A 67,624-nucleotide genomic window follows, 5' to 3' on the forward strand; every position below is an offset into this window, starting at 1 on the left:
TTTTTTTCTTTCAACCACCACTTATGGAAGTTTTCCACAGGCTCAGGGGCTGGGCTACATCCTTCACGTTAGTGTCTGATTTAATTCTTACCTGATAAGAGATAAGGTTGTTGCCATTTTCTAGATGAGGCTTCTGTGGCACAAAGAAAGCAGAGCCAGAGCCACTCTAGAGGCCGGATGTGCTGCTGCCCAGCCAAGTTCCAGACTGTTCCATGTGTGGCCAGCATGCGCTTTTGACAACTCTGCCAAAGGTTTCTTCACTACAGACTAGGCACATGCAGTGGTGTTGCTAGAGGGGTGGGGGGTGCAGACCACACCAGGTGACACTGTCTGAGAAGGTGACACCAAAATGACTGTCTATAAAATTTTTTGTGCAGTGTTTCAACAGCAATTTATTATTTTTTATAAAAATAACCCTGTAGTTAGTTATAACAAAAACATTTTTTGTAAGCCCAGCTTACAGGTATCAGTATACCTACAAGGCTAAAACTCTATGCTAATTTACTTTTTGAACCTTCTAATGTACTTGGTCAGAGCTGTCATTACCCAATCACAACAATGTTTCAGATCACGTGGTATCTTCTGCACGGGCTACAAGCAAGTGCTGTCCTTTTCCTTCCGGCCTGTTTTTAGAGTTGATGACTGTGTCAAATTTTCTGGTGTTTTAGCTAGAATATTGTGACAATTAGTATTTGTGCATCTATGTCAATGTTTTTTTTTCGTGAAGTAGTAACTAAAGGAAAAGGAGTGATACGTGGGAATTATGATATACCAGTAACGTTAGTACAAAAAACATTACTCAGGATTGTGTATGGTCTGGTATGGGAGGAGGCCCATGGGGGAGAGATGACACCATGAGGTATCACACCGAGTGACACCAACCCTAGTGAGGCCACTGGGCACATGGGCTTTGGGACGCCCCAAATTTGTGAGCTGAGATGGAGACCATCGATGAAAGTGCCCTTCGCAGCCCAAAGATGTTCCTTCTCAGTGGCCGGTGCACCCAGAGGCCGTGCCTTCTGGGTCTTGGTAAGCGGCAGGAAGACCACGGGCCCTCCGTGACAGTGCCAGGCCTGAGGCGGGGGCGCAGGCTAAGCCGGAAAGGGCCTGGTAGCGCAGCTCAAGCCGCCTGGGGTCGCCTGGAAGCCAGAGCCTGTACTTAGCTCTCCGTGGTAAATAGCAGCTCTGGTTTCTGCTAAAAGGATTCATTCCCAGAACACAGTAATTTTCATCTCCTCCTCACTACAACCCGTAGTTTATGGCTAAATATACGCCATAATGAGCCTCTGGCCTGATAGCGTCGTTAAGAAGATATTTGACCTCGGGTTTAATTGCAGGATGGAAGAAATGGCTGGGACGCGAAGAAGGGGCCCCGCCAGCTCGCAGGAGAGTCCAGGGCTCAGCATCTGGCATCCGCTGGCCGGAGGGAAAGTGGTGCGGGCGGAGAAAGTGGCTCCCGCAGGGCCAGAGTCACCGAGAAGGGCGAGGGCGCAGGAGCCTACTGCGATCTGGCGACCAGAGTTGCCCTGGAGTCCCTAGGTGTGCGCGGATTATGGCGACTGCTAACCATGGAGAGCTGACCTTGCAGGACTCTCTTCCTCCTTTCTCCTGGCCCCTATCCCAAAAAAGCCACCCTACCCCCACAGGCAAAGCGCAAGGCCCATACCTGGGCGCACGGCTCGCGACAGACTAAACACCGCCTTGACGTGTTCCCAACACAAACCTCCTGTGTCTGCCCGGGCGGGCAAAGGCGCGAGTGGAGCCGCGATGGGGACCGGCCCGGGACACCTGTCGAAGGCTATTTAGAGAGGCAAGCGCGCGCGGACAAACTGTGGACGCGCAGCGGAGCGGGAGGGACTCAGCCCAGCAGCCGCGCGGTGTCTCCCGCCCGCAGGCCAGCGTCCCCAGAGCTCTGCATGAAACGCAGGGCTCGGCGCGCGAGCTGTCACCTCAGCAACCCGGGAAGAGGGGGGCAGATTCGGCTGCAGCCGGAGAGGGTGCCGAGGTCGCCTGCGCACCCGTCTCTCGTCTCAGATTTTTCTCTCCGCTGCTCAATGTCAAGGCTACAAAACCCGTCAAGGAGTGTCAGCCCTGAGCAAGGGCTTAGACAAATGGCAACTCTTGGAGAGAAGGGGGAGCCCACAGCTGTGGCTGAGGCCCACTTTGTTCAATCTTGGTGGTTCCTAATTTGGGAGGGGGTGTTAGGGTCCTTGCGCGTCCAGTGAAAGCTGTGGCACTGCTATCCCCGAAAATGCACCCACACACCCAGTTTCGCACCCTGTCCCTGAAATTCTTTGATCACGAGTTAAGAACATCCCTCCCAAAAGCTCCACTAACTCCATTCCCCAGACTGTGAAGCACACACGGGTTCCAGTCCCCCAGCACCAGGGGCTCCCACGGGCCCTGAGGTGGAAGAGGAGAGAGAAGAGAGCTACGTCTTCAACTCAGTACCCCACACACCAGGCGCGCGTTTTTGCTGTGTAAACCTTGGGGTTAGAACAAATGGAGCAGCTCTCCTTCGGAAGGGGAGAACGTTCTCGCAGAATTTTCATTCAGAGTAGTCGTTCCCCCTCCGTTTCCCTCTTCCTTGAGAGGGCTGTATTCCTTGGGCTCGGCTGACGTCTTTGCCGCTGCAGTACCAAGCGATGACTGAGTAGGGGTGAGCCCTGTCTTCAAAGGGGTCTGATTAATGAGGTCTGCTTAGCGGGGAAGGGGCGGCGGAGTTTGGAAACGGGGGCATTGTGGCCCCAGCTCGCCAGGTTCGAGGCCTGACAGGTGCTGTCCAGCCACTGCCTTCGCTCTGCAGGCAGCTGACCGCCCAGAGCACCAGTGTCTGAGCTGAACCGATTGGAAAGGGCAGGGAGCAGCGTCTACACCATCCGAGTGTGGCCAAGAGCGGCGGAAATGTACAGAGATAACCGTATCTCCCCAGTCCAATTTCCTCCAGGAAAAGATTAAACAAGGCCCTGAATTCTCCACGCGGCCAAACAGCCTCCACGTCCCGGTTTCACTTTGCCTGTAGAGACGCGGCCGTAACGTTTTTAGGAAAGGACGGTGTGTGTGTGGGGAGGTGCGTTTCCAAGAGGAATGGGCTAAGGGGGAGGGGGGCGTGTGCTATGATGGCCGCGCGTGGCGATGCCCACGTCAGCCTCGCTGTCCTGGCCCAGCCACGCCACCGCCAGCCTCCCCGCGCGGAGCGAGAGTCGCTCCCGGCGACTTCGGGCGCGCTTTCTCTCCCTGCGCTGCTTTTCCATCTCGCGGTTCTCCTTTAACTAAAGAAAATGAGGCAAGCACCGGCATATGCCGCCACCAACCTTTCCTATCAGAGAGAGCAAAAGAGGGCGGTGGGTGCGAGGGGAAAAAGAAAAAAATAATAAAGTTCTCTTGGGGGAAACTGGAGGCATCTTTCGAAAGCACAACTGGTTTTCTTCCCCCCCCCCCCAAAAAAAAATGCAGCCGGGCCATGAAGCAAATGCCAAAAACCGGGCTAATTATAACAAAAGCAAGAAAAGAGAAGAATAAAAGAAATGAGAAAATGAAAAGAGGCAAGCCCGGGGCGGGGAGCGGGGGGCGGGGGGCGGGGGGGGGCTAGGAGGGAGACGGAAGAGCTAGCTGGGTGTCCTTAAAGAAAGGTGCTGCAGGGTTTAAATTAGGGTTGTTCTTATCCAGAAACCTGATTGCGCTACTGCGGGGGGGGGGGGGGGGTTGTGCTTGCCAACCGGGAGATCCCAATGGGGAGGGGGGTTGGGGGAGACAGGGGGCCAGGGCCCCCTCTCCCCCAGTTTAAGGAAGGAGAGGGGGGTTTCTGCTGACGATCCCGGAGCCTGCCGAGCGCGCGCTCTTTGATTGCGCCTCGGACTCGAGCGCAGCAAGTCCCCGGCGGCCGCAGCACGATCGGCGGGCTGTTTGTAATTCCATCCTTTTTCATTAACATAAACACCACTTGAACAAAAATATACACGGCCACCTACTTCGCCAGGAACGACGTCCCAGCGCCCACCGGCCCGCGCTCGCCCGCTGGCCAGACCCCTGCCCTAGAAGCGCGCCTGGGGCGCCCGGGTCCAGGCGGTCCACGCCGCGCGCAGGGCCGGGGCGGAGACCCGCATTGGGTGGCTTTAAAGCCTGGGGACTCCTGGCCCTCCGGACGCCCCCACACATTCAGCCTGTTCCTCCCGGCCGCCGTCGCGGAGCCCCGACGGGGGGCCGAGTTGTGGGCGCTTGGTCCGCGTTATGCCGTTTGCTGATAATGCTTGGGGCAAATTGGTTCCTCGCTACCTGCCCGCCCCGCCCCGCCGGCGCGGCCCTAATTGCGGGCGGAGCGCGTCGCCCGTAGCCCAGCTGCAGCTTGCTAATTGAGTTGGAAAGAGCACGGGCTCCGTTCCGCAGGACACCCGCGGAGTGGGGACCTAGCAGAGGGACGCCGCTGGGACCTCCGGCTTGGTTGAGGCCCACGCTTGCCGGGGCGGGTTCTTAGTGCAGGATGCCCAGATCAGTGGATCCAGCAGCCAGGTGGCAGCTCCCTCGGGGACACGGCCTTCCCCGCCTGCGTGCGCGTTCAGGCAGCCCTGGCCCCTGGTTCACGGCTCCCCGCACGTATGCGCGTGCACGTGCGCCCTCCGGCTGCGCAAGATCTCAGCCGGTGCGCCCCACCGCAATTCGGACCCTACCCGAATCAGAGGGGATTCCGTGTCTACACTCGCCCCCCTCCGCCCGGTCTGTTCCCCTACTCGGCCCCCGCGCCCGCCGGGGTGGGGGGCACCCGGGAGCCTCGAATTCAAGATTGAGAGTATTCGGGAAACCACGAAGGGAAACCAGCTGGAGTATTCCAGTGACCCACCTCCAGGCCCCATCTATACTGCCACAGGCAGGTGGAGCGGGCGTGAAGTCAGTTTCCAGGATAATTCAGGCCCCAAACTACGTAGCCGGAAATGTCCGAGTAGTAGACCTTTAATGTGATTTGTTTCCCCTCTTACGTTACTGCATAATCTTTGGTATTCGCTACTTCCTGTTACCGGTATAGACACGTACCAAGCAATCTCACACTTTTAGGTGCATTTCTTGGCTTTGTGGGATAGAAACCGGCTCGAGGCACCCCACCTTCATGGACCTCAGATTCTGATCTAGGCATCACTCTCTGGGGCAACAGTTCCAGCTGGAGCCCAGCGCCGAGGTCCCCTCCTATGGTGCCCGTCTCCCCTCCCCTCAGGGGCGGCTGCATTCCCCGAAGCAGGGCTGCCAAAGGGGGTGTCGGGGCCAGAGACGCGCCCGCACTTGGTTTCCAGAAGGCGCCTCCCCAAGGGCGCGAGTCCTGGGTGCGCCCAGGTGTCCCCAGGCTCCCCGGCCTCTCTGCTCATCCCCGTGTTCGGGAGAAGACTGAATCCTCCCTGGGCTCCCACAGAAGCCAGTGAGAAAGGGGCCCTCACTGACTCCCCAGACCTTTCCCCAGCATGAGAGCTTTCCGATTTGCAGCTCCTGCTTCCCTCGCCCGGCGCGCACCCCCTCCCGGGATGGTCGAGGTAAAATAAACACGGCGTTCACGCAAGCAGAACCCATCATTAGCCCAAACCACGGTTAAAATAATTGCTTCGTCTCAGAACGAGAACAGTCTGCCCAGGACCCTCCCGCCGCCGGGAACCCCATCGCAGCCAGGGCCACAAACTCGACCCTGGAGAGGTGGGAGCCCAGAACCCCGCGGGGCCCCGGCCCGCACGGAAAGAAACCCGCTTTCTGCTTCATCCGGGCGCCGGTGCACCGCCTCGGCAGAGCTCCCGCCCTCTACAACGCTTTTCTGGGAGGCGACGTAAAGAATGTTCGAGTCGGACTCGCAAAACCAGAGTGAGTCTCGGCTGCTTAAGGAGAGAGCGAGACAAGTTAGGGGGCAGGTAGGCGGTGGTTTGAGGGCGGCTTCCCTGAGGCGACGTCCTTAAGAAAATGCTGCTTTTCAAAAACGCCAAGAAAAACGTGGGGGCGGCGGCGGAGGGGATGTTGGGACAGTTATTACCGGTCTCTTACAAATGAGAGAATTTGATTCCTAATTGAATTCGTTTTCATGGCGAATTAAATGGGTCTCAGCGCAATTTGGGCGAAAAAAAAAAGACCCGGCGAGTGGAAGCTTTGCCTACATTTCTTCACGTGGCCCAAAGTCATTCTCAACTTTAACAGGGAGGAGGGAGGAGAAGAAGCTAAAAAGAGCGACTTTGACCTTGGGAGTATAAGAAAATATTTGAAATATTTTGAGGTGTATGCTTTTAAAAATAGCTGGTATAATACATCTTCCCATGTTTGGGACAGAAATTTGCAGGTAAATTAATTGCTGAGTTTTTTTTTTTTTTTTTTTTAGTTCACAGGATAAGAATTAATTGGCTCTGGGGCAGAGAAATGAGGTTCTATATGAAAACCAAGTGAACCAAGAAAATTACTTTTAAAACGAACCGTGCTAGGATCTGTGTGTGACCACATCGTTCAAAGACTTGATGGGTTTCAGGCGCTGACAGAAGAGGTTTCAAAATAAAAGGACTAGAAAGTTTGAGGGCTACTTGATGTTTTCACCTCCATTGGATGTTTCAGTCCCGCAGGGCTGGAAGCTGCTGGTTGGTCACAAAGTAGGCTTTGCAGGAAAGGCAAAGATAACAGACAAAAGGGGCAAGGCACCTTTTAAACTGCAGGACTCTGCAAGCTGAGGAGCTGCACCGCTGTGGGGGTCTCCGGTGCCTGGGCAGGTCCGGACCTCCACTCTGCACAGTGCCTCCTCCAGGCCTGCTCCTGGGGAGATGGGGACCCTTCTGGCCTCCAAGGAGCTAAGCCAGGGGCTGCTCCATGGGCTTCCTGGGCTTTCTCAAAGTCTTCCTGCCCCAGTTTCAGGTGGCCGAAAGGAGCCTGGGTGAAGATTCTCCCTGAACTCTTTGGGAGGGGCAGTCTAGGACTAAATGACGCACCAACAGAAAACCAGCAGCGGAGAGTGGTGTCGGTCAGGCTGACCCCCCACCCCACCCCACCCCACCCCACCCCGGCGTTTCTCGGAAGCTGGACTGCAGGGGCGCGGGTGCCAGGAAGCAGGGCAGTGCGAGTTGGTGGGCCCACTGGCTAGAGGCTCTTTGGTTTGTTATTCCTCGTGGTGGAAAGTTTTTTTTTGCGGGGAGGGGGGGAATGAGGGCTTTTAAACCAAGATAATAGCTAAACCGGGGGGGGGGCCTTTCCCCCTCCTGGACTTGCCAACAGCAGCCCAGAGCTGAATCCCCATGTACTGTCTGCACCTTGCGCCTTTGGGGAGGGGAAAAGAATCCCACATTATTATTTTTTTTGAGTCCCTACTCTTTGACCCTGCACCGTGCTTTGTTTTCCTGTCTGTGAAATGGGCAGAATAGAATAACAAGTCCGCTGTGAAAGGAAAGAAACAAAAGCCCTCACACAGCACTGGTAAACAGTAGGCGCTCAATGCATTCTCTCTGATAATGCTGTCCTAGCTGCGTCCTCATAGCAACCCTAGCAGGTGGTACCAGTATTCCTGTCATTATCCAAGTGAAGAAAGGGAGGCTCAAGAGAGGTTAAGGGGCTAGCCTGAGGTTCACAGCAGATGGGGAGCGAGGTGGGATGCAGGTCTCAGTGGATGGCAACGGTGGCCAGGGACCACACGTGAGACTTAGCCATCTTCCAGTGTGTGGAAAGTGGCCCTCTGTTGTAGAATGGCCTACGGGGCCCCTCTCCAGCCCAGCACCCTTCTTCCTAAAGCCAGCTCCAGGACGCTGAGCAGCAAACGGGGACAGGGCTTGTCAAAGTCACAAACCGGGCCCAGCAGGGAAGTGATTTGTCCCAAGTCACAGGGCAGCGAGCTTGGCTCAGTGTCAGAGTCCCCTACTTGGGTTCACTCCACCAAGTCCTCAGTTCTTTCAAGCTGAATCCCCAGGCCAGGGACCCATACAGGCTTTTGGGCACCGCCAGGAAAAGGAGCCAAGGAATCTCATGCCCTTCTGCCCCCCAATAACCAAGGCACCACAATAATGATAACTACAGCTAACAATTACTGACTTATTAGTCCCCTTAATACCGAGAAGGGAGGTACTGTTATTGTTCTCATTCTACAGATTAGGCAACTGATGCACAGAGAGGTAAATCTCGCCCCCACCCCGGGTCCCAGGCTCTAACTACACACAGGCATATGTACGTGTGTGTGTAATGACTCTGCCCTTGCCTACACTGATGGCACCCGCAACCTTGCCCACCCAAACCCTCACAGAGTGCTTGCATTTCCAGCATTTTTGTCTTCCCTGGACCTCGGGACAGTCAGTGGGTGGTACCTGCATGTTCCCCATCTTAAGAGGAAGAAACTGAGGCACTGAGAGGCAGAATCATTTGCCCGTGGCTGAGAGCTACTGCAAGCCAGGGGAAGGCTGGATCCCCCACCTGGGGAGGGGGCTTCAGCTGGGCCCCTCTGCTTCCCTCAGCCAGACATTGCCTCCTACCTCCCTGCCAGGGGCCCTGGGACACGGAAAGGACCCGCCCGAAGACCCTTCCCTGCACAATCTGGGGAGCTCAGCCAGGGCTACGTGGGGTGAGGTGTGGAAGCCAGCATCAGAGTGGGTGCAGCCCAGCTGGGTGCCCCCAGATCACCCCCGCCCATGCACACACTCCTCACTCCACTCTGGGGCTCCTCGCCTGGCCCACTGACAGCCACCAGTCTTCTCAAGCAGCCCTCCTGCAACAGACCCCAGTGGCCATCCTTCTCTTGAAGTATCTGTCGCTCCATCTTGATGTCACTCTCCATCCTGAAGCCTGGGTTCCTCTCTCCTTCCCTCTCTCTCCATCTCTGTCCCCCTCTCTCTGCTCTACCCCTTGGCTTAGGCATCTGGGGTTTTCTCCTATTCCTTGATTCTCTTGGGGCCTCGCTCTCCATCTCTCCGACCCGAGGGGCCTTCTCTTTGTGTGTGTGCATGGGGCAGGCCACCCAGCACCTAGCCTGGCTCCTTACCCCGGAACTCACTGAACCCCAGCAGCCTGTCACTTTCACCCTCGTGGGCACATGGAGCTGGCTCTCCAACTGACCCACCTCGGGAACAAAGATCCAAAGACTCTAGGAGTCAGCATATGCTGACTGCAAACCCTCCAAGGGGTCCAGGTGGCCGAGCTACAGTCAGGCTGGGACCAAAGGCCCCAAGGAATGGACCTGGGGGAGTGGGGAGGAGGAGGCCGCCGCCATTCTCTCCACCAGCCCTGGGTCAGCAGCGCTCAGCAGAGAAAACCCCTTTCTCTCTCTGTCCCCGCCCCGGCTGGGACAGGGCTGAGGGATTCAGTTCTCTCCCTAAAAATACACACTTGTTTTCGTCATTTTCAATGCCCTCTAAACAGAAATAGACAGAGCATAGCAAGCTATAAATGGAGGCCAGGAGGCACATTTTCAGTGTACACATTGGCAGGTTTCTGGGGGCAAATTGCTGCTTTTGATTAAGAAACAAACCTAAGCACAGTCCCGTTTCACTTCTGCTTCCAACTAACCCTGCTCTCTTCCCCACCTCCTCCTCACCCTCCCTCAGCTTCAGTGTATGTGGGTGACTGTGTGAGTGTGGGGTGTGTTCATGTGTGTGTATGTGACAGCCTGTGTGTAAATGCATGCGTGGGTGCATATGGGTGTGTGTGTGTGGTAGGTAAGGCTGTGTGTGCATGTGTGCGTGACTATGTGTGTGTGGATGTGCATGTGTGTATATGTGTGTTAGTGTTCAAGTGTGAGTGTTTGTGTTATTGCATGTCTTAAATCTTGAGAAATAAAAAAATGCCTGGCCCTTGAAATTTTAATTTATATTTTCTCTTTGTTTTTTTCCCTTTTTGGGGGGTGGAAACCCATTCATTTTTCATCTTCCCTTTCTCTCCACCACCCCCCTTTTTAGGATTTCTTTCCACCGGGAGCCCTACCCCATGTAAACATTGAGCAATAGTCCCGCTCTGTCCCTTGCCCTCTCTCCTGCCTCTTTTCCTCGTCATTCTTTCTCCCTGTGGCTCCTGTGCTTGGAAGAAAAATCTGGGGGCTTCCTCACCCTCACCCCCCAATGCTGGAAGGAAAATATTCTTGCCCTCTTTCTGGGCAGAGTGACCGTGTCCGAGCAGCAGGGATAAAACTGCTCTGGAGACCACCGCTGTGGACAGAAAGGGGGCCAGGCTAGGCCAGGCATCTGGAGTGGGGATGCCAGGAAGTGGCCTGTCCCCATGCTGCCTCCTGTTTCTGAGAGTAGTGTGCACTGGTAATACCAGAAAACTCCCAAAAATCTCACAGGGAAGAGGGCTGTGAATTCCTGGCCTGCAATGTTGTCAAATATTTCATTGGAGAACGTCATGGAAAATGTGTGCTTTTGGGTAAAAGGCCAAGTGGACAGGCCCGGCCGTTTTCTTCCTGACCAAATTGTGAGCCCCTGATGCACAGCTGATGGGGGTGAACTGCTGACGCCTGCATGCGGGGAGCGCCCTCCCCACAGTGGCTCCCTGAACTTGGCCCTGATGGTCCCCACAGTGGGGCCAGGCGGTGTTTCCATCTTCTCACAGCCCCACCATGGGGTTTTCAGCAGAGCTGGGCAAAGCCAGGAGACGCTTGTCTCTCTCTCCTCCTCGCCTCTGGGGAACCCCCCTGTAGAGTGATGGAGCCCCATAATCGGGCTTGAGGGGGACAACAGGACTACCTTGGTTTGAGGCAGAAGTGGAAGCAGTACCCCCAACTGGGGCTCATGGCTCGGATAAGAGCTTCCCAGTGGCCCCACCACACCCAGGCATGGGGGCCACCAGGACTCAGGACCCCCTTTGGTGCCCACCACGAACACCTCTTTTCTCTAGGCCTTCTCCGTGTGGACCACAGAGTGCAGAGAGCTTCACGCAGACCACGTGCCAGCCCCATGTCCCCAGACCACACCAAGGACCACCGTCACTCAGGGCACCGCATGCCCTTCCCAAGGCACCAAAGCACGACAAAGCCACTCCATCATCACAAAAATAAAGCAGGAGAGCCACGGTGCTTCCCTGGGACCAGAAGTCATAACAGAAAGTACCTTTCAGCGTGCTCACGGCGGTTCCGAGCTAGCGGTGTCTCGACGCTTTGGCAGGGGTGTAGAGACAAGTCCACACCACAGCTGTGTTACTATATTGTTGCACTGGGGCATTGTTGCTGTGTGTTCAAGAGCACACCAGCCTCCCCACAGAAGTACCTTCATGGAGCCATGCTCTATTTGTCAACACACCTCCTGACCCGTCTGTGCAGGCCGTCTGCCACAGTGTAGACGCCCTTCTGAGCTGTGTGTGCACACACCATGCAATGCCAGCAGCGCACCGTGCACCATGCACGGAACACACTGAATCGTGCTGCACACACCCTACAGGGCCAGTGTATATCCCACAGATATCCTCCTCAGAGCCTTCAACATCTTGTGTGTGGAATACAGGATCCTGTACACAGACTATTCCATGTGCACCCATGCTATATTACACACTTCTTAAGAGATTCTGCGTGCACGAGTTATGTGGTACACGTTAGAACATGCTGTGTAAGGAACACCTCGTAGTGTACCGGAATATTCTTCGTATGTCATGTGTTATACTGTTTACATCTTAAAACACTCATGGCACATGAACCACTATGTTGCACACACTCCCTACAGTGTGCGGCATATTTAACATATCATCATTGTGCATCTTACAAGATTCTGTCCCTGTGACTGTTCCATTTACACCACCTTGCACTATTCTGTGTACAGGACACACTGTCTCATCCTCCTCCTGGCCTGCCCTGAGGGCCACGGCACTGGGCCTCTCTGCACAGTACTCCTCACACAGTGTGTGCACATCTGTACTCTGCAGAAAACTAGCCCATTCCTAGTTAGCACGCAGACGACGTTGTAATCCACCCGTGGACATGCCGTCTCTCCTCCTGACCCCAACCTTTCTCACCACAATCCCCAGTCCCCAAGGCCGAATTCTTAGAATTTTCACCCAAGCGGATCCTGCCTCGGGCAGTGGTTCCGATCCTCTCCCACCGGCCGACACCCCCCCCCCCCGGGGTGAAAGCTTCCACAAGGCCCAGCGCCAACCTCCTCCTCGGGGTCCGGGGCCCAGCCTGCCCTACCGCGTGTCACCATTTGGACCTTGCCTAGCTGACGGCTGGGGGGCAGGCCCCAGCGTGACCGCGAGGCCGGCGGCGGCGGGCAGGGCGGCTGCCCTCGCGGTGGGTGGTCGCGGCGCCCCCGCCCCGCCCGAGCGCCGGCCGGGAACAATCGGAGCGGGGTCTGGTTCCCTGCTCGGGTTACCGCGGCTCGCGGCCCGGGCGGCTTCACTTAAGCAATTAGACAGTAAAAATACCTGGGGCCTGGGGAGAGGGAGACGTCGCAGGCGTGTCTGTTTTTACACCCCCCCCCCCAATTTGGGGATTCTTGGAGCTGGGGGTGGGGCACGGATTTAACTTGGGGTGAGGGGGATGGTCTTTTGGGATCTTTAAGCAAAGATGGAGAGCAAAAATTTGTGGGGGATCCCTGCCTGGAGTGTCCTGTCTGTCTCTGGCTGGGCCCCTGGGGCTTTTGTTTGCATCTGTTGGTTTGAACAACCCAGGGGTTAAGCCTTCACAGGCACGATCTTGTCCAAGCCTCCCGACAGCCAATAGGGACCATTATTAGACCCATTGTTTAGATGAAGAAACTAAGGCACAGAGAGATTAAAGGGCCTCTACAAGTGGTGGGGGCAGGACTCCAGTCCTCTCCAGGAAGACCCTGATGGAGGAGTGGTCTGTGGTCTGAGGGCTGAACGCCTGAGCCCAGGGTAGACCCGGCTGGGATCCTGGCTCCCGGCTCCTGATCCTAGACTGGATCACCTAGGACGTGGGGTAGCCTTGCTATACCCCATCTGTAAAGGGGAGGCAATGCTGACCTATTAGAGGCTTCTGGGGAGATAAAACAATCATCTCTGGGGCCTTCAGCTGGGGTCCTGGTTCATGTGTGCGGGCCTGGGTTCGTGGATGAGGGGCCTGGGTTCACAGGTGGGGCTGTGGGTTCATGGATGAGCTCCAAGCATTTGGTGAAACCTTGAAAATCACCCCACAAAATGTCGCAGGTTTGTGCCTCCTATGGGGGAAAGGAAGAGGATTGTAGTTTTCACCAGTTTGTCAAAGGGGGTTACCACCCAGAGGACGGCTCAGGAATGCTCCCAGCGGCGTTTAGAAAGCAATGACCGCGCCTGGCACAGCCAGCGATCGGCCAGTGTCGTTAATAACAGTTGTGATTGTTCCCGTTACTTTATTATCCCCAGTTCCTAATGGTTCTCTCTGTTCCTGGGAGCCGGGGGAGCCACAGCCTGCTGGCAAGAGACGAACCCCACTCTCACTCCCAGCCTGTAAGGAGGCACCCAGGAGGGTGAAGTCAAATTACATTCTGTTCTGGGGGGAGGGAGGGAGGAAAAACATTCAGCTGGCAGAACCAGCTGACTCAGGCCAATGCCTCACTGGACCTCAGTTTCCCCACCCAAAATGCAGCACCAGGCTTGACCTCCCAGGTGCATCTGAAAAGGCCAGTGTTAGTTTCTGGGCATACAGGAAAGTGCTCGTTTTCACAGCAGCGGTTTTCCGAGAATTTCGGGAGGGGTCCCCTACAAATTGCAGTGCAGGCAGCTCACTCCCCTTCCTCTGACGCCCCCACCTTCACCTCCCACCTCAGTGGAGATTAGGGGTTGGGGAGAGCCTTGGTTGCGCATTCCTGAGGCTCCCGCAGAGCTGGGCCCCCTCTTTCCCTGAGACCGTGATGGCTGCCCTTCCCTAAGAGGTAAGTGGGGGCCAGGTGGGGCCCTGACTCTGCACTGCTTCCCCAGAAAGGTGGAAGCACCCCCACCCCAAAACAGACCCAAGCAGAAGCCCCCAAAGGGGGCTGGTGAAAGATAATGGCATGCAGGATGGTAGAAAAGCCTCTTCTGTGGAGCCGATTCCGACTCATCGCAGCCCTGGAGGACAGAGGAGGGCTGCCCTATAGGGTTTCCAGGGCTGTAAATCTTTACAGGCGCAGGCTGCACATCTGTCTCCCGCAGACTGCCTGGTGGCTTCAAACTGCAGACTTTTCCCTTAGTAGCCAAGCGCTGAACCACTGCGCCACCAGGGCTCCTTCAGGATGGTAAAGGGAGGGAAAATTGACCGTGACTCAGCCAAGGACAGAATCTGCAGCACCCCCACCCAAACTGGAGAGGGCCTAAGGGGGAGAAGGCTGCTGGGAAAAGGGCCCCTAAACTCCTGTTTGATAGACCCCCTCACTTTGGAGGCGCCCCATCAGTGGGGGAGGGGCGAGCCAGCGAGGGGGGTAGCCGCGGGGGTGCGCGCTGCACTTCTTGCTGGCTGGAAAGCTAAGCGACCTCCCTGGCTCCTCTCTCTTCTAAAGGCCAGATGTGCTCGGCAGCTGGCGGTAGCGACCCCTTCCCGGGCGGGAGCTTCCCTCCCGGCGCCTCAAGGGCCTCTTTCCCTGCAGCTGCTGTTTGGCAAAAAAAAAAAAAAAGTGCGTGTTGGGAGGTGGAGAATATGAGAATGTGAGTGTGCGTGGACGTGTGCCCGCGTGTGCGGCTAAGTGTACTGCGTGAATACGCAGTGTATGTGTCCGAGTGTGAGCAGGTCACTGAGAGTGTCTGGTGCTTGGCCGGGCTGCTTGTCCAAGTAGGGTTGCGGGGCCGAACCTGGGTGAGGGGTGAGCGCTGGGAAGGAAGAGATGGGCCGCGAGCGGTGCTTACCACGTCCGCGAGCGTAGATGCTACGTGGACTGTGTGAAGTGGCAGTACATGTGCGTGTCTACCTGCGCGAGCACACACCCACACTCTGCATCCACGGCCCACACTCACCCTTTCCCAGGCCGCCAGGCTGTCCGTGGAGCCGAGGCCGGGAGAGCCCGACGGAGGCGTAGCGTGAGGAAGATAACTCTGGTCTCCCGCGAACGCGGCTCCGTGGAAGGAGGCGGCGATGGCGGGCTAGCTACACAGCCGGAGGGGCCCCAGCTCCTCACATGGACGTGCCAGGCTCCCCGAAGGCGACGAGGAGTCTCCCGCCGAGGCTCAAGGCGTCCGGGAGAGGAGGGGGGCCGGCGGGGTACAAGGAGGCCTGACAAACCCAAGAGGCCAACGGTCTTTGAACAGCGCCGCAGGCCACGGACGGAGCCCGACACTGGCCTCTCGCCCTAGCTTACGCGGGGGCAAGTCCGCCTCACTTCTCGCGTTAACCCGCGAAAACAACCCCCCCTTCCTCCCGACCCCGGATTCTGGCCCAAGAGCCCAGGCACGCGCCCTGCAGTGTGGGCGAACTACACTCACCCCGGTCCGTGCACTCCGCGATGCGCCCAGGCTCCTGCACCATCCTGCGCGCTGCGCTCGGCACCACCCCCTCCCCCAGCCCAGCCTGAAGCCCCGCGCTGAGAAACTGGCGGGGGAAGATGTGCGTGCAAGCCCCCTGCGGGCGGGCGGCCAAGCGCGCCAGAGCCGCCCTGCCCGGCGCTCCCCGCCAGCCTGCTTTCCGGAACCTGGCTGCTGCGCGCGCGGTGTCAGAGGCCCCCGGCAGCGGCAGGCCGAGCCCACAGGGGCGTTAGGCCAACTCCCCCCGCCCACGCTGAACTCTATTATTATTATTAAAGAATCCCCTAGAACGTGTTTACGTTGAGCCGTGTAAACATCCGGCCAGGGCCTTCGCATCTCAGGGGGAAATGGGAACCTGCTCTGGAAAAGTGGGAACGCCGGGTCCGCTTGGCCAAAAAGCGGCTTTTCATTGTGTGTGGGGAAACGGCATCTGGGCCACGAGTGGGCTGAGATCGGAGAGTGGCATGTGCATCCGTGAGCTGGAGAGAGTGCGAATTTAAGCTCCTGTAGGCCTAGTGTGTGTGCGCGAGTGCACGCGTTCGTGGGCGCGCAGAGCCTGGGCACCGTGTGGGAGTGAATGGGCATGTACGCACGGGTTTAAGTTTGTAGACCTGAGACTGCGGAGTTTACTGGGTTCGCATGTGCGTCACTGCATGCACGTGTTCTAAGTGTGTGCCTAAATGCATTGTACGCGCTTGCGCCCGGATGCCGGAGCGAGCGGGGCCGCTTGTTTCGGAGCCTGTGCGGTTGGGCCCCCGCCAAACCAGCGGTTCTCACTCGTGCCTGTCCGGCCCGTGGCGCCGGAGACAAAGCTGCGACGACCCGCCCCGCGCTTTCGTTTTCCGCCCGCGCTCGGCCCGGCGGCTGCCCGCCCGCTCGCGCGCTGTTGGGCGAGTCGGCAAAGTCCCGGGCGCGGCGCAGTCCTTCTCGGGGCGGGGAGAGTGGTAGGCGGGCCCTCACGGGAACTTACGCCGGCCGGCCGCGGGAACCCGGAGCCGAGCCGGCCGTGCCCGCAACGGGCACGACCTGGAGGCCGCCGCCGCGGCGAGCTGCCAACCCGCTGTGCCCGTCGGGGAAAGCCCGGGGCCTGGGAAGCATTTCCCGCCTCGCCGCCCGGGTGGGAAGGCGGGGACATACGCTCAGAAGAGTTGAACCGCGGGCCGAGGGCGCCTTAACACTTGCTCGCCAGGTTGGTGGAGGCGGGGCGGATTCTGCAAGCAAAGCGGCGCTGCGAGGCGCAGGCGGGGGCCCTTTAAGCGGCCGCCTGCGCGGGGGCTGGTGGGGGGCAAGGAGGGAGGGACCTCCTAGAGGGTCTTACGCCGCCTGCGAGACGCCGCCAAGCGGAGCTGCGGTGCCTGCGGCCTGGGCCCGTTACTTGCAGCGGAGCGCCGCGGACGTCGTGGACCGAGCGCTGCTGCGGGCGGGGGCGCAGGGCCCGAGGCCCCGGAGGCCGGGCTGCTCCAAAAGACAAGGGGGGGGGGGCTTCCTCGCGGCCTCCGCCCGGGCTGCAGAGAGGCTGCGCTCAGCCTCGCTCGCCTCCTTCCCTGTGGGAGGGCGAGAGAGAAAGAGGGAGGAGAGAGGGTGGGAGGAGGAGTTGGAGAGGGGGGCTCTGCGCCAACCGCCGGCCACTCTAGCCTCTCCTCTGGGAGGGCGGGCGGGGGAGGGCGCGCCGAGGCTCGCTCGGGAGAAGTGGCCGCTGATGACGGCAGAGGTGCAGCCGGCCCCGCGCGCGCAGCCCCCTCCCCCTCGCCCTCCTCCTCCTCTTCCTCCTCCTCCTCCCGGCTCGCCGGCGGCGCAGAGCAGCGGCGGCAGCGGCGGCGGCGGCAGCAGCCACCCGATGTCTTCGGCGCCCGAGAAGCAGCAGCCACCGCACGGCGGCGGCGTTGGCGGCGGCGGGGGAGGCGGCGCGGCCATGGACCCCGCGTCGTCCGGCCCCTCCAAGGCCAAGAAGACGAACGCCGGCATCCGGCGCCCGGAGAAGCCGCCCTACTCGTACATCGCGCTTATCGTCATGGCCATCCAGAGCTCGCCCACGAAACGCCTGACGCTCAGCGAGATCTACCAGTTCCTGCAGAGTCGCTTCCCCTTCTTCCGCGGATCCTACCAGGGCTGGAAGAACTCAGTGCGCCACAACCTCTCGCTCAACGAATGCTTCATCAAGCTGCCCAAGGGCCTCGGGCGGCCGGGCAAGGGCCACTACTGGACCATCGACCCGGCCAGCGAGTTCATGTTCGAGGAGGGCTCCTTTCGGCGGCGGCCGCGCGGCTTCCGAAGGAAATGCCAGGCGCTTAAGCCTATGTACAGCATGATGAACGGGCTCGGCTTCAACCACCTCCCGGACACCTACGGCTTCCAGGGCTCAGCCAGCGGCCTCTCGTGCCCACCCAACAGCCTGGCGCTTGAGGGTGGCCTGGGCATGATGAACGGCCACTTGCCGGGCAATGTGGACGGCATGGCCTTGCCCAGCCACTCGGTGCCCCACCTGCCCGCCAACGGCGGCCACTCGTACATGGGCAGCTGCGGCGGTGCGGCGGCCGGCGAGTACCCGCACCACGACGGCTCGGTGCCCGCCTCCCCACTGCTGCCCGCCGCCGCCGGCGGCGTCATGGAGCCGCACGCCGTCTACTCGGGCTCAGCGGCCGCTTGGCCGCCGTCGGCCTCTGCAGCACTCAACAGCGGCGCCTCCTACATCAAGCAGCAGCCCCTGTCTCCCTGCAACCCTGCGGCCAACCCCCTATCCGGCAGCCTTTCCACACACTCCCTGGACCAGCCCTACCTGCACCAGAACAGCCACAACGCCCCGGCTGAGCTGCAAGGTGAGTGTGGGGGGGGGGGGCTACCCTAATCCAGCATCTGTGAGTGGGTTCCAAGACCCCCAAACCCCTGATGCCCTGGGCCTGACCCACAGCCATTTAGGTGGAATGCAAGTCCCACCCGTCCTGGGCCCAACAGCATCTGCCCTGGGAGACTTATCGGCCCACTGTTCCTCTTTGGGGCTGAGTGCAGCTTACAGCCCAATTTGGGCCAAAACATGACTGACCCTTTTTCTTTCCTAACTCCCTGCTGCCCCCTGTCCCAAGCCTGGTCAGGTAGGCCCATCCTCATCAGAAAGGCCCAAACTCCACTATTCTACGTCCCTTTGGGTTCCATAGGTCCCATTGCACCTCAGGGAGGGGCTCAGTATGGTCGGGGTCCCAGCCCTTGGTGGCTGGCTGGCCCACCTTCCCTGATGGTCACTGGTAGGCTGTTGGGAGAGCTGCCTCTGTTCCTGGCCTGCGGCAAGGCCCGGGCAGCACGGAAGAGTTAGGCCTAAGGCCGCCGGCCAGCTATGGAGGCTCGGCACCCCTTGTCTTTCAGGGAACCAGGCAAGGCTGTGGACAGTAGAGTATGGGGGGGCATTTTGTGGTGACAGAGGCAGGCGGTGCCACGGCCAGGCCCAGAGCTACAGGCCCTACAGTCTGTTTCTCAGGATCCAGGTTTTCAGGTCCAAAAAAGTGTCCCTCCCAGAGTCCACTTGCACACCCACCAACAGTCTTCTCAGCCGGGTGTTAGGGACTGCATGGAGAAGCAGAAGCCTGTCAGGGGTCAGCTGTCAGCAGCAGCCGGAGGGAGGCCAGGGCAGCCTCTCCACAGGGGTCTCCACTTCAGTACTTCAGGCTCCTGGCTGCCCCAGTGCCTGCTCTCCATGGGCCTTGATCTCTGTGGGACCCTGCTCTCCCAGAGGCCTTCCTCTGGAGAAGCTGCCCTATGCCCCTGCGGGTTGCCTGGCACCTTTCATGCTCCCCGCACCGGCCTCTCGGTCCACCCGGGCTTCCCCAGCCTCTGGGGCAAGGAAGTGGCTGAAGGACACAGCCGCAGCTGCCCTAGAGGTGGAAGGCGCAGGATTAAGGCCACCGGGGCCCTCCCTGGCATTTGCTCGCCCAGCGCGACCACTCTCATCCCTTTCCCCTCGGGTTCGGGAAGCTCCTGACCCCGGGCGCGGAGGCCAAGGCGGAGTCTTCCTCTGGAGCGCGCAGCAGAGGCGCAGAGCGCCAGGCCGGCTGAGAGCCGGGAACTCGGTGCGTCCGAGCCGGGCAGGCCTGTAGCGTGCGCCCGGTGGCAGCGCTGCCTTCTCGCCGCGGCCTGCCCTGAGCTCTGGCCTCGACGCTAACTCCTGTGCTCCCACCCCTGTCGCCTCGCCCTGCAGGCATCCCGCGGTATCACTCGCAGTCGCCCAGCATGTGTGACCGAAAGGAGTTCGTCTTCTCCTTCAACGCTATGGCGTCCTCGTCCATGCACTCGGCCGGCGGCGGCTCCTACTACCACCAGCAGGTCACCTACCAAGACATCAAGCCGTGCGTGATGTGAGGCCGCGCGGCCCGCGGCACCCGCCCGGCCCGGGCCGGCCGGCGCAGGGACCTAGGAACCGATCGCAAGAAACTGCTTTATTCTCGAGGTATAACCGTCAGCAGAAGAAAAGGGTTTGACTCCCTCCGCAACCGGATTATTTGGAAAGGAAACCTCAACGCAAAGACCCGGCGCTGCGGTGGGCACCTCCTCCCCACCCGCTCAAAAATTAGGGGAAAAACTGGTGGTGGTGCGGGTCTGGTCCGACTGCAGCTGTGGGTAAATAAATACCTGGTTTTGATCCTCTTGAGACCGGCTGAGAAGGTGCTGTGTTGGGGGAAATCCCTCGAAATCAAACCGAGAATTCTGCTGAGGTCTCCCCCTTCCCCCTCCAGTGGCAAAACTGCGGGAGAAATTTTAGAAGAAAGCAAACACGTGAGACCAGTCATTATCAAATACCTTTATTTTTTGGTTGAGTATTTATCTTTTAATTTTTAATTTTTTTTTGAAAGAATGTCTCAGAATGCGCAAGCTTGTCTCTCTTTAGAGCCGTTTCGGGGAGGAGATCGCGATCCATTGCAGCCTCCCTCCCCACCTCCAAGGTCGCCTCCGTTCAACCACAGGTGGATCTTTTTGCCAACAACTTCCATTTCTGAAGCCACTGTTCCTCTTAAAAGAAAGGAAATAGAAGGAGCGGCTCTCGGGGCCTTCGTCATCCCTTCCGCCTTCCTCTCCTTCCCTCTTTCCTGCAGTCTTGTTTTGCTTTGAATTTCACTTTGTCTTTTTCCGTGGATATTTTCCTCTCCTCCCTCAGTAGCCCGGGCTGTCTCCCCGTCTCTGCTGTAAACTTTCTGGTCCGAGAATGAGGCGAACGCAGTGTGATGTGGGGGACTGGGAAGGCCCGGTGGCTGTGTGGATTCAGGATTGCGGTGACGCAGAAAGGTTAAGGCACTTTTTAAAACTATAGCAAGGCTCATCCTGTTATTTATTCTACTTTCTTTCCCTAATAATCGAAACACCGCATAGGCTCCTCTGTTTATCAGTATTAATGGTGTAACTTTGTTGGCAATATTTGCCGTGTAGAATTTTTTTTTTTAGATATCCATTGTAAATTTGAAAAAGTCCGATTTGTGTAAAAACAAATTTCCATATGTTTTATATAAATATATATATTATGAAGGACTACCCCCTTTTTTTAGTACTCTGGCTGCTGGTGTGCAGCGTTTGTGACACGTATTTTAAATTCCCTTATGCACTGTATAAAATGATCATTTGAGGACGTTTTGCCTTTTGTGTATTTTTTTCCTAAAAAAAGAACAAAAATAAAAATGTATAACATTTGTACATGGTCTTTAAAATTGTATCAAGTAGAAATAAAAGCACAGAGTCTTTTATTGGGATTGAGATTGTAGAGTATCTTCCAAACCCCAAAATGTAAAACCAAACAGCCTTTGGATAGCTAAACCTTTTTTTTTTTTTTCAATTTAAAAATCTGGGTGATTCTGAACAACTTTTTCCTTTAAAAAAATTGTTGGCTAATCTTCCCCTTTTCACTCTTCATTTCACACTGAAGTGAAATCTGGACAAGAGTAACTATTTTTCTTGGCTTCTGTTTTTTAAGAAGAGCCCTCTGCCCCCTCTAAATGTCATTTCTGGTTTTAAAGAAATAATCAACCGTCTAAAGAAAAATTGTACTCCTTTTTCCCCCAGGGGAAACCAAGCAAGGTATATATTTTAAAAAGTAAAAAAAAAAAAAAGCTGCCACCCCAAAACCAAGGGACCAGTGTTTTACTTTGAATGTCGAACTTTGTCGGTCCCATGTTGTTACAAACCCTCAAACAATTTGAAGTTTCTTTTGTGCTACAGACTTGGTTTTCCCCAACCCAGAAGCTAGTAAAATTTGACCCAAAAAAGGGCCTTTGGTAGGGCAAGGTGGTAGGCACTTTTCTAATCCTGTAACATATCCCTGTAAATCTTCCCCCTCTGGAAAAAAAAATTTTTTTTTTAAAAGCTTCTGATCACCCTCTTTCTATTCCAACTGCTGGCTATCTAGGAAAACAAAATAAAGTTACATTGTCAGCGCGGCTGTTCGAGACCCACCGCAGTTTCTCCCCGTCGTGGGGTCTCGAGCCCCTGAACCTGGCTCTTCTCAAACTTGACATTTTGGACGTGGGGTAATTTCTCCAGAGCTCTGTTACATCAAAATTATCAATAAACTCTCCCGGGCAATTAATGTCCCAAACGAACGGCTGTCTATAAAATCGAGATAAAGAGGACAGGAAAATGTCGGCGACTCTGTCCCTGGGGTCTGGGGCGGGTCTTCTGGGCCCAGCGCTCGGCCTCCCGCCCGCGTCAGGCCTGCGTTCTAGGAGCGGGTTCGAAGCCCAAGGAGGAGGCACCGTGCCCGGTCGGAGGCCGCCTCTCCGCACCTCGCCTCCCAGCCTTGCCCAGGAAGACCAGTCAGGAGAAAAGCCCCCAGGCCCTCCCAGCGCCGAACGCTGCGCTCGGGTCAAGAGAGCCGACTGCAGGCCCCCTCCTTCCCTCCATCGGAGATTACTCCCCAATTAGTTCGGAGGCTCCGGGAAGTGGGGCTGATTAGGAGAAACCCAACGCCGGCCAGCCCGCGCTCCCCGGCTCCTTCTGCAGCGAGTTTCAGGCCCAGCGTCCACTCGCTTGGCCCCTTGGCGCGCCAAAAGCCTCTGTGCGCCCTGGTTGTGCGTGGTTTTTGGCGCTGCAGGGCCCAAGTCCCGCGTTGCGTTCATTTCCCCGGTGGCGCCTTCGTGTCAGCAGGATCTCCCAGGGCGTCCACGTCCCCGCCTAGCTGGGTGGAAGGCAGCTAGAAGGGACTGTGCAGGAAAACCGGCCCGGAGGGCCCAGCTGGACCCGGCCTCTGCCTGTGGGCCTAACCTGGGGCCTGAGGACATGGGGAGAGCCTGGCGACAGGCGAGTCCAAAAGGGCCAGATCACGCGAAATTACCTCTGCACCCAAGCCAGGGATCTCCCGCCACTATTGCGCGGAGACAGCGCGCGCTTGGGTTGCGCCTTTCCCGGGGCGCGTTCCACCGTGACTTGCACCAGGGCTGTGGGTGAAGCGCCCACCGCCGCGCGCCGCCGCGAAAGCGTGCCTGGCATGTGCGACTTTCGAGCTTGAACTTTAAATGTAAAGGCGTTCCCGAATCTGGTGCAAAGTCGCGAGCCCTGCATGCGCGAACGGGGTGATCTTGCAGAGAGCAGCGCACGCTTTAGGGTTCTGTCCTGGAACAACGCCGTCACGATGCGCTGAGTGTAGGTAACCACCCAAATCCAAACCCGCCCAAGGAGGGGTAGTGCATGGATGTACGCACAGGGTTTTGGTGTGCGGAAGACGCATCCCCCGAACGCTGACGCCCTCGGCGCCCCAGCCTCTGCCGCTAGCACTGCAGCCCTGGAAAGCGCGCAAAGACTCCGGAGGGGCCGCCTGGAGCTCGCCCCCAAGGCCGGGTCTGACCCCGAGCGCTGGCGGCAGGAAGGCGCCCGGAGTATTCGTTTCTGATGCCAAGGCGCCTGCCCCACCAAGGCGCGTTCCATCCCGCTGTTTTCTTTTCTTTTGGGGGGTGGAGAGCAGGGGCGGGGGTGCACGAGTTCTGGCTCCCCAGTGCAGGCAGCTTAGCCATGGAGGAGCCAGATAGTGAAAGAATGGAGCTGCAAGCCCCCATTGTCACCCACTGACCTGGGCAACTCAGGTCACTCCAACCCTCGGTTTCTTCATCTCTAATAATACTCTCCTCACTTTTTTTCACGTACTTCGGCGGGGGTGGGGGAGTATGTGGCTTATGAGGTGAGGCTGTAAGGCGCGTGTCATTCCTGGGGGGAGCAAAGGGACGGTACCCGACCAGATTGGCCATCAGACCTTGCATTTCTGCATCCTCTGCCTCTTATGACACCCTTCTCCCCCCTCAGGCACATGTACTCTGTGGCGGGGGCGGGGGTGCCATAAGAGGCGCAAGAATCCTTATTTTAAAAGATCCCCCCGCCCAGCTTCTGATGAACACCCAGTTGGGACCACTGAACTCCGCTCTGCACACCAGGAACGCACGGGTACCTCCCCTTCCCGGCGAGAAGGAAGACAAGATCGAATTGTAACCGCGGGGCTGGAGCTGGGCTCCGACAGAGACCTGCCCTCAGAGTCTGCTAATTCCCCCACACCCTTCAAGCCTGCGGAGAGCCCAGCAGCCCAGGGTCCCGGGCCAAGGGAGGTGGTTCCACCGCTCTAGGTGAAGGAGCCATGTTAGAACCATATGGGGCGTTGCTCACACTGCAGATTGGTGGGGGGGTGGGCGGGGGGGGTGGAGCGGAGCTGATTGCTCCTCGATTAGAATCTGAGGTGCAGTCGGAACTCACAGCCCTGACAGGTTTCCAGGTGGTCCTGCTGAGTGCCAAAGGTTAAGACCCGCCGGGGTCCGGCTCTGCTGGGCGCCTGGGGCCAGGCAAGGCAGTTCCAAGAGCCTTTGCTGCCCCCTCCTGGCCGCTTGCTGCCCGGGTCAGGCTCCCACCTCCTGCAAGCAGCTGAGGGAGAGAACGTGGAGCGGACGGCCGCCACAATCAGGGCCAGCACAGGGAGGCTCACTCTGTGCCAGGCCTCCTGTGGGACTGAGCTAAATCATGGGCCTTTCACAAAATGAGACTGAGCTACATCTGCTTCTGTGCTTTGGGGATGGGCAGGGGAAGTGGAACCACTGATCTTTGCAACTGTAAAATACTGTAGCGCGGCATAACAGGGGCACAGGGAGAGCCTTCCTGGATCCATTTATTCAGCAAACGCTGAACGCCTGCTCCATGCCAGCCGTCGGCCAAGACCAGACTCACTGAGCAGGCAGACACCCCGTCCTCACTGACAGACCCGTGCCCTGTGGTGCCCCAGAGCGCCGGGTGGAAGACAGGTGCCTCAGGGAATGTGTTCGTATTGACAGTGTATTAAGGCTCCCTGCCGGGCCAGCAGTGCGTGGGGCACCCTCAACACGGGTGGGTCCACAGGCACCCAGCACCAGGATACTTGGAGTTGTGTGTCCCCAGTGCAGGCCCTCCCTGTGTACCCTCAGTGTGGGCAGTGGCCTGTGTGGGCCTGGCTCAAGGCCCCAGTGTCTGTAGTGGCCACTGGAGCACTGTCCCACCTCTAACATGGGGCTGCGTGCCTGAGGACTCAGGAAAGGGGATGCCACTCCAGTGGTTTTAAGCGTAGGCCCATCCTCTGTGGCTTGATCTTCCAAAACGTTTTGGGTCAGCACAGGCAGGGTAGGCAGAAAGCTGGCAGCGGGAGGAGGTCTGGGCGAAACAGCAGCTATCAGCCTCTCTGAGCATCTCAGGAGAACCAGCGACACCCCGCCAGGGAGAAGGCAGGGCCACATGCACTCACACTGTGTCTACGGTTTACAGCCATCGGGAAGTGCGCTGGGCACCCAAATGGAAAAGGATGAACACGCCACTGTGTTTGAACACTTCCCCCAGCAAGCCAGAGACTGGCCCACTTTGACTGTGGATTCCAGCAAGGCAGGTGGCACCGGCTGAGCCTGGTGTTCCACTGCGTCGCCTTGGCAGCATCACCAGCTCGTGTAAGGCAGAGAAGGCTGGTCAGAGGCCAAAGGAAGGTCTCAGGAGGGAGGCCCAGGTGAGGCCCAGATGGGCGGTGCCAGATGTGCGCTTCGGGGATGAGGGCGTCACAGAGAGGCCTGCCTTGCACCCTGTGGTCCTGATTAACCTTCATAGGAGCGGTCATCGAGATGCCATCCCCAGGGAGCAGGGCACAGCACCAAGGACTGGGGTGAGTGGGGTGTGGAAGCCCAGGAAGAGGACCGGGAGCCTGGGCATGTAGCAGGCATTTCCCCTGGCTATTTCTCTACGGTGAGGCAGCACCACCTGCTGGTCACACAAGTTTGTGCTGGGACCAAAACCAAAAACTAAGCCAGTTACCAACCAGTTGATTCCGACCCACAGCGACCTCAGACCCCGTGTGTGTCAGAATAGAATTGTGCTCCACAGGGTTTTCAGTGACTGGGACCCTTCAGAAGTAGATCACCAGGCCTTTTTTCTGAGATGCTTCTGGGTGGATTCGAACCACCAACCTTTCGGTTACTAGCCAAGGGCAAGAACCCTGTGCGCCACCCAGGGACTCCTAAAAATAAACCCCAGCAAGGAACATTGCTCTCCTGAGACTGTGGACAGCACATGTGCACAGATGAAACTGACTTTGGAATTTCAGACACTTTGACCTTGTTTGAGAGGTAGCTGGCTTTTCGAGTGGGGGGGCAAACTAGTTTTTTTTTTTTTTTCATTTCTAGTTATACAAATGATAGGACTTATTTAGAATAAACCAAAAAGATAAACTTTAGAGAAGTGAAAAGAAGAAAGTAAAAATTACTTCAAACCCCACCTTCTTAGGCAGCCACGCACGATGGCCCCATAAACATCTCCCTGCACACAGAGATTGTGGGGATCCTGGAGAAGCAGATAACAGGACCTGGTGATTAATAGCACCAGATCCAGAGGGCCTGGGTTCAAATGCTGAACCACCTCTTCCTCACTTTAGGAGCTTGGGCAGGTGCTTCTCCTCTCTGCCTCAGTTTCCTCATCTGTAAAATGGAGGTGATTCTAAGAGTACTCCTCTCAAAGCACTGTTGTGAGGCTTAAGTGGACTAATAATCAGTGAAGGGTTTACAGGTGAAACCAAGGCAGACAGAATAAGTACTTTGCCCAAAACAGAGCCCGACCCCGGTGTGCATGGCTTCGGCGCCGTGTTCTTCAGCTGTTAAATGGTCTCTCTAGTGTTCTGTGAGGTTACTGAGATTTCTATTTACCTCTGAAATCAGAGATCAGTTTCCCTGGAGGACAGGGTCTTCTCTCTGTGATGGGAGAGGCTCAGGAGCTGATCACGGCTCTGCTATAACCACTCCCAGCCAGACCTTCCTCGTCTGGAAAATGGGAGCATAACAGTACCTGCTTCGCGGGATGCCTCTGAGGGTTCCGTGAGCTACCCTGCCCTCCATGGCTGGTGGGGCTGCCTAATTTGCTCACAACTCAGCACTCGGGGGCTGAGCTTTATACCTTCCAAGCCATCCAAAGTGCAAAACATCCACAGAACATGGGCACATGTCGGCTCCCATTTGAACATTTGTGATTTATGGACAAGGAAAAGAAAGGGTTCCATTCATAGGAAGAACTCTTGCCCTGTTAGAGGGAGTGGGATTGTGGCTTTCACTATTTAAAACTCTCCGCTAGCTTGAAAGATTGCCTGGGCAGCCTCCAGTAAAAACCCAGGATGATGACAAAGACTTGGCAAAGTGACTGGGGGGCGGGGAGTGCAGCGGAGGGGCGGGGAGGGGGCTCAGAGACCTGTGGCTGCACCACGCACGGGGGGACAAGCCACCAAAACGCTCTGCCACTCAGTTTCCTCATCTACAACATGGCAGTAAGATATGGGGCTCGTTCAAGCAACTGAGGTGAGGCTAGCACAGCACCCACTACACAGTGGTAGCTGTTCAGCGACTTGCTGCCCAGAACTTAAGGACGTGACACAGAGAGTGGACAAAACCCCGTGTCCTGCAGGCTCCCTAACAGATCTTACCTGGCCCCACACCCATCTCTGCTGTTTGTGTGCTGTGTGACCTGGGGAAATTACTCAACCTTTCTGGGTGGGCCTTGCTCTTCTCTTCTAGAACACGCCTCGGGTTTTGTCTGCCTCCTTCTACCTTAGGTGGCAAGGTGAGGGCAACCCGAAACGAAGAAAGGCACATGGGTGGTTCTGGTTTGGTCTGTGATCAGCTGTGATTACAATCTTGGCTTCACTCCCCACTAGCTGGGGGACTATGGGCGAGTCAGTTTTTCTCTCTGTGCCTCAGTTACCCCAACTGTGAAACAGAGACACCCCGCAAACGTTACTGTGAAGATTGAATGAAATTATGTATTTGCATATCTCTATATAATTTACCTTTATACATTATATCTCTAATAATAAATATATATAAATACACCTTATAATTTATATATGAATATAAATGAAACTATACAATTGATTATTACTGAGGAACAAACCACTTCCAAAAGTTAGTGACTTCAAACAACAAAATTCATTAATTTCACTCCTGACTTTGGACTTTAGGCAGGATTCAGTGGGAACAGTTGTCTTTGTTCCACATGGCATCAGCTGGGGTGGTTCATAGGGACTGGAGCTCCACAGCCAAGTTGGCACCCCCACATGGCTGGCAAATTGGTGCTGGCTGTCAGCTCATCTCTGTGTGGGCTTCTCCAGAGGGCACCTTGAGCTTCCACACAGCATGGTGGCCAGGTTCCAAGAGCAAGTGTCCAGAAGTGGAAGCTGCCAGTTTCTTGAGGTCTACACCTGCAAACTGGCACAGTGTCACTTTTGTAAACTATTAGCCAAGGTGTCACAGGGTCAAGATTCATGGGGATGGGGCGTAGACCTCATCTCTTAATGAAAGAAGCGTCAAGGACCTTGCGGCCATGTCTTACAACTTTCACACCATTTAAAATAGCTCAGTAAGTTCAACCTGTTATTTTTTCCTCCATTAGGAGGGAATCATCAGCAGACGACAGATAGTAGACAGCCAAGCTGAGGACCTCTCTCCCTCTCCCTCAGCTGCAGAAGTTAGTGAAAAGGAGATCAAATTGTGAGAGGGAGGGATCCCATTCAAGAATGTTGAGGAATGAGCGGACTTTCACTCCCACACCAACTTCTCTTTCTTTTGTATATGGGCACCTATGTAAGATTTATTTTGAGGAAAGGCTTCTGCAGCCCCTCCCCTCCCCCCATTTTTTTTTTTTTTTACATGATAAGAGTTGATGGCCTTTAAGTTTTAGGGGTATTGGCTCTATTTGGGACATTGGTTGGGTTGAGTCCAGACAGGGACCAGATAAAGGGGAAGTGAGCTTAGCAACCCTTGTTTGGTTGTTTTTGCTGAGGGTCTGAATCTCAGAATTTTGGAAAATGAGTCATCTGCAAGCCAGGTGCCTCCTCGGGGGCTGTGGGAGGGGACAGAGGATAATATGCTGGTATCACCCCCCCAGAAGGATTAGAAAGGTGAAGGGAGAAAGTTCTTTTTGCTCCCCTGCCCAAAATGCAGAAAGCTTGGTATCTTATGCCAAGCAAGATCAGCTGGTCCTGACTCCCCAAACTGCTATGTGACGGTTTCTGATGACTGCAAGAGTACGGGATCTATTATTGATGTCTGCTGTGGGTGCCAGAGGGAGGGGTACATTTCCTCTATAGACCGGGCATTGACTCCTTGACAACCAACAACAGACCTGGGTACCGTTTTCTCTTTTTAAACATGTTCTTGTCTGATGTTGTTTCCTTTCTTCCACATCTTTGCCAAAGCATAGGCTCTTTTGTGCTTTTCACTGCACTGGTCCTCTCTTCCTGGATGTGATGGTTAAGGTTGTGTGCCAACTTGGCTGGGCCATAATTTTCAGTGGTTTGGTGGTTATGATGTAGTTTGGCAACTATGTAATGATGTAATCACCTCCACAATGAGATCTGCTATGAGCAGCCAATCAGTTGAAAGGGAATTTCCTTGGGGGTATGGCCTGCGTTCTATGTATATGGACTTCCTGGTGAAGCGCACTGGCTTTTGCTTGTTCTGGATCCTCACCTGACCCCTAGTTCTTGGACTTGAGCTTGAAGCTTACCTGCCAATCTTTGGATTCATCAGCCTCCACAGCCCATGAGCCAGCAGCCTGCTGTCTGACCTGCCAATCTTGGGTTCACCAGCCCCTGCAGTGACATGAGTCTGGAGAAGCCTCCAGCCTGGTGCCTGACCCAGAAATTTGGGACTGTGCGGCCTCTACAGCTTCGTGAGTCATTTCCTTGACACAAATCTCTCTCTCTCTCTATATATATGTATATATTTACACACTTCACTGGTTTGGCTTTTCTAGAGAACCCAGCCTAAGACACTGGATAATTGTGTTAATGTTGCTGTTTTCAACCTTCATTTGCAAAGTCTGTGTCCTCTTCAGGTTCTTGGGGTGAGGTGTGTATAGGTCCCTGGTTGAGAAGTAGGGAAGCAGGAGGATGTGGGTGGCAGAACCCCCACGGCGGAGGGCAGGACCTCCCATGCATCCAGGAGGAGGTGCTGCCCAGGGTCCGGGCTGCTCCCTTGTGGGGGCCAGTGGGGGCACACAGTGCTGCAGCTGCTCCGCAGGTGGTGTGGAGATGCAGGCGTGGCGTTGGAGGCTGAGAGGCTGGGAATGAGTCTTTGCCTTACACTGCCTGGCTTGGTAGTCCTGCACCAGAGCCTGGAGCTTTCTGAGCACAGCTTTTTGTCCTAGTCACCCCTTCTCTTGTGCATTCAGGGAGTACTTACTGGGGACCTGGGCGAACCCTGGAGGGGACAGGTGCAGCCCTGCCCTCAACGAGCTTCCAGCTGAGCAGGACCTGGGTGTGCAATGAAGAGCACTGGGTATGGCTGTCGTCTTTACCAGGTTCATCTCTGCCCTAAATAGTGGGTGACAGGAACGTTGCTCCTCTTTGGAGCCTCAGCCTCTTGGTTTGCAAAAATGGGGAGAGCATTTTTCCTACCTCATCGGGTTGTTGCAAGGATTCGTGAGGACAACACTGTGTGCGAGGGGCTGGCCCGCAGAGAGGACATGACAAATGGCATCAGAGAGACCCTGCCCCAATCCCAGTGCCACCTGTCTGGTGTAGTCCCACATCTCGTACAGAAAATCCTATTACCACCTCACAGGTGGTCAGTAACCCTGAGAGTGAGATGACAACGTGAAAAAGTGTCATGTGCTCAGGATACTTCAGTACACCCCCAAGATACAGTAGCCAAAGTCATAATTTAATAAGCATAATTAATGATATTGGAAACCCTGGTGGCATAGTCGTTAAGAGCTATGGCTGCAAACCAAAAAGGTCAGCAGTTTGAATCCACCAGGCACACTTTGGAAACTCTATGGGGCAGTTCTACTCTGTCCTTTAGGGTTGCTATAAGTCCGAATCGACTTGATGGCAGTGGGTTTGGTTTGATTTTATTTATATTTACTGACATGATTAATGAATTAATAGGATATAGTGTAATCATTCAAAGTGATCATTGTGAAATTGCACAAATGCAAGGAAACCACCGCACAGAAAATGCACCATTATAAACACAATACAACTCCACGGAAAAAATATATATTTATATGCATGCATGTATAAATGTTAATACAGAGTAAGAGATGTTAGAAGAATACTGAATATGCCATACACTGCCAGGAGAATGAGCCAATCTGTCTTGGAAGAAGTACCACCAGAATGCTCCTTAGAAGCGAGGCGGTGAGACTTTGTCTCCTGTGATTTGGACATGTTATCAGGTGCAATCATTCCCTGGAGGACCTCATGCTTGGTAAAGCAGAGGGTCGGCAGAAAAGAGGAAGACCCTCAATGAGATGGACTGTCACAGCGGCTGCAGCAATGGGCTCAAACATAGCCCGCTGTGAGGATGGCACAGGACCGGGCAGTGTTTCCTTATGTTGTACTATGAGTTGGAACTGAACTGACGTCACCTAACAACAGCACATCTTTATAGACATTAATACAGAGGGAGAGTTTTAGAAGAAGAAAACAAATATTATGAAGACTATTTACACCATCATTCCAGAAATGATTTAAGTAGTATTAAATAAAATTATCTACACATATGGACAAGTATTAGAAAAGAACACACAGAAATTTAGAGTCAATTATGGTGGTGGGATTTTCTTTTTCCTGGCCTTTTGTAAACATTCCATACTAACTTGTTTTAGAATTCTATTGCCCCTTTATACTTTTATAAATGTGAGATGTACTGGGAATCCTTTGCAAATATTCTTTTCGACAAATTGCAGAGCTGGGCCTGCCCATTAAGTATGTTGTGTGAAGAACAAAGAGGTCTTAGAGGCACTTATGCTACTAGTAGCCACTGCACTTTTGTTTCATCTTACTGAGAAAGCCATTGAGAGCTATGTACATGGTTCAGACATGGCTTCCAGTACAGAAACCATCTATGAAGAAAAGCCCTGCTCAATGTCAGTGTGCATCCCTGGAAGTTCAAGGCCGGCCTCGCAGCTCTTCAGCTCAGCTAGAGGGGCAGAAAAAGTGGTAGAAAGATGCTTTGTTGGGCCTGTCCGCAGTGTACTCTACACCTCTCATAAACACCCTGCTAGGGTTGTGAGGAGGATCTGTGGAAGGAAAGACTGAGTATAGGCATTTGGATTTCATCCTGAGGATAGAATTTTCTAGATGTTAAACTGGGTTGTCCCATTGGCCTCCCCACTCCTCCTTAGAAGCCCAACACGGGCTGGTGTCTGCTCCCAGCACCATGGCCAGGCAATCTCTTCCATGCTGACAGTTCTATCAAGTCAAACTTAGGGAGCAGCTGCTTTTGCTGGCCATGTTTTTATGGAACTAATGTTAAGAGGCTCTTTATTTGTTGTACTTGGCAGCATTAAAAAGGGTTATATTAAATAACTCCATAAAATAGACTAGTTCGTTTTGCTACTTGGAGATGTATTCTTCAGATAGTTCATCTTGGTGGGCTCACTGGGATTCTGTGCCAATCAAAATCTCACACTCTCAACGGAGACAGAGGGAGACATTCCTCCTTAAATCCAGTGTCTTGCTTATGAAGCCCTTTTCTACCCCAACATTGTTTTTTTTTAAAGGCTATTATCTCCAAATTTTTTAGTATTTCTTTTTATGTTTAGACATTTAATTAACCTTGATGTTATTTTTATGTGTAATATGACTTAGAAGTTCAAGTTGTTTTTTCAACCCTTCTAAACAACACCTAGGTGCTCTCAATCCATTTCTTAAGAAGCCAATCCACTCCCCACTTGTAATAAGTCTTCTAGATTCCCACCTTCTTTGGGGCCTTCTATTCTATTCCATTGGCCTGTCCATTCGCCAATACCATACTGTTTTAGTACTGAAGCTTTAGCACATGTTTTGATACCTAGAAGGGCAGTCGATTTTCCTCCATCTTGACTATACTTGTGCATTTACTGTCCACGAGTTCCATGAAAAACCCCTGCTGGGATTTTGACTGCGATGTACAGAATCTCCCAGTACAAGAAAAGCTAGTATCTTCATAACGTTGAATCCTTCCATCTAAGAACATAATATGCCTCTTTATTCAGGTCTTTCATCTCTTTCAGGGAAGCTCTGTAATTTTAGCCATGTGATCCCTGAATTGCTCAGCAGGCTTATTCCCCAATACTTACTAGTTTTTGTTGCTATTGCATTTTCCAAGAACATTTTCTAATGAGTTATTGACACTGTGGGAAAATCACTGATTTTTATTTACCATGTTCTGGCACTCTGCGGATGTTTCTAACATGAAGGCAAATCTTTCTTTAGCTGAAGGAAAGTTTTTATTTTTTTCCCTCACCGCTCTGTACTTTCTCTTTCTGCACTAGTTTCAGGGAAGAATCCTTGGCTCAAATCGTCCAATTAACTGATTCTGTGTGTATTCTGTCTTCAGTCCAACTACTAAATTTTTTATTTTATGAAATTTTAATTTGTAAGCATTGTTTTTTCTTATCAATTTATTCTCTTTTTAATGGATATGATGGTCCTTGAATCACATTTTGATTCCTGGATGAACATGTCCACCACAGTAAGATACTGTTTCAAGATGCCGATTATCTGATCATATTTGTAGTCAGGGACCCAGACTCAACAGTGCCGATGTGGTTCCTGTCCCCCAGTGAGGCCCCCGCCCCCTGGATCAGCAAAGCCCTCACTCGACAACTGCTTTGTCAGCTCAGGGACATCCTTCTTGACATCTTTGAAGACTGTCACCGTCTTGCCTACAATACTGGGTAGGAGCTGGGGCTTTTCATTATCCATTCTCCATCTCTCTCATCTTCTTGCTGAAAGATTTTCTTCGTCTCTCCTCCACACCACATCTGCTCAAATTTCAACGTGACACTTACATTTTTAATTTTTAAAAAGTACCTTTACCATCATGCTCAGCTCTTTTGACTTTTGGGTAACTTTCAGAGCTCTCTTTTTAGTTCCTTGGCCTGCCCCCACATTGCTGTTATTTTCAGAGTCATGATAGCCTCCATAGCATTTTGAGATCAGAGCAGACAAATGTTGATGCTTTTTCATAGAAACGGGGCAAGTGTTTTCAGAAATTTCAAGGGTACGAACAGGACATTGCCTGAGATTTTCTCCTGTCTCCTGCAGTACATCTTCCTCATAAATGCATCTTCCTTCACATCTCGTGTGTCAGGCTCTTTTACTTTAAGTCTTTCAAGGGCCCTGTGTGGATTTGTTTTCTGTTTATTCAAGTGTATTCAGATTTAACATTTCCTAGGATTTTGGGTGAGTGGATTCTTCTAAGGTCTTTTTCACTGGTTAGCTGTCACAGATCTACTCTCAGATCTCTTACTGAAAGGACACCTCCAGTTCAATGATCCAGTCACTGAGGGCTGGAGCAGGACTGCCAGGGGAAAATAAAGCAAAGTGTTGGTGCCCTGTAACAAACAGAGAAACTAGCCCCTGACGTCACCCTTTAGCTAAAAAACAGCTTGGCTCACAAAATAAAGGTTATTAACTATGAGTACTGTGCTCCTTAAAAAAAAAAAAAAAAATCATCTCTATGAGACCAAACGGTCAACAATTACTATAAAACAGAAATGAGAAAGTAAGGGGGCTGGGAAACTTGATCAATAGAAACGGAACAACCAGAGCAGAAATAATGAAGATGTCCACACATTGTGAGGAATATAAGCAATGTCACCGAGCAATTTGTGTAGAAATTGCTGAATGGGAACCTAAACAGCTGTGTAAGCCCTTCACTAAAAACACAATAAAATATTATTAAAAAAGAAACAGAGAACCAGAAGTGGTAGGACTTAAACATCGGCAAGTCCAGTCCTTTTGCTCTAAAGATGAGGAAACGATGGCCCGGACAGGTTACAGGACTTGCTCTCTGCATAGGACGGAGCCAATACCACTGCATCGTCATCACAGAGTTAAGGGTGTGTGTGGTTAGAAACTGCGTCGCTGAAGATCCTGTACAAGTCTCCTCACTGTCCACTGGCAAAGCCACACGACCATTAGGACATTCCAGGACAGGGCCCCCGATCAAGAAGGCCTCATTTAAAAGGGGTCCACAGAGGCTCAGCACCTTGCTAAGGGGTCATTTTCCATTATTTTCCCTTATTATCATTATTATCATTATGTGAATTACACAATTATGGTGCTAACAAATACCCAGAGCCTTGGGAACAAAAAGGCCAGGCCATTAAGTCCTCACCGTGTAATTGCGTGCTCTTCAGGGCTGCCTTGCAAAGAACTCTGACTCACAGGCTCCCTGACGTAGGATGGAGCAGTAAAAGGTGTGTAGGCCAACACATTTGGGGAACTTTTTTTTTTTAATAGTTCTCATGCTTAGTTCTTCCTAATACTAATACTTCCTAATTCCTAATACTATTTTCCTGAGCCCCTGAGTGGTGCAAACAATTAATGTGTTTAGTTGCTAACCGAAAGGCTGGTGTGGTTTGAGTCCACGCAGAGGTGCCCTGGAAGAAAGGCCTGGTGATCTGCTTTCCAAAAATCAGCCATTGGAAACACTATGGAGCACAGTTCCACTCTGACATACATGGGGTCACCATGAGTCAGAGGCTGACCTGACAGCAACTGTTACTGGTAATCTATTTTCCACAAAAATAAAAATGATGAACTGTTTCAGATTATAGGTAGTCCCCAACTTACGACGGGTTCCATTCTGAAAATTCCGTCATAAGTCAGTTGTGATATAAGTCAATTTATCTTTTTGTTTTTTAGTTTTCATTATTATTGCCTTTTATTATCAGTATCTTTATAAATCTGATCTTTGAACATCTAGGAGTTAACACCTGAGAATGATAACATCAGCAAATTACACACGACAACATTGTATGTAGTACATATTACTGATAAGATGTAAAAAAAGACAGTCCTAAGCGCCATTCATTGTAACTCAAATATGTCGTCAAGGACTACGTGTGTAGGATATATCTGGATTATTCTGACTACAAGTGACAGAAAACCCAAGCAATCTGGTTTACCCAGGATGGATAGTTTATCGCCTTGTGTAACTCCATGGTCTGAAGGCAGGTCTGGCTTCAGGTACAGCTGGGTGCAGGAGTTCAGACGGTGCTGGCAGGACCCAGGGTCTCCTCCCCATCTCCCAGCTCCAATGTGTGCACTCACCAATACACTTCTGCCAGGAGTCCCAGCTGCTGGAGACACAGCAGGGGATGGAACCAGGAGTCCTGACTGCAGCCAGTGCCATCGCTAGGGTTGGTGTCACCCCCATTCATGCTAATTACCACAACAGTGTAGCTAAAACGCCAGAAAATTGGATAAAATCGGTGACTATAAAAACACAGGCAGCAACCAGAACGACAGCGCATGCTTGTAGTGGGTGCAGAGGAAGCCAAGGGATTCGAAGCATCATCATAACTGGGTAATAATGACAGCTCTGACCAGAGCACGCTAGAAGGTTTGAAAAGTAAATCCGCATGGAGTTTGAGCCTTGTACGTATACTGCTACGTGTAATCCAGGCTTATGAAAAATGCGTTTGTTGTTAAAGCTAACCACAGGGTTATTTTTAGAAAAAATAGTAAATTTCTGCTGAAACACTGCACAAAAACTTTACAGTCATTTTGGTGTTACCCCCTCTGCAGTGTCGCCCGGTATGGTCTGCGCCCCCACGCCGCCCTAGTAACACCACTGGCCGCAGCCTGTTCACTGCCCTCCTGCAGCTTTGAACAGTGGGAAAGAAACAATAAAAGTGTCAACAAAAAATTAACAAAAGCATTTCACGTGGAGGAAGGAGTCTGAAAAATAAAGCAGGGTGAGGTTGGCATGACCAGTGGTTACTGTTACGGGGTGGTCAGAGGTGGCCTGTGACATCAAGCGGACAGAGGAACCAGCCGGCCAGAGGGTGACCGTTCTGGGCAGAGGAGGTGGGGAGTGGAGCCGCCGGGCCAGGCCCCAGGGCACTTTAAGATCTCCCCACCCCTCATTTCATTCATGACAACTTGGGAAAGCAGCCTGCGTCTGGAGTAAAACCCGTGTCAGAGGAGAGACTTTCTGCAGTCTCCAGGGGAACGCCAGTGAGGAAATGCCTTTTCCGGGGAAGAGGGAGAAGACTTACCAGGCCAGCCCTCTCCAGGCATAACAACATGCTTAAAATACACTTGGTAAGACCCTCTGGCTAAAACGTAAAAATGTCCAACCCATGTGCATTTGAAAAAAACAGAATCTCCACTTAAATGCTTATTTTGACTTTTTGCCCAAGATCAATTGCAAAAGTGCCTCTGTTCAGAAAGTGCAGGTCAGCCATGCTCCAGTTTGTTCCTCAGGAACAGAGACCTGGCGGGAGAGTAAACCAGAGACCTGAGCACTGGGCAGACGTGGGTGTGTGTCTGTGATGTGGGCTGGGAAGGGGAGACACAACCCGCTTTTCAAAGCCAGTGTCTCCCCGCGAGGCGGAGCTTCCTGCTGCCCCAGGCAGGGCTCCCCAGGGAGGCAGGAGTGAGGGGGTGGCACCAGGCCAGCTTACCCACATGCAGGCCCCTCTGCACAGCCCCGCACCTTGCAATGCTGTGCCTGCGGGAACAAGTCCTTCTCAACTGGAGCGGCACCACTTGAACTTCTGTGGTGCCAATACAGCTCTGCTCATTCCGTAATGCCTGGCTGAGAACCCAAGAGCCCCAAGCCCGTTCTCTGGTCTTGCCCAAACTCTGCCCTCCACCAGGGCCCTGCCTCGACTCCCCAGAGGCAGGATCTCAGGGGTCGCCTGTCTTCATCTCTACCCTCCCACTCCCCCAAATTCAGAGCACAGATGGTCCTCAATCGCTGTCACCATTCCGCAACTCGTCCACCGTTCACGCAGTCCGAACCTTCCGGAAAATCAGATTAAAACATCACAGCAGGCAAAAAGGAGGAGTTAAGCTGGCACCTGAATTACATAGTTTTCAGTCTCCTGAATACTGAGATACATCATTCACTCATGTCCCCTGCCCATCAGGGGCTGCTGGGCACTCATGGGAGGCCTGTAACTTCCTAGAAAGAACTAGGACACAGAACCAGCCGAGGTCTGTGGTGCAGAAGGTCCATACAAGCCCTGCGCAGCAGGCTGTCCCATGTCATGGCGGCCAGTGAGGATGAGGGCACCCCCTCCAGCCTGGTTCTGCCTGAGGACCCTGCTGGCCACCAGCTCACTTGTCCCTCAGCTGCCTCACCAACTCAACCCGCAGGGTGCTGGCACCCAGGCGCAGGCCCTGCAGGCAAGTAACGGCCCGCTCAGCCTCGGCGAGGTCCCTGTAACCAAGGAGCGCCGGGCGCCGCGGGCCCTGCCAGGTGAGCCGCAGGGGTGCAGCACCACGCTCCCGAAGGGCTCTCTTCAGTTCGCTCACTCGGGCACCTGCGGGGAGGTCGCCCACGTGAACGGTGGCCACAGGTGGGGCTGTGGCGTCAGGTGGCAAGCCCTCCCTGTGGAGGCAGCTGTTGGCTGCTGGCACAGAGCCCTCCGTGGGCTGGAGGGCATCTTGGGGCTTCCGAACAGCACTGAGGGGAACCATATGCTTGCTGCCAGCTTCCCAAAGATGCTGCTGCTCCCCCTGAAGGCTGACATCTTTCCCTGCCTGCTGCTCTCGATGGCGAAGGCTTCTCAGCACCGGAATTCTCTCCAGCATCTCAGGGCTGATCTGAAAAAGCAAAGGAGTTCCTGCTATTCTTGGTGCCCCAACAGGGAATGCGCCTTGGTGACCAGGCCATCAGCCATGGAGGTTTGTGCAGGGGGTCTCAGCCTCTGACATACATCTGACACGCAGAGTGGATGAGCGTGGCCCAGCATGGGCCTGGGCAGTGGGACCCCCACGGTCATGAGCCTGGAGCTGTGACCTTGGCTTCAGTGAAGCTGGGGCCCCACTAGCACTGGCCTGGCAGTCTGTCCAGCTGCTATCGCAGCTGTAGGGACAGTGGGCACACTCTACTCTCTGCAAGGCCCGGGGAGCAGAATGCCAGAACTGGGCTTTTTGGCAGGGCCCTCTTCTAGAATGAGCTGAAGGTGCTGGTCTTAGGGACACAGGGACACAAACGGCAACTTCCCTGACACCCCCAGGGCAGCGGGGTTGTCTGCCTCCACGCCCTGCCTCCCCACACCTGCGCCTGGGATAAGGTGAGAAAAGGCCAATAAGAGGGCCATGGAGTTTCCTCCCCTCACCCCTCACAGGGGAACATGTCCAGGGGCCAACCCTCGATCATGACCAAAGTGGGACAGCATTTTCTAACAACCGGCCCTCAAGCGACAGAATAACACACACACAAATCTTCCCTCTCGGTTGCCTAGGACTTCTAAACACATTGGCCTTATCTGGGTTGGTCCAATTAATCAGTGGACACTTCCTGGGGACCTTCACAAGGAGGCGGAAGAAGGGGCCCAACAGATGATGCTGTTTCCTGCCTTCAGGAATAGTCTCAACTGGCTGATCCCATCTGAAGACTGGAACTGGCTTGATACAGCCTCACATGTGAAAATCTGTCCAGCCCCACCCTGGGGGACAGGTCTGCACTGGGGGTGTTGCTCACATGGGTCAGACCAGTCCAGCGATGCTTGAACAATGAGACCAGGGAAGAACTAGCCTCATGTTGTCTGAGGAATCACAGGGGACTGAGAGCTGTTTGGTCCTTCTTGGCAGTTTTCTATCTTTAGAGATGACTTTTGCTTTCCTTTTGGACACGAAGCTTGTAAGTGAGAACGGTGACCGAAAAGCCACTGGTGCCCCACACACAGGCTTCCCAGAGGTCTGTTCTGATGGATCAGAACACAGATTAGCACACAAATTGGGCAATTAGAATAAATAAGATAACTAGTATCAATGTTCTGGAGTCCTTGGTTAGTACAAACAGGTAACATGCTCAGCTGCTAATTGAAAGGCTGGAGGTTCGAGTCCCCCCAGAGGTGCTTCAGAAGAAAGGGCTGGTGATCTAGCCCCCGAAAGCCTTATGGAGCACAGTTCTGTTCCGACACACGTGGGGTCGTTAAGAGTCGGGGCTGACTGGACAGCAACTTGTTTTATTGACATTCTAACTGTATTTGGCATAACAGATAACTTAGAGCAATGGTTCTTCACCCCGAGGGGTGTCTGGGATCCTTGAGATAAGCTATGGCTCCCTCCCAAGAATTAGGTACCCACAGTTTCGTGAACAGTTTCCCAGGGTCCATGCGCCTCTGAGTCTATTCACGGCCCACAGGCCCAGCTAGGAACCAGCGATGAGTACCAGTTAAAGAAATACAAACACACGGAACAGTCAAGTACCTTCCTGCAAACCTAAAGGTTCTCAGTGCTCATTAACTGAGTATCTGGCTTTGTTTATGGTCTACTGTCTCCCTTCACCCACAGCTTTCCTGGCAGGGGGCGGGGAGGGTCCTCAGCAGCACGTGGTTTGCTCCCTGCTTTGCACATCAGAAGTCCCTGCGGGGACGCTCATTCTCCCTGGGTCTCTAGAAGCAAAGGGGCTCAGGCTGTCACGGATGTTGCAAAGAGAGAAATGCTCCTTCCCTGTCTCTGAGGCAGAGGTAACTGACAGCAAAAACTCTGCCTGTGCCTCGGAGAGGGCCACAGTGTGCGGCTGTTGTTGGGTATCACCGAGTTGATTCTGACTCATAGCGACCTATAGAAAGAGCAAAACTACCCCATAAGGTTTCCTAGGCTGTAATCTTTACAAGAGCAGATCACCAGGTCCTTCTCCCACGGAGCTGCTGGTGGGTTCAAACCACTGACCTTTAGGTTGGCAACCGAGCACTCAACCGTTGCACTACCCAGGCTCCTTCACAGTATCCTACTACTCTCCTCTACTCGAAGGAATCTTCTTCCGCTTGACTCCGTGTGATTCTTGTGAACTGATTTGCCGCAACTAGGCTAGGCTCCTAGCAGCTCTGGGACAAGGGATGCCCCCAGTGACCACCGTCCAGCCAGTCAGTGGGTCCTGGGATGCCCACAGGTGACCGCAGCCAGCCAGTCAGTGGGTCCTGGGATGCCCACAGGTGACCGCAGCCCAGCCAAGCAAACTGTCCACACCCCTGTCCTACCTTCCTAAAGAGCTCAGATTCCTGCTTTCCTTTGGCATATTTGAAAACTGACTCAAACGGGTCATAATGAGATTTTCAAGGACTTCTTCAGTTACTAGATCTAGTGTTTAGGAAGGATGACCAAACTTCAAGCTGCGCTTATAAGCAGAGAAAATGATATGGAAGAAGGAGGTGTCACTCAGGGCCGCAGGAGCCCAGGGCCACAGTGGCTCCCCAGCAGAGGTACTGGCCGAGCCCTGCTGGTACAGCCTGCCCGTGGACCACCCCTGGATGGCTATGGCTCCTGGGTTTCTGGCCAGCGGAGCCCAGGTTCCCTGGGGCGGAAGGGAGTATTCAGGGACACCTGACCTGGGAGAGGCCCCACACTCTGGATCCTGCAGGAGAAACCTGCTCCAAAGCAAGGCGGGGGAGTCCTCCTCTGTGCCCCTTGTGGGGCTGTGCACGCTGCCATCAGCTAGAGAGTGCTGGAAACGTCTGCACCACACGTACGGACCACCTGAAAACGCTGTCCACTGCCACCCTGGCCCATGCAGAGGGGGTCTTCACAGTAGAAGTGCACGCCCTCGTGGGAAAACTGCTCACGTCAAAAGCAAGGCTTTTTTTTTTTTTGGTAAGGAGTGAAAAAGCTTAGTATCAGTCCCTTCTCTGTCTCTCCTCCACCAGCTCTAAGTGGAAAAGTCTTCCTGACTAGAAAGCAGCTTTGGGTATTTCCCCCTCTACATGTGGTTTTTGACCTTGAAGACTCACCCGTGCTGAGCAAGGACAGGATGCCTCCAACGCGCAGACCATTCTACTCCCACGCCCATGCGACAAGGTGCAGCCGTCTGACTCTGTTTTCCCTGGCTGGCAATTAGGAACATTTGTCTCCTTTTGTCAATTTTCCATGTGCAGTGAAAGGTTTCTACTTGTTAATCAGACATTAAAACACATCTCTGCCCTCCTGTCACTAATCACTCCGTCCTCCAACTGGGTTTTCTTTTATATGCTATGGTCACTCTTCACCAAAGCATTCAGACGCCAGCCATTTATAAATACATACTCTCATTAAAGATTATGTTAAAAAATCTCTCTCCTAGAAACACATGCTAAGTACAAATCAGAAATCTAACTCTCAAGGCATCTGTTGCTAACCCCAAAAAGGGGACTTGGATGTTACTGCAGCTACAAACTGGTTTTGGAACGTTGGGTAGTTGCTTGGCTTTGTGGCTCTCACTCTTCTCGACGAGATGATGGGGGCCTGGGGGAAATGACCCGAAACCCCCCTCATTCTGAAATGCTGTGATGGGCCTGAGCAGATGCAGACAAAGATACACAGGCACCAAAAGCACGTCCAATGTTGAACACAACAACCACCAAAGTTATTAATTCTCTTCCACGAGACTAACGCTTATCCTTCATTGATGAAAATGCCTGTAGAAACTTCCAGATAACCAAGGTGGAATAATTATACCTCCACAAGCATGCTCAAAAGAGTACAGAGAAAGCCGAGGAAATGTGTTCTTTTCCATACCTGTCATTCACACCCTGCAACATTGATTAGCATTCTGATCTCAAGTACCACGGACAGGCAGGTCCCAATCTATGACGTATTTAAGTCACGACAAACCAAGTCACCGCCAGCTGTTGTTTTTTTTTGTACACCTTATCGTTAGTAATACGTACTACATACAACATTGCAGGTCGTAATTTGCTGATGTCATCACTCAGCATTCTCAGATGTTCACTCGCAGATATTCAAAGATGTGATTTATAAAGATACTGATGATAAAAAGCAATAATAATGAAAACTAAAAAAAAGAACTATTTGACTTAAGTCAGAACCGACTTAGGATGAAATTGTCAGAAAGGAACCCCGTTGTAAGTTGGGGACTACCTGATTATAACAAGGCTCAGTGACATCTTTCTGCACAGAGTTGGCCAGAGGTGTCAGTTAGTACGAAAAGGGTCTATTGGGTTAGTCAGTTTGAATAGGTAGGTAGGTAGGTAGGTAAGAGAGAGAGAGAGAGACAGATGATAAATGGATGGATAGATGGACAGAGAGACTTCCAACAAGTTGATTCTGTGGAGCTGGGGTTACACAGCCCATCAGCAGCACCCCCTTATAGTACATGTCCACAGAGACTGGTGGGAGGCCCGGTCTTGGCTCACAGAGGAGAATTCCGCCCGCAGCAAAGGAAAGACAACCAGTGCAACCGTGCCCAGGCTGACTTCTCGTGTTTACTAACGACGCCGTCTCACGTTCACGAGAGCAGTGATGACGACAACAAATGCTTACCAGGCGCTGTACTCAGCCCTTGGCATGCACTGTCTCCCGATAGCCCCGTGCCAGTCAGCTTCATGGGTGAATTTGGCCAGGTGATAGCACCTGTGACTTAATCGAACCCTCACCTGGGAACTGCTGCAAAGGTGTGTGTAGTGTACATGTGTTCACACCTACAGTCAGTCGACTTAAGGAGTTCTCCATTGTAATCAGGCTGGGCCTCATCCAGTCCGCTGAGAGGCCTTAAGAGAAACACCTGAGGTTCCCAAGGAGGACGAAATTCCATCCCTGGACTGCGGCTTCAGCTCCTGCCCGTTTCCAGCCTGCTGGGCTGCCCTACAGATTTCGGATTTGCCCACCCCACAACTGTGTAAGCCAATTCCTTGACATAAGACTCCTTATATATATTATATCTATATACCTCCTCCTGGTTCTGTTTCTCTGGAGAATGCTGACTAATACAGACCCTATGAGGTTAGCGCTGACATTTTACAGATAAAACACTGGGCGCTACTGAGCGATGAACACGTGATCTTCTAAGCTCAGCTCTACACCCCGTGCTAGAGGGTCTCCCGTTTTCTAATCAGGAGCACAGGCTGAGGGAAAGCCCACGTGGCCTTTGAAGGTAGGTCAAGGAGACGCAGGGTTCAAAGTCACCCCAGGTGGACACTCAGAGTCTTATCAGACTGGCCTACAGGCTTGGGCGGGACTTACTTACAGAAGTGAGGGATAAGCCAGGGGATTCAATGCTGCAGAACCCTTGAGTGTTAGGAACAAGCAAAGAAAAGGCACCACATTTTATACTCCATTTGCTATATTCTGGGTATTCCAATAAAATAGGCAGGAGGCAATTCCTGGATGCTAATACTTACATGACAACAAGTCCATGGGTAGAATATCATGAAATGTTTGCTCCCCCAAAAACTATCTGAAACACACACCCAAATATCCTGAGAGCTAAGAAAACGGGGCTCAGGAGGGTTACACAAGAGGGGTACCCCAATCTTAACTGCAATTTAGGGTTTTTTTTTCCCAACCATCGTCAATGAAACTTCTCTTTGGCTGTGCAGCTACCCAGGAAGAACACAACGCTCGGGGACTAGAAAATGTTACAGCTTCACGTGGTCAGTGCAAAGCGACAGACCACCAGGTGGGGTAGAACTGAGAATGCAGAACCCAAAATGGGAGTGGCTTTTCAGAAATTTGTAATTCTTGCCAAAACTGCATCAATGCCCATCACCTGCTGGGAAGAGGGGGAGACTGTTGGGGTTCCATGTAGCCAGGAAAGCCCCCACTGCCTTGTAAGCATTGGGGTGCTGGCAGGATTTCTTTCATATAAGAGGGAGTATGTTCATCTGACATGGCCAGGGACCTAACTGGTTATTTTCACATTTTTCTTGTTCAAGCCTGCAGATTCAGCTCTGGCTATTCCCAAGGCATCCCTCCCTCTTCCTGAAGAGGTCGCGGCAGCCTCCTATCACCTGCTGCCGTCAGCCCTCTTCTGAGAAGCTGCCCTGATGGGCCCATTCCCTCACATAGCCCCCCGCGACCCATGCCCTCTGCTCTGAGAGGACAGCCATCACTCCTGCCCCTGTGTCCGCCTCCACCTAAAGGTAGGCTGTGGACCCGAATTCAGAGGTAACCCCAAGTTCTTAAGAAAGACGCCAGGGGAGGCTTCACTATTCCTGAGGTATGGCAACCACCTTCCCCTGCCACACCATGAACTGGCGTTTGCATGAGCACACTGAGGGACCTGCCCATCCACCCCCGCCCACGCGTGCTCAGGCCTCCCAACCACATCACGGGCTGGCCTAGAAGCGAGTGCTCAGCCACCTGGCTGTTCTGGGGCCCTAGCCGCCTGTGGGTGTCTGCCATGGAAAGACCTGCTGGGCCTGCAATGGCGTGAGGCACTTTGTTTCCGTGGTCACACTCTGAGGGATGGTGTTTACTTTCCATGCCCCACAGAAGGCCTCTTTCAAACTCTGGATGATTCAGATTTGAAGAATGGGAGGCACAGACAAGAATGCTTGTTTCCAACAGTCTCATCCAAACTGAGCCCAACCCTTCCGTGTGTCCCCAGTAATTAGGGCTGTTTGACGCAGAAGCAGCCCTCTAACCCACAGGCTGGCTGCAGGGGCTCAGGTTTCCACAGCAGCCTAATTTGGAATACATCCCCTTACGGACTCTGGAGAGGAACATCATGAAGGCACTAGACTTATGAAGGCTTTGGGGGCTGCCTTCCACACCACTTGGTTTTGCTTGGCACTCCAGATACACAGTGAGAAAATCTCTTTTCATAAAAGGAAAAACTCATGGGCAGGCCACACTGTAGCTGGGATTTGTTGTTGTTGTTAGGTGTTGTCCAGTGGATTCCAACTCATGGCAACTCCATGTGTGCAGAGTAGAACTGCTCAGAGGGTTTTTAAGGCTGAAACCTTTTGGAAGCAGATCGGCAGGCCTTTCTTCCAAGGTGCTCTGGGTAAATTTGAACTGCCAGCCTTTCAGTCAGTAGTTAAGTGTTTAACCATCTGTACCACCTAGGGACTCCTGAGATAGTAGAAAGCAACTCTTAAAAATGAGAAACAGCCAAATATAAATTCAAAGCGGTAGACTAGTCCATTCTGCTGTCGGCAGCTGGTCGTAACGCAGCAGCAGACCCGGAGCCTGGCTGGTATCAGACCCCAGGAGCTGTCAGAGCCGATCCCGGACTCGTGCCCGCGGCCTCTGACTCGGTCGGCCCCGTCAGCTGCGCTGTTCCAACGCTCCACAGCTGGTTCTGACTTAACAGCTGCACTACGGCTGGGGCCGCTGCTCCCCCGGCCAGAGAACCCTCTAGAAGAGAGCTACCTGCTGAGCAGCAGAGCCTCTGTGACGTCACGCCTACCTTACACCACGTGATGCCCTTTGGCTTTGGGCGTCTGCACCCCGTCTTGATGACCCTCGTTGGTGTGAGCACATAGTCGACGGTGAGGTCATGGTCCTCAAGGAGTGCTTCAGGGATGTCAACAACCTGTCAGAGGAAAGCAGACAAAAGAGCTAATACTGTGCCCTCTGCAGTAGAAGGCAGCTAGTCCAGCAGCAGCCCCTTCCCCTGCGGCAGCCCCGCCCCCTGTGGCAGCCCCTCCCCCTGTGGCAGTCCCACCCCTGTGGCAGTCCCACCCCTGCGGCAGCCCCACCCCTGCGGCAGCCCCTCCTCCCTGTGGCAGTCCCACCCCTGCGGCAGCCCCCCCCCCGTGGCAGTCCCACCCCCGCGGCAGCCCCTCCCCCGTGGCAGTCCCACCCCTGCGGCAGCCCCTCCCCCGTGGCAGTCCCACCCCTGCGGCAGTCCCTCCTCCCTGTGGCAGTCCCACCCCTGTGGCAGCCCCTCCCCCGTGGCAGTCCCACCCCTGTGGCAGCCCCACCCCCGTGGCAGTCCCACCCCTGCGGCAGCCCCACCCCTGCGGCAGCCCCCCCCCGTGGCAGTCCCACCCCTGCGGCAGCCCCCCCCCCGTGGCAGTCCCACCCCTGCGGCAGCCCCTCCCCCGTGGCAGTCCCACCCCTGCGGCAGCCCCTCCCCCGTGGCAGTCCCACCCCTGCGGCAGTCCCTCCTCCCTGTGGCAGTCCCACCCCTGTGGCAGCCCCTCCCCCGTGGCAGTCCCACCCCTGTGGCAGCCCCACCCCCGTGGCAGTCCCACCCCTGCGGCAGCCCCTCCTCCCTGTGGCAGCCCCACCCCTGCGGCAGCCCCTCCTGCCTGTGGCAATCCCTCCCTCTGCAGACGGGCTCTGAGTTGCAGAACGGCCTCATACAGCCAATCAGCACCACGCCTGAGGCGAGCACGTGAGGAGCACGTGAGAGGGCGGGGCCTGCCTCTGCCTGTCTGTCTGTCCCCTTCGCACCCCTCTCGCTGTCTCCGAGGGGCCTGTCTGTCTGTACCCCTTGCTCTAGCTCGCTGGGAGGAGCGTGGCGCTGGCCTTGCCTGGCCCATTCGCAGAGAGCACCTGGCAGTCGTGGACGACTGTGACCACGGGCGTCTCCTCGCGGACGGCCCCCATCGACACCATCATGGCGTACTCCAGGTCAGCATAGCCTTCTCCCTTCCCAATCCGCCAGCCTGAGAGAGAATGCAGAAAATCAGCCCTCCGCGGGGTCTGGGACATTTCGAGGAGGGAATTGTTAGTTAGGTGACAGCGGAAAGGAAACCCAAATCCAGGATCCCCGGCCCTTCCCCAGGAGCTGTAACCCCCACGAGCAGCGCACTGAAGACGGTCTCTCAGGAGTTAAAGTGGATAATGACACGGAATGTGTGCAGTGTTTAAAACACAGTGAAGTGAGCAGTGCGCATTCTAAACGTGTTACACAAGGAAACCGAGCTCATATTTAGGAGCTTTAGGTTAACAAGGCTCACGTTTAAATGCAACAGAAGAGCAGTTTCTAAAACGGCTAAGAACAAATTCCTCATCGCCCCTGTCTTTTCAGGTTCTCATGTGCTCACACTGCCTACATGATTAAACACCTGCAGGCAGGCATGCAAAGAAACAATTCAACAGAAAAGCAGCAAAAGATGCAAACGGTTCAGGGAAAAGATTCACAGCAAATGAACAGTGAACATTTCCACTTCACTCATACTTAAGTGCAAATCAAAAGGCAAACAAGATGCCACTGTTCACTGCCAGACTGGTGGAAATGACAGTCTGCCAATTCCAGCTGTTGACAAGGGGACAGGAAGAGAGTGGGCATGCAGTGTCAGGGACTGGATGGGGGCAACCCTTCCAGCGAGTAATTCAACAAGACCTAATCAAGATTTAAAACACACCCTTGGGTGTGGCAATTATCCTCCTAGGAATGATCCCAGGGACAGTCCCCAAAGCTCCCTAGACTTTGTGACAAGGAAGTTCCCTTCTGTATCATCTGTAAAAAACCAAACCCTGGAAATAACACAGCTGTCCATCAGTGAGGACCTGGTGAAATATATTCTGGGATGTTCCATGCAGCCCCTTGATACAATGAGGTCAGCTGTGTGCATTGACAGGAGACCTCTGAGATACACCATCAAGCAAAATATGAGCACTTTTTTTTTTTTTATATACTGTTACCCTTTTGTGAAAATAGAAAAGAGATATACCCACTCCTCACTTATCAACATGCTTAGGTCCCAAAGACCAGGCTATTATGCAAAAATCAGCATTATGTGAAAATGGAGGATGACTACATCATAACACCACTGTCAAATTAAATCATTACATAACTGCCAAACCACTGAGAATCACGGGGCCCAAGGTGACACCTAAGCTGACCCCTAAGCTTAAACCACCACAGCCAGTGATATTCTCACCTTGCACCTCGGCGTTCGTTACTGCCTGAAATACAGCACAAAATAGATAGTAGATTTTTTACTGTTATCGTAAATTCAAAATGTCGGTTAATGAGACATTCAATAAGTGAGGAGTAGATGTATATATAAAATATCTATATAAAATCTATAAGACATCAACGTCACACACAGGCGTTGGTATGGATGTGTATACACACAGGGTTGTTAGCAGTGTACCTCTGGGAAAAGGAATGGGGTAAACGCATGGATGCAGCTTTCTCTGCCATTTAAATTTCCTAACCATATGCATGACTATTTTTATTTTTTTGAAATATCAACAGGAGGTTATCTGGGCAATGAGACTTATAGACAATTTTGTTTTCTTCTTTGTACATCCCTGAATTACAAAAGGGAAACCCTGTGTGTGTGTGTTTTTAAAGAGGAATCTGCTAACTTCCCATTGCTAAAAGAGGGTATGTCTGCTGCAGGTGGACCCTACCAGAGGCTTCTGGTCCAGCTGCAGGACAAGCAGATGATTTCAAAGAGCACCCAGCCAGGCCTTCAGCAGAGGGGGATGGTCCCACGTCACCACAGGGCTCACCTCCTGAGGGTGCTGAGCAGAGGCACATAGGCACAGGGACTCTGCCTTGACAGAGGGCCAGCGCAGTCTCACCAGCCCGGAGGGCAGAGCCCCAGCCAGCAGGAAGTCCCAGGCCACACCATGTTGTTCAGGAGGCAGCCACTGCGTAACACGACTCAAGACCTCATGTTTTCCTAGTCACTGGAGTCCCTCCAAAACCAACTGTTTACTGACATTCTGCAAATACATTCAGCTCCAGTTCCAGCCGACTTGAGAGCAGAGAGCAAACCTTTCACCACCTAAGAGTTATCTCACTTTATTTTTCCTCTTGGAAAAGTAAGCGTGCTGTAAAGGTGTTGAGTGAGGCCAGGAGGGGAGGGACGCAGGACGGAGGACATGGTTTCAGAGCCCAGGCAGACATCCAGAAAGTGGAAATTACCACAGGCTTTCAAACGACAGACAGAGGGCTTGCGGAGCAGCACCTTCAGGATAAGCTATCCTGACCCAGAGTGCATGTTCTGCCATCTCACCTTGTTCCGAAACAGCGACAGAGCCCACAACGACCAGATCCACAAGGACACTGGAGTCCAGGCCGATGGGCACACTGTAGTTCCTCACACCCTAAAACAGAGACATGGGCTTTAGAGCCTCAACTGCAGCGACGCTCTCCCTTTATTATTCAGTGATCACGGTTTGAATCAATCTCCTGTACAAAACAATAAATGCACCAGCCTGCGATAAGCATGAGGCAGGACAGAAGTGGGTTTTCAGGAAAAACCATTCATTTCTGGAGTCATTTCAGGACTCATTTCCCCCAGTTTCCTCTCCAGGAAAGTGGTCAGGAGGAAGTGACGTGACAATAGGACATTCATTTCATCATATTTAACAAATCATCTTTTCTCATGAGGCAGAAGAACACAGGCTCTGGAGTCAAACAGAACTGAGTTCAAATCCACTATTGGCCATGACCGCAGTGGGCTCTGTAACTTTGAGCATCAGTCTCTTCATGTGTAAATCAGGAATACCCCCACTTACCTCGTTGGACTGTTGTTGGGATTGAGAGAACAGGTGTAACAAATTTAGCACATAAAAAATGGTCAGTAAGGTTGAAGGTTCGAGCCACCCAGAGGCGCCTCGGAAGAAAGGCCTGGCAATCTACTTCCGAAAAATCAGTCATTGAAAACCCTGTGGAGCAGAGTTCTACTGTGACACACATGGCTTGCCATGAGTGGCAGTTGACAGGCAACAGCAACTGGGGAAACCGACATCACAAGTTAACACTAGAGGGCGCCAAAGCACCAATGATTTGTTTTTGCTTTTGTTTTTCATGAGGGAATTTATAACTTGCCAACTTGGTGGAAAATAGAAACTGAGCTGCACACACGGCATACACTTGTTCATGTTTTTTCTACTTGGCTTCTTTAGTGACAGAATTGCTGAACATTTTTAACATCCTCGTGCATTTGGCTTTGTTAGAAATAACTTCCAACGCCATGAGGCTCTTTCACACTGTGTTAATTCATCTTCCGTCTCCACGAGAACAGTTCTTTTCTCAGGAATGCCGCTTTCTTGCACTTACCTGAGAGGTGGCACATTTTCTCAAGATGTCTGTCGTTGCCCCGGGAGGTGGTATGATCTTATTGAACAATCCCGTTCTCAATCGTGGTGTTGGAACTAATAAGGTCTTGTGGCTCTTTTAAAGGAAAGAGGATCCACACATTAAAAAACTATACATAACAACCTTCTTGTGTATGTGTGTTTTAAACATTTTAGGGAAAGAAGGAAGTACTGTTACCCGCATTTCCTTGTGTATGTGCCAAAGAAATTGTTTGCCAAACCAGTCAAATCGTGTATGTGTGTGTAGGGTGGTCGATTTTACTTAGAGCTGAGGCTCCACTGCCTGGCGACGAAGAGGTAGTGTGGGAACAAAGACTGTTCCTATAGGACTGCTGGGAGAATTCAATCAAGTGTTTAGAACTGTGCCTCACACGCAATAAACATCCACTGCTGCTACGATACTGCTGCTGCTGCTGTCCCAACTTCTAGTTCATCAAAGTGATTTACTGATAGTGAAATGAAGCCAAAGAGTCTAAAGGGAAGAGAGTCTAAAGGGAAGTCCTGTCCATCTACTAGGGAGAGTGTCCCTCTTGGAGCTGGCCAAGGAGGCTCCCTGCATCCCACTCCTCCTCCCCACAGAAACACTTTCAGTTGTCCCTTTCCCCACCCAGCATGAAAAGTGCTGTGGCTGTTAATGTTATGTGTCAACTTTGACTAGGCTATGGTTCTCAGTGGTTTGGCAAAAACTATGTGTCACCTCCCACTCTCTGAACTGATGTGAGCAGCCAATTAGTTGGAAGAGGAGTTTCCTTGGGGGTGTGGCCTGCATCTGTGATATAAATGAATATTCTGGAAAAGCTTGCTCTCTTTCTGATTCTGCACACTTCTCAGCATCTGACTTTCGGTTCTTGGGACGTAGGCCAGCAGGGACCTCCAGCCTGTCACCTGACCTGCAGGTTTCAGGTTCATCAGTCACTACAACCATGAGAGCCAGCAGAGGTCAACAGCCTGCCATCTGACCCACAGATTTGGGATTTGACAGGCTCCACAGTTGTGTGACCCATTTCCTCACAATTGCGTGAGCCATTTCCTTGAAGCAATCTCTCTCTATATCTGTATATGCTTCTCTAGAGAACCTAGGCTAAGAGAGATGCCCTCTGTCAACCAACGGTTCTCAGTGCCTTGACTCGACAACAATGATGGGAGAACTGAGTGGCCACACAGCACGTGGCCACGTTAGGCCTGCCGACTTCCAAAGATCCTACACCACAGTAGTCAGTACCATAGTCATGCTGTGGGGAGTGACTTGTTTCAGCAAAACCATATCATCCCTTATGTTAAATTGATGTTACTTTGATCTTATTGCTTTATAGCTCTGTTTGTATTTAATTTGTATGCTTATTTTGGTTTTATGGTTGCATAAGAGCTATACATATAAAAAAACTATATCTAGTTTTATGTTTGTATATATCAAATTAAATTACAATAAATTAAATCAACACAGAATTTTTTTTTTTTTTCCTTGAAAAGGTGCCTATATATTTAAGTTGAGAAGCACTGCTCTAATTCATTATATATTTTGGGGACATATTTATCAGATTTCTTACTCATGGGTTATCAAGTTTCCAAGAATAATAATATTATAAATGTGGAAAAAACAAACATGCTGTAGTCTTTCTCTTCTGGTGAGGTGCATCAGAATTCGGAATGCCTCAACATCAGCATTTTGAATATCCTTTATCTTTGAATCAAGAAACACTCAGGACTTCTGACTGACCAACCGCTAAACAATGGAGAGACTCATGGACTGTCCTCTCCTGCGCCAGGGGAGCCAGAGCCCCAGCGTTCTATATAAAGGGCTGCCCCCCCACACAGGGGGCCACCCCTGCTCAGGGAAGCGGGGTTACCTGCAGTGCCAGCAGCCGAACACCTTCCAGTGGTTTATCTGGGCCCACTTTAATGTTCCACGTCCTGGTAAAGGCTTCCAGCTCTCTGATGTTCTGGCAAGCTAGATAAGACCCCTAGTCAGGCAAACAGACAGAGCCAGATTACATCAAGGATGAAGAAGCAAGCATTTTTCTGGGGAGCGTTGGGATTTACTTTAACGGTTCTGGCCACTTTTAATTCCTGCAAGTGTGGGGACTGCTCAGCAGCCTGAGAAGCACCCTGTTTTTAAATGCACATGCACGTTTACCAAGAGGGCTGTCCAATATGACAACCGCAGTCTGTGTGGCTGAGCATCTCACCCAGACAGGCAGGGTGCCTAATTCTGAAGACAAGAACTAGAAGGCAACCAAAGAAACTGACAAAAGCAGCCAGGGTAGAAAGAAACTTGAGAAAGCTAGCCTAGCCCCAAGTTATTTTTTACTGAGGTAAAACATGCATTCCAAAAAGTGTACAAACTGTGAGTACAAAATGCCATGAATTTTCACAAAATGAACACACCTGTGCAACCATCACCTACGCCAAGAAACAGCAGATTACCGCTGGCTCAGAGCCCACCCCCTGCTGGCTAACTGGCTGTTGAGGAATTTTTAATGACTGTGTGTCCTTCGGAAACCCTGGTGGCATAGTGGTTAAGTGCTACAGCTGTTAACCAAGAGGTTGGCAGTTCAAATCCTCCAGGTGCTCCTTGGAAACTCTGACGGGCAGTTCTACTCTGTCCTACAGAGTTGCTATGAGTCAGAATCAACTCGATGGCAGTGGGTTTTGGGTGTGTCCTTCACCCTTTTCCCTGTACTTCATGGACATTTCTCTCCCTGGAGTAAACCAAAACCAGTTCCCATTGAGTTGATTCCAACTCCTAGCAACCCCGAAAGACAGAGGAGAACTGCCCTATAGGGTTGCCAAGGCTGTAATGTTTACAGGAGCAGATCGCCAGGTCTTTTCTCCCATGGAGCCGCTGAGTAGATTTGAACTGCTGACCTTTTGTTAGCAGCTGAGTACTTAACCATTGTGCCACCACGGCGCATCTCCCTGGGGTAACAAGCACTAAAACAGAACAACAAAAACAAATCAAAATAATAACAAAAACCATACGAATGAGCAGTTTTCAAAGGGACAGGATCCCATACTTGTCTCAGAACCAGCACAGCTGAGGACCAAGAAGGAATGACGCTGCTTCCAAGAAGCCAGGCATGGAAGCGAGAGTCCAGTCAAAAAGTGGAGGGTGGCAAGCAGACAGGCTGAGTCCCACAGGCCTGGCTGGGCAGCCAGAATATTTTCAAAAAGTGCTTTCTTCTTCTCTTGGAAAATACGCATGCCAGAGGTTATGAGCTGTGTGACGTCCTCTCTTTCACACAAACTTTTTTATGTCAATATGATCATAAACGTCTCTGATGGTTTTATATTTTGAACTGCTGGGAAACTGAGGCCCAGAATTGCTGTTGTTGGGTGCTGTCAAGTCAATTCCGACTCACAGCAACCCTGTAGGACAGAGGAGAACTGCCCCAGAGGGTTTCCTGGGACGTGATCTTTATGGGAGCAGACCTCCAGGTCTTTCTCCCGCAGAGCCACCAACCTTTTGGTTAACAGCTGAGTGCTTAACCACTGCCTTCCAGAGTCCTCAGGGCCTGGCAAGTCCTTCATCTTTTTCCAAAGTGGTTAACGGCTGGGCGGCACTTAAATAGCCCATTCCCTCCATAACGTTCTTAGGGAAGCCAGGTTTGTGAAAAGGCAGCACAACAATAACATGCTTCCAGCCAGGATAAATATTTTTCTTTTTATCAAATAGTAAACAGGAGTCTCGGCGCTACCTCATTCTCAAGACACAACCAACCATGGTCAGAAAGGCAAGAGCGTGGTCACTGGGCATGAAGGTTAAGTAACAGGATGAGGGACGTCTCCAAACACCAACCACACCCCTGCCAGATGGCTCTGATTTCTCTGTTCCCCAGATTCTAACCCACCAGGCAGTGGTGCAGGAGCAGTTTTAATTTACCCATGTTATTCATGCAGGACTATCTTGTTTCCTCCGCATTACTCCAGGAGTAGTTTAGCTTTAGTACCTTGAAGTTAGGGATTCTGTGATGAACCGGTCGGGGAAAGTCAGCTAGGTTTTGTGATTCCATGTAGTCCCAAATTTTTTCACGAATATCCTGTTTGGTGACACCTATCACGACAAAGGGTTGTGTCTTATTAATAAAGTAAAAAGTTATAGTCTGCATGCAGTCACAGACTACACTGTCTGCCTGCTCCACAGTTACACCCTCAACTCTCTACACCTGTCGCTGTTGAGCCAATTCCAACTAATAGCAACCCTGCAGGATAGAGTAGAACTGCCCCCCAGAGGGCTTCCTAGGCTGTAATCTTTATAGGAGGAGATCATCAGCTCTTTCTCCTGAGGAGTGGCTGGTGCGTTCGAACCACCGACCTTTTGGTTAGCAGTCGAGTACTTAACTACTGTGTCACCACCGCCCCTTCTCAACTCTCTATACCCAGTTAACACCCATGTCAGAGAACAAAATGGAGCCCACTCCATGTAACCAGGCATTCCTAAAGGGTCATTGCTTGGACACAGAAGTTCTCTTGAGAAGCAAAGAAGCTGTACTTTAGTCCTCACTGTCTATTGAGTATTGATCTAGCTTTGATTAGTTTACTCTTGCTGTAAGTCAAGTAAGCTTGCCTTAACCCTAAGTGATTTCTAACAAGTTCTAAGCTTGTTGCTGTTGGGTACCATCAAGCGGATTCATGGAGACCCCATGTGTTACAGAGTAGAACTGTGCTCCATAGGATTTTCTTGGCTGCAGTCTTAACAGAAGCAGATCACCAGACTTTTCTTCCTCAGTGCCGCTGGGTGGGTTCGAACAGTCAACCTTTCAGTTACCAGCCAAGGGCAAACCATTTTTCATTTGTAAGCTAGTTAATACTTTCAATCAGCAGCTACAATTCCCTTGATTAGTGTAGGAATCTTTCGTTCTATCTTAGACTTTGGAAACGACTTTTTAGACAACAGATATACACGCGTAATTATTTGACTGGGGCAGTACTACCAAGGTTTGCGTGAATTGCTTGCCCCTTTTGGCAGCGAAGGAATATAAAAATCGGTTCCCAGTGAAGCAGAAAAAACATAGAGGTAACAGCTCCACATTTTAAACACTTCACTGGATATTGGGTTTTGTTGGTCCATAAGGGTCTCCTGGTACAGAAGTTTGTCTCAGATCACTCCGGGATCTACTACCTGACTTGTTTTCCTAACAACTTAGATGGCCAGCATTGTGTGAATTATTAAGAACTGCACACACGGTGGCACAGTGATTAGGTGCTCAGCTGCGAACTGTAAGGTCAGTGGTTCAAACCCACCAGCCGCTCTGCAGGAGAAAGATGTGGCAGTCTGCTTTTGTAAAGATTACAGCCTTGGAAACCCTATGGGGCTGTTCTAGTCTGTCCTATAGGGTCGCTATGAGTTGGAATCAACTCGATGGCAACAGGTTTGGTTTTTTGGTTTGCACACATGGTAATCTTACTCAATACTGCACTATCACTACCAACCTTGACTGACCACTCTGGCTCTCTGGGTCAACACCTGCCTCTCTCTTCTCCCTCAGGCCTTTGTACACCCTCTGCTCCCCTCTTCCTATTCAGTTCCTCTTTCCCTTCAGGTCTAGCTAGACGCCACCTCCTCTAGGAAGCACTCCTGAGTGCACAGTCTCAGACTGATGCCCCTCCTTTAGGGAAGGAGCCTCCTCTTCCCAGTCCAGCTCACACTTTGTTCTGTTTTCAAACCAACAAAAACAATTATATTGGCACAACTATTATAAGCTTATTACATTTACCACTTTCACTAACTAACCTGGACAGTATCTCCAGTATGGTATAGATACTGCGTGGGACACACACATACACATAATCTCAGTGAATCACCAACATTTATGGACTTCCATTTATAAAGCAATGGACTAGCTGGGGGGCAGGAGAAATACACAGAAAGGGCAAGTCCCTGTCTTGGGAAAATTACACCAACATGGGAAGTAATTAGAATAATAAAAGGTGACAGTATTAATGTGTGAAATACCTGAACCCTGTCTTGTAATGGTCTGTTTACTATTCCCCCAAGAGGCTGTAGGTCAGCCTGGGTCTCATTCATCCTCCTGTTTCCAACCCCGGCTCACTTTTGGCACAAGGCTGGCCTCCACCCAGGGTCGCTATTACCACCCCACTGTGCTGTAAGCATGTTTATTGTGCTGTTTACTTCGCCCCAGTAGGGTGCACATGAAGGGAGGTCAGGAGTAGATTTTACAGAGCCTTGAATTCCTTGTGCAGGCAATCCCACAATCAATCAAGGCACTTCCCCAGGAGAGAGCGACCTCCTAAAGAGCAGCGGCTCGGGAACAAGCCTCGCCGGTGCCTAGAGCAGGGTCTGGCACAGGGAGGGCCTAGATTGGACGAAACATCGGTTTCGGATCCTGCCCCTGAACCAGCGGCGAGCCAGTTTCCCCGGAGCACAGCGGGGACGGTGCGGGGTGCCGATCTCGCCAGGTTGTTGTGACCATGAGTACGGAATCCCCTGGCACCCACCCTGCGCCCGGACCCCCGTGTGGGCAAGAGGCCGCGGCCAGAGCAGGGAAAGGAGCTGATCCCCGGGCGCCCCAACTCGGGACCTGACTCTGCGCACTCCAAACCCCTCGCCCTCCACACCCCTCAACCACCCCGTGACCCCTCAACCACCCCGTGACCTCGCCGCGCCCCTCACCCGCCCTCAGCTCCATGGCGACGCTATCACTGCGCGACGCCCCCCTCCCCGGGGCGGAATCTGGCGCGGAGTGACGTCATTCGCACGGCAGTTCTCTGCGCCTGCGCACTGGCCGCGAGCGGCGGAGGCGGGGCCTTGAAGGGACAGAGGTGTGGCCGTGAGGGGTGGAGGCACGGCCTCGACGGAAGGGGCGGGGCCAGGGGGGGCGGAGGCTTGACCCGGGCGAGTATGAGCACGGGATGCTGGGCAGGTCCGGCGCGGACAATTGGAGTCGTGTGTTCGCTCCCGGGTTTCGCTTGTTCATTTAACAAATGTTTACTGAGCGTCTGCTCTGACCGGCGTTCTCCCGGCCCCGGGGATCCAGAAGCGAACAGCGAACGGCCCCCTCGGAGCTCACTGTCCGCTCAAACCCACCTTCCCCTGCCACCGAGCCAAGAGGCCGCCTCCTCCGGGAAGCCGGCCGGCCTTCCTCCTCCGGACGGGATTTTTCTCCGATACCCACAGAGACCTCGGCCCCACACCTGAGTGGGCGTCCGATTCGGCTGGCTCTTGTTAGGAATGTCAGCGTGGGGTTCGCTGGGCCTGGGGTCGGTTCTCACCACCCCAGACTCTTACCTTGGCCTCTGGATCTCCTAGAAACGCTCCCACCAGACAAAACGGACCGAAGGAACGTGGCAGCCTGCGTCTGCTTGACTTCAACATTCATTCATTTGCTCATTCATTTATTCAAATAATCAAGGATGCCTCAAACACCGTCGAAGTGCCTGGAAGCGTCCGGAGACACCTGGCTGGAGGGACAAGTCCACGCCCTCCTGGAGCGCCAGTCAAGCAGGAGAAACACGGGGTTCAGTATGGCGTACAGTGAGGGTCTGTCGGCCTGAAATAGGCGACCTCCCCCCTCAAAGAAAAAACATGGGGAGAAAAACCAACCACTAGTAACCCCTTCCTAATGGGTGAGTGCATACTCTTAGCAAGCACCTAGCACATAATAAGCACTCAAGTGGTAGCTACTTTTCAAAATTATATATCTAATAATTCATAAGACCCTCACAGCAAACTTGTGAAATAGGCATAGCATTTGAACACCCATTTTTGTTGGTGTTAGTTGCCATCAAGTTGGCTTGGACTCATGGCAACTGCATGGACAACAGAACATGGGTCCTGTGCCATCATCACCGTCCATCTTCACCACGGTTGGTATGCTCGAGTCCATTGCTGCAGCCACTGTATATTTTAAGTGCCTTCCAACCTAGGGGGCTCATCTTCCAGCACTATGTTGGACAATATTTTGTTGTGACCCATTGGATTTTCATTGACAAATTTTTGGATGTAGATCACCAGGCCCTTCTTCCTAGTTTAGTCTGGAAGCTCTGCTGACACCTGTCACCATGGGTGATCCTGCTGGTATTTGAAATACCGGTGGCATAGCTTCCAGCATCACAGCCATGCCAAGCCTCCACAGTACAACACATTGACAGACAGATGTGTCTCAACTGAGTGCATGGTCTTTTCAGTTGCCTTATACGCACTCGAAAGTTGGACAATGAAAAAGGAAGAAGAGTTGATGCATTCAAACGGTGGTGTTGGCGAGACATATTGAATATACCATGGACTGCCAGAAGAACAAACAAATTTGTCTTAGAAGAAATACAACCAGGATGTTCCTTAGAAGTGAGGACGGCGAGACTTCAACTTGCTTTCTTGAACATGTCACCAGGCCTTTCTCTGAGATACCTCTGAGTGGACGCAAACTTCCAACCTTTCATTTAGCAGCTGAGCATGTGAACTGTTTCCACCACCCGGGGACTCCACTTTAGTTGCGGGCTTTAAATATCAAATGCCGGGTTCTGTTTTCTCTTCCCTTCTTGTATCACACACGTCCCACACCTTCTAAAGTGCCACAGAGAAAAAAAATAACACCAGTAATTCTAATAACAAAAAAGGCTGCTGCTGAGAAGCTAGAAAATTCCCTGCACCTTCAGGCATTCCTGTAGCTGCTCTGCCCGGTTGGCTGGATGATTCTCCCATTCCGGGGTCAGGTGAGGCCTCTCCATCAGCACCTGCATGCCATAGGAGGTTACGTTTTGGCAGGACGAGGGAACCTGAATGTCATAATGCCACCTTGTTCTTCCCATTGCCACGACCCAGGCTAGGGATGTGTCACCTGGCCCCAGAATATACAAGGGCCTCCTGCCTCCCCACTCTCCCCCGCTCTCCTCCTCCTCTTCCTTTGCTTTCCCTCCCTCTCTCCTGCCCTCCATCCACCCAAATCCCACCAGTGTATCTTCTGGCTATGACTTCCTGCTTTGCCTTCCCATGGCAAAGCACACACTTCTCAGCTGGGCAGCGAAGGCCCTGCTTGACTGCCATCTCCTTTGGGCCTCATCCCTTCTCCCAGTTGCGTCTCCCCAACTCTGAAGTCAACTGCACGTCTCCTCCTTCCTCATGTTGCTTGTGTTTTCTTGTCTCAGAAATGCCCTTCCCCCCATTTTTGTGGGTCAAAAATCCTACCCCCAAATCCTAACAAGCAGAAGGGAAGTTTGGGGCGTTAATCTCCTTGAACAAAGTGGGGAATCACTGACATGGTGGGTAGATGTCAGGTGGAGAAATAAAAGTGAAGAAAGAGCCCTGGTGACACAATGGTTAAGGGCTTGGCTGCTAACCAAAAGGTTAGTGATTTGAACCCACCAGCTGCTCTGAGGGAGAAAGACCTGGCCATCTGCTCCTATAACTCAATGGAAACTCAATGGGGGCAGTTGTACTATGTCAAATAGGGTCACTATAAGTCGGAATCGACTGGATGGCATATAACAACAACTACTTAAAGGGAACCAGCAGAGAAACTAAAAAAACAAGATCCCTATTAGAAGGCTGGCGGAGAGGAGGAGGGAGGGCTGGGTAACGCCTGCGAGATGCCCTTACATCCTCAGGTGAACCCACATGCTAATTTGAAATGTGCACACTGTTTGACTATTACGCAATGGGGATAGCCGGGAACACTCGGGTCGTGTTTGAAAACGTTTCTCTTTCAACAGGAACCAGCCAATTTCTTCTAAGTAAACTTATTACCGTCTTTAAATACTCAGCAGGAAGCCAGTCCATCACATCTCTGCTAGCCAAGTCAAGAAATAGCAAAAGTGTATTTTTTCAAGATATGTTGGTAATGCCAGGAGAAACAGTTAAATGAGCTAGATGTGAGCAGGGAGGATGTGGCCAGAAAACACTCTTTTCATGTGAAGTTTCTCTGTGGTTTTGGGCTTTTGAGCCATGTACATGTATGAGGCCGAAACTCCTTAAAAATCGGTATAATTTCTCCCACATTTCAAGCTGTGAGTAATCCATTGATATGTCTCATCTCTGGCCTGGCACAGTTGGAAAGAAGGGTGAAGACATTCTCCTGGTATGCTTCCTTTTATTGTGAAGTTTAATAACACATAGCTATTTGAAGCTGCATCTAACACTTAATAAGTGTAAGAAACTTTAATAGGCTAATACCTCCAGAGGTGTTTGAAGAACTGTTTTTTCCCCCAAGTTCAGGGTTGCCAGACTAAATACAGGATTCCCAGTTAAATTCAAATTGCAGATAAACAGCGGAAGATTTTTTGGGTATAAGTATGTGCCATGCAATGCGTGGGCATCCTGTATTTTTAGTCGAGAAATCTGGCAGCCCAAAGTGTCAAGGCAAAGAATGATAATCGAGCACAAAGTTTTTTCTTTACTCCGGTGTCAAGGCCCAGCTTCATGGCCAACTTGCCCTAGAAACGTCTATTGCCCCTAAGCATCCCCTTTCTGAATTTTCATGGCTGCTCAGGCCCTGGCCTTTCCCCATGTGCCTGATGGGCAAATGGATGAAGGAAGCACTGCCAGAGAGGAGCTGAGCATGTGGCCCGTCTGGTTCTAAAATTCCAGGACTGCAGCTCTCCAGCTGGGTAAGTCTGAATGTCTGAGGCTGGGTTCTCTAGAGAAGCAAAACCAGTGAAGTTCTCTCTGGATTGACACAGTGGCTGTAACAATGGGCTCAAGCATAACAACGATGGTGAGCATGGTGCAGGACCCGGCAGTGTTTCGTTCTGCAGTAATTGGGTCACTATGAGTTGGATTCAACTCGATGGCACCTAACAAAAATGTAGAGAGAAAGAGACAGATTTATATCAAGGAAATGGCTCATGCAGTTGTAGAGGCTGGGAAGTCCCAAGTCCGTGGGTCAGGCTGGAGGCTTCCCCTGACTCACATAGCTGCAGGGGCTGATGAGCTCAAGAACGGCAGGTAAGCTGGCAGTCCACTGGCTCACAGGCTGCAGAGGCTGACGAATCCCAAGACAGGCAGGTAAAGTGTTAGCTCAAGTCCCAAGAACTGGAAGCCAGATGAACGAGAACCAGATGCAGGGTCCAGAGTGAGCAAAAACTCACGAACCTTGCCAGAAAGTACACATATATTGGACCCAGGACCCCAAGGAAAATTCTTTTCAACTAATAAGGGGCTCATAGCAGATCTCATCATGGAGGTGATTACATTATATCCGATCTCATTATGGAGGCGATTACATCATTACACAGCTGCCAAACTACATCATAACCACTGAGAATCACAGCTCAGCCAAGGTGACACACAACCTTAACCATCACACTGGGTGAGCAATGACCTTCTCTTTGCCTCACTTTCTTCATCTGTAGAATGGGGATGCTGGTACTAGTTGGTGAGTATTAAGTAAGTGAATAGAAGTATGGCACAGTGCCTGGAATGTGGTGAGAGCCAGGTATGTATTTGCTTAAAAGAGATGTTTCAACCTGTCCTTGCCTGTGAGCCCCGCCCCCCCAAAGGCAGCTGCCTACCTGCTGTAGTTGGGGGCATTTGCTGATTCTCTCCCATTCCTGATGCAGCATCTGCCTAAATTAAGCTCCATGAGTGTTTGGATTGAATTTTGGGCTTGAAGTGCTGCATTGAAGTACTGAGGCTATGACGGTGCGTTGTAAGTCCTAAAATTTCAAGTGCTGCTTTGGCATCTCTGAGCCTTACCGCATTGTTATTGTTAGTTGCCATCAAGTCGATTCCGATTCATGGTGGCCCCATATGTGCAGAGTAGAACTGTTCCATAAGAGTCTTCAAGGCTGTAGGAAGTAGATCACCAGGCCTATCTTCCAAGATGCCTCTGGGTGGGTATGAGCTGCCAACCTTTTGGCTAATAGTCAAGCTCCTAACCATTTGTGCCACCCAAGGACTCCACCTGAGCCTCATAAAAAAAGGGCCCCTAAAAGTCCTTACCCTGAATTCTCCTGCTATCACCAGATATGCTTCCAACCCAGTGGGAAAGGCTCTTCACTCAGCCATTTCCCCTATCAGCTGGGCCAGCTGCACCCCACCCAGTCCTCAACCTTGCTATCAGCCCAGGAAACTGTTTAAACTGACCAGTCACATCTCACATAGGAACCAGCGGCACCCCACCCTCTTGTTACTACAAAGTCTGCCTCCCATACCCCCTGCTGGTTCACTCTGCCCCCGTGTGGCCCTCTGTGGTGCAGTGTCCTCCTCCTCCTCCAGGCTATAAGTACAGGTGACTAACTGCTGTCACTCTCATCTCTCCAGTGTCGGGTGGCATGTGTTCAACCATCTTGTATTATTTAGGGTGGGGGATCCCTCCTTCACCAAAAAGGTGACTAGGAGAGGATCAGAATGGGAGGGTCTGTGAGCCCCCCAGGTGACACCCATTGTTCAACTTACAATAACTGAGCATGGAGTCTGGGCCAGGCACAGCCGTGGGTACTGGGGTTCAGCAGAGGGTGAGTCAGACCAGGGCCCTGCCTGCTTCCTGGTACATTTATTCTGGTATATGGAGGGCAGATGACAAACACAGGAGCAAATAAGATCCTGTTGGACAAGTGGCCATCACAATGGAGGAAATGAAACAGGAAATGGGGTTGGAGTTGGAGGACAGAGAGGAGGTAGGTGTATGGTCAGGGCGGGGCTCTCAAGGAGAAGGCAAGGGAGCTAAGAGCTGAATGAAGATGACCCAGAAGGTAAGGCACCCTGCAGAGGCCCTGCAGAGCCCTGGGCCGGGCTGGCATTGGAAATTCTGTATGGAACTACATGGTTCATGTTTGGGGGGAGAGCGTTCTTGGCTTTCATCAGATGCCCACTAGGTGACGAGAATCCCATTCCAGTGCGGCTTCTACTCCCTGGAGAATTGCTCTGGGCATGTGACTTCATTCAGTCCTTTATATGCTCCATGGGGCCTCAGTACTACACCTGGTGGCCACTTTGGAATGCTGATGGAGCTGCCGATTGTGGAGTCCCAGTCTGGCTCGTTCACTGGGGCGCAGAACACCCACCCCATAGACGGCAAAGTCTGCCAAAGGCAAGCAGTCTCCTTACTGCTTTTTCAGCCCCGCTTGCCCAAACAACTGAAGCCCTCTCCACACCTCGTAAGGAGAAGTCCTCTTTTGGGCTTTAATAATGAGTCCATTTACCCCATGGGGTTAATTACAGGGTTTCAAGCTGGTGATATAAAAAGCTAAAATTTCATAGACTTATGAATTATGTGCATTCAGAAGTCATGCCTTCATGCATACACCATTGACTGTGTATATATTTATGGAACTATATATATAAGTTTCTATATATACTACCTTTTTTATGTAGAGGTTTCTCTTTCAGCATTTTGAGTCTCCTCTAATTTCCAAGGCCTTAGCCCTAATCTCAAAAGGCAGCAGAGCAATGGATAATAAGATTCCAATTCTATCCCATGGCAGATGCAAGACCACAGCCTAGTTATTTAACATCCCTAGCCCTCAGTTTCCTCACCTGCAAAATGAGGATATTTTTCACCCCAGAAGAGAGTTAAATGAGACATTACGTGCAAAACACTTGGCACAGTGCTTCGCACATAGTATGCATGCATTACAATTTCCTTTATAAATTAGGAAGAATAATCTTGGAAGCAGTCACACATTCATTCAACGAACACGTGTGCAGCTAGTACGTGCTGGAATATTGCGAAAGGCACTGGAGTCGCAGAGAGGAGTAAGACACTGTTACCACCTGCCTGAAAAGGGGGATGTGGTGGCATCATCAGGCTGCTAAACAAACATTGGTTCCCTGACTGGGCACAGGGGAGACTGAACTTCCTGTCCCCTTGGGGAGTGTCAGGGCCATGTGATCACCTGTGGACAGTGAGTTGTAAATGGCAATGATGTTTGTCACTTCCCAGGTGGAACACTTCATTCCCAGTGCAGGATGCCTGTGGAAGCAGGTGATAACAGGAAGCCTTCGAAAGCCAAGAATCCTGTGTGACTTTGATGAGCCAGCACAGGCTTAAGCCACTGAGCCTTGGGATGTTTGTTACTGCAGCCTACGCTAGCCTAGACTGACTAATACAGCACGTAAGCATGTCAGTTACACAGCAGTCTGGATAAGGGCAACTATATGTGACATATATGAAATAGGCTGCACAGAGAAGCATATAATTAACTCTCTTTAAGAAGAAATAGTATGAATATCTTTAATATCTTTTAGAAACATCTACATCACTGTGTTGAGTTTCTTGCATCTTTAATTATATTCATTGTGGCAGTGCCTGAACTGTAAGACAGATAAGCTTCTTCGAGAATCAACTTTCTTGTTTTGCTTTTGACTTTTAACCACCAGAAGTTATTGTATAAACCCCATGGCTGTTGATGGTTGTTTTTCAGAAATTCCCAGAAGAGAAGGAGATGGGACACTGGGCCCTGGTTAAGCCCTCACTGAATGTCCACATTAGGCTTTGAAATTCCTCCCATAGAAATGACTTTGCTCAGTGTCACATCCCTTTTTTATTTTCAGAATAACAAAAGTATTTTTCTCCCCATCTTTTTTGTCTCTCTCTCTTTTTTTAATTTTTGTGAAACTGCATACCTACAGAGACGTTGCGATAATAGTACAACAAATACCCACATTCCATCAATTCAGCAATTGTTCTCACTTGGCTACATTTGCCTTATTTTTCTGTCCTCCCACCTCTGGTGGAATCTTTAAAGTTGCAGAGTTGATGAGTATCAGTCCTAAATATTTTGATATGCATCTCCTAAAAACAAGGACGTGCTGTTACTTGGCCACGTATAATTATCACACTCGGGAATTTTAACCTCCATACCAGATTACTACCTAATATCTACTCTGATTTCAATGTTCCCGAAATATCCCCAAACCTGTCCCTTGTAAGGTTTTTGTCCTTTGTAAGATTTTGTATTCCTCCATCTAAGATCAAGTATTGCATTTAACTGTGGAGCTTCTTTAATCTCTTTTAACCAAGAACCACCTTGTTGGTTTTTGTTTTGTCATTCAAGGTACTGCCATTTGTGAAGGGTGCCATATCACTTTAACTCCCTAGAAAGGGCATGCTCAGTAAAATGGGCTTAGGCAGTTTTCATCAGGGACAAGCTTTTTGTCCTGGAAAAGATTATTTCTAGAAGCTGGATCACAGTTGATTTTTAAAAGAAGTAGCATTGACTGTTTAACCCAAGAGTTCGTCACATCTCAAGTAGCTTTTGTGGTTGTTGTTGGTGGTGGTAGTGGTGGCCGTTGTAAGTTGCTTTCGAGTTGATTCCCACTCATGGCGACCCAGTGTGTGCAGAGTAGAACTGCTCCACAGGGTCTTCAAGGCTGAAAGCTTTCAGAAACAGCCAGGCTTGTTCTCCAAGGTGCCTCTGGATGAGATGGTTCAAAGTGCCAACCTTCCGGCTAGTAGTCAAGCGCCTAACCATTTGTGCCATCCAGGATCTCCCTAATAGCTTTTAGAAGCCTGAGGCACTGCTCTTAGACTTGGGTCTGTTTCCCTAAAACCTAAGGCATTTGTGAGCCTAGAAGAGCAAAGTCTGCAGGATATTGGGATGGATCAATTGAACATACTGAGAGAAGAAACAAAAGTTCCTTCACGTGGCCCCTCTTTGAGTTCTCTGTTGTGCCTCAGAAGCAGATGTTAGCTGTGAGACCCGTTTGAAAGTCTACCTCTGATCAAAGCCAACCAACCCCACTCACATCCAGCACAAACAGCTTTCTGACCCGTTCCCGCCGCACCTCTGCCAGAAAGGCAGCTCCGGTTGGAAGACATTGACGGGCAATTTGTTCAACAACTGTGGGAGGAAAAAAAAAAAAAAATCCAGACTTCTAGCCACCTAAGAGGCATAGATTTTATTTGCTTAAAACCTCAGCAAGTTTCCCTAGAGAAGCTTTCTTGCTCCCCAAGCAGTTTCAAAGACATTTCTGTTTCCCAACAGATCATGTTCTTGACACATTGCAAAGCTATGGAAAATGTTTGTGTGTGTGTGTTTTCTAACCGACGTGCCGCACACAGTTTATTTACCTTCTCTCTCACTTATAGAAGATTCTTGAAGGCTTGAGTCCTGCCGTGCAATGCCAAGATCTATCCAAAAGGTGTCAGCACGTCCATTTTAACCAGGATGGGTCGGGTTTTTTTGTTGTTGTTGTTTTGTTTGCGTCAGAGTAGTTCCCCGATGCCCTCTAGATGGCGCCAACACCCACAAAGTCGGTCCCGGAGCCTCCAGGTGCGGTAGCTGAGCAGCGCCAGGGCGGGAAATGCAATGAGGTGGGGGTGGAAAGAAACTTGAATATCTTTTGCCTTTATCATCGCTTATTATTTTAGTAACACACAGGGCCCTCTGGGGCCCGATTCCCCTTTCGGCTCACTGGGAGCAGGTCAGGGAGATCAGCAAGAAATTAGCAGCCCCCCCAGCCCAAAATACCTTGGCAGGTTAAAAAAAAAAAACGGAAATATGGCTTTTGCAAACTCCAGGTGCGTGGAAGGTGTTGTTTTAATAACCTGAACAAACATCTCTCCCGGAGCCCCACTGAGCGGAGAAGAAACCCAATTCCAGGGGCGAAGGAAAGTGTCTCTCTCGCCTCCTCTGTCTTGATTATAAGGATTTCTCCCCACCCGCCCCCACTTCATGGGAGGGGGGCGGCAAATGATATTTATTTTTGGCAACGCAATCTCGTTCTTTTCCGATGACATTGGTTTAAACTTGGACACTCTTGTAAATACAAAGACAGGCAGAAACTGCCATTTTGAAATTTAGTCTTCATGGTCTTTAGCTATTTGGGGTTTTGCCTTATGATGTGATAAAGCTAGTTTTTTGAAAAACACCTCGTAAAAGAAAAGTAAATAATATTCCTTCAGGAATCCCACAGACTGAGGAGTGTTTCTTGATCAATAGGTTCACATTTCCAGTAAAAATGCGAAAAGAACTGGGGGTGCCTCCAGGGGAAAGGTACTTTTGCCAAAGTCCTTTTTATTTTTATTTATTTATTTATTTAAAGATTGACGCGAAAATCCTAGAGCCATTTAAATATAATAAAACTGTGGTGGGAGTTGGGGAAAGAAAGCTCAAACTGTCGACGTGTAAGCTGAGAACTGGGCAGCTTTATTTTACTTCGTTACAAAATAGTAATAATGAAGAATCAAGTTAGGGAAAGAACCCGCA

General features: G+C 51.9%; 2 protein-coding genes across 3 annotated transcripts; one reads left to right on the forward strand and one right to left on the reverse strand.

Moving 5' to 3' along the window:
- Positions 1-16,990: 16,990 nt before the first annotated feature.
- FOXF1 (forkhead box F1) lies at positions 16,991-20,990 on the forward strand. The gene is made up of 2 exons (XM_049864708.1): positions 16,991-18,149; positions 19,520-20,990. The coding sequence occupies exons 1-2, from the start codon at positions 17,033-17,035 to the stop codon at positions 19,678-19,680; spliced, it is 1,278 nt and encodes a 425-aa protein (XP_049720665.1). The 5' UTR covers positions 16,991-17,032; the 3' UTR covers positions 19,681-20,990.
- A 13,324-nt stretch (positions 20,991-34,314) lies between these two features.
- MTHFSD (methenyltetrahydrofolate synthetase domain containing) lies at positions 34,315-57,235 on the reverse strand. Of its 2 annotated transcripts, none has more exons than XM_049864416.1 (8): positions 57,153-57,235; positions 54,469-54,572; positions 52,369-52,482; positions 50,484-50,597; positions 49,435-49,525; positions 47,012-47,124; positions 45,918-46,043; positions 34,315-38,386 (listed from the first exon to the last, which is right to left on the reverse strand). In XM_049864416.1, the coding sequence occupies exons 1-8, from the start codon at positions 57,166-57,168 to the stop codon at positions 37,898-37,900; spliced, it is 1,167 nt and encodes a 388-aa protein (XP_049720373.1). In that variant the 5' UTR covers positions 57,169-57,235; the 3' UTR covers positions 34,315-37,897. The 2 variants fall into 2 exon arrangements, with proteins under 2 accessions (XP_049720373.1, XP_049720374.1); XM_049864417.1 differs by lacking the exon at positions 52,369-52,482 and adding an exon at positions 52,514-52,627.
- Between the last annotated feature and the right edge of the window lie 10,389 nt (positions 57,236-67,624).

This window comes from Elephas maximus, chromosome 21, assembly GCF_024166365.1.
Source record: "Elephas maximus indicus isolate mEleMax1 chromosome 21, mEleMax1 primary haplotype, whole genome shotgun sequence".
NCBI lineage: Eukaryota > Metazoa > Chordata > Mammalia > Proboscidea > Elephantidae > Elephas > Elephas maximus.

What these genes read in the sequence shown, in the direction of transcription:
- FOXF1 (XM_049864708.1), top strand. Translation starts at nt 17,033, where the DNA reads ATGACGGCAGAGGTGCAGCCGGCCCCGCGCGCGCAGCCCCCTCCCCCT. An exon ending in CGCCCCGGCTGAGCTGCAAG is followed by an intron (nt 18,150 to 19,519) that starts GTGAGTGTGGGG and finishes CTCGCCCTGCAG; the next exon opens with GCATCCCGCGGTATCACTCG.
- MTHFSD (XM_049864416.1), bottom strand. An exon ending in GAAAATGTGCCACCTCTCAG is followed by an intron (nt 49,526 to 50,483) that starts GTAAGTGCAAGA and finishes TCTCTGTTTTAG; the next exon opens with GGTGTGAGGAACTACAGTGT. An exon ending in TGTCGCTGTTTCGGAACAAG is followed by an intron (nt 47,125 to 49,434) that starts GTGAGATGGCAG and finishes ATTCTCTCTCAG; the next exon opens with GCTGGCGGATTGGGAAGGGA.